Source organism: Littorina saxatilis, linkage group LG2, assembly GCF_037325665.1.
Source record: "Littorina saxatilis isolate snail1 linkage group LG2, US_GU_Lsax_2.0, whole genome shotgun sequence".
In the NCBI taxonomy this organism is placed as follows: Eukaryota; Metazoa; Mollusca; class Gastropoda; order Littorinimorpha; family Littorinidae; genus Littorina; species Littorina saxatilis.
Window position 1 is genome coordinate 20,551,362 of NC_090246.1, and position 71,769 is coordinate 20,623,130.

The following is a 71,769-nucleotide window of genomic DNA, read 5'->3' on the forward strand; positions in this document are numbered from 1 at the left end:
CTGCTTAACAATAGCACAAAGCATAGTGTGGCTTGAACACATCAGACTTCCCCACTGGAAGTCCTCGGTCTGTATAATTCATCCAGTGAGAGCCGCACATCTTCGTTTATGACATAATCTGTATGACCCATGTATGTTGGACATTCAATTGATATTATTTTTGTCATTACTATAACTCCAAAATTCTTTAGTTTAACTGCTGACCATAACATAGTGTTTTTAGGGGTTTTGTCTTCCGTTTTGTTTTGTCCGATACATCTGGGAAGGGAGGAGATTGCTCTTGTCGTTTTACTATGGACTGTCAAGTTTTTCTTTTTTATTATTTTTTTACATTTAGTCAAGTTTTGACTAAATGTTTTAACATAGAGGGGGAATCGAGACAAGGGTCGTGGTGTGTGTGTGTGTGTGTGTGTGTGTGTGTGTGTGTGTGTGTGTGTGTGTGTGTGTGTGTGTGTGTGTGTGTATGTGTCTGTCTGTCTGTGCGTGTGTGTGTGTAGAGCGATTCAGACCAAACTACTGGACCGATCTTTATGAAATTTGACATGAGAGTTCCTGGGAATGATATCCCCGGAATTTTTTTTTTTCGATAAATACTTTTGATGACGTCATATCCGGCTTTTTGTAAAAGTTGAGGCGGCACTGTCACACCCTCATTTTTCAATCAAATTGATTGAAATTTTGGTAAAGCAATCTTCGACAAAGGCCGGACTTCGGTATTGCATTTCAGCTTGGTGGCTTAAAAATTAATTAACGACTTTGGCCAGTAAAAATCTGAAAATTGTAATATTTTTTTTTTTATATATAAAACGATCCAAATTTACGTTCGTATTATTCTACATCATTTCCTGATTATAAAAACATATAAATATGTTATATTTGGATTAAAAACAAGCTCTGAAAATTAAAAATATAAAAATTATGATCAAAATTAAATTTCCGAAATCGATTTAAAAACAATTTCATCTTATTCCTTGTCGGTTCCTGATTCCAAAAACATATAGATATGATATGTTTGTATTAAAAACACGCTCAGAAAGTTAAAACGAAGAGAGGTACAGAAAAGCGTGCTATGCAGCACAGCGAAACCACTACCGCGCTGAACAGGCTCGTCAGTTTCACTCCGTTATGCACAAGCGGCGGACTACGGTCATTGTGAAAAAATGCAGTGCGTTCAGTTTTATTCTGTGAGTTCCACAGCTTGACTAAATGTAGTAATGTCGCCTTACGCGACTTGTTATGATGTGTATTTCCACAATTATCCCTTTCAATTTGCGCTTTGCTTGTAATTCGTGTGTCAACAATCACCATTTTGTTTTATTTTATTCAGTGGTGTCGCTTTAATAATACTGCTGAACAGTGATCTAGTTTGGATATTAGTAAAACCTTCATGGTGCTATTCTATACCTCGATTTTTTTATGATACTGATGGCATAACCAATAGTAATTACGCGAGAAGATGCTCCAGGTCAGTAGGGTTTGGAAAAGTGGATTTAAAATTATTATTTTGATGATGTACAGTGTTTTTAGTTTTTATATTTAGTCAAGTTTTGACTAAATATTTTAACGTAGAGGGGGGAATCGAGACGAGGGTCGTGGTGTATGTGTGTGTGTGTGTGTGTGTGTGTGTGTGTGTGTGTCTGTCTGTCTGTGTGTGTGTGTAGAGCGATTCAGACTAAACTACTGGACCGATCTTTATGAAATTTGACATGAGAGTTCCTGGGTATGAAATCCCCGAACGTTTTTTTCATTTTTTTGATAAATGTTTTTGATGACGTCATATCCGGCTTTTCGTGAAAGTTGAGGCGGCACTGTCACGCCCTCATTTTTCAACCAAATTGGTTCAAATTTTGGTCAAGTAATCTTCGACGAAGCCCGGGGTTTGGTATTGCATTTCAGCTTGGTGGCTTAAAAATTAATTAATGACTTTGGTCATTAAAAATCGGAAAATTGTAAAAAAAAATTAAAAATTTATAAAACGATCCAAATTTACGTTTATCTTATTCTCCATCATTTGCTGATTCCAAAAACATATAAATATGTTATATTCGGATTAAAAACAAGCTCTGAAAATTAAATATATAAAAATTATTATCAAAATTAAATTGTCCAAATCAATTTAAAAACACTTTCATCTTATTCCTTGTCGGTTCCTGATTCCAAAAACATATAGATATGATATGTTTGGATTAAAAACACGCTCAGAAAGTTAAAACAAAGAGAGGTACAGAAAAGCGTGCTATCCTTCTTAGCGCAACTACTACCCCGCTCTTCTTGTCAATTTCACTGCCTTTGCCATGAGCGGTGGCCTGACGATGCTACGAGTAAAATGGCATTGCGTTCAGTTTCATTCTGTGAGTTCGACAGCTACTTGACTAAATATTGTATTTTCGCCTTACGCGACTTGTTTTTAGTTAGGTCTGCTTAATATTGGGATGTGTAATCTGGCTGTTTTTTTATCGTGTCTTAAGACACCGCTCGGCCGCCATGCTCTGTTGAAATGTATGTTCTGAAGTAGGAAGGAAACGTTAAATGTGTAAGATGTAACCAAAACTGACGTAAAGCATGTGTACATATGAGTAAAGGCTTCGCTATTTCTGTCATGTACTCTTGAAGGCTTACTATTGAATATAATGTGTCTGTCAATAAACGGAGAGACTCCTCTCTGTGTCTCTCGTTGTCTCTCTCTCTTTCTTTCTGTATCCGTCTGTTTGTCTGACTGTCTGTCTGTCTCGGTGTCTTTCTGTCTGTCTCTTTCTCTTATTTCAGTGTTACGTAATTATATTGCAGCAATAAATTGAGTTTCTTCCGTTTAGTGTGACTCGTTTTCTCTGTATTGAATAACTATTGAGTCAATTCTTACACCGTCATACCAGTCTGCGAGAAGTGCGTACGTGCGTGAGTGTGAAGGTGTCAGTGTGTGTGTGTCAGTCACGGTGTGTGTGTGTGTGCGTGTGTGTGTGTAGTGTTAGTGTGTGTGTGTGTGTGTGTGTGTGTGTGTGTGTGTGAGCTAAAAATTAATAACAAACAAATTAAGTCGCGTAAGTTGAAATTTCTACATTTAGTCAAGCTGTGGAACTCACAGAATGAACTGAATGCACTGCATTTCAGTTGTCACAATGACCGTAGTCCGCCGCTCGTGCAAAAGGCAATGAAATTGATGAGCCTGTTTAGCGCGGTAGTGGTTACGCTGTGCTGCATAGCGCGCTTTACTGCACCTCTCTTCGTTTTAACTTTCTGAGCGTGTTTTTAATCCAAACATATCATATCTATATGTTTTTGGAATCAGGAACCGACAAGGAATAAGATGCAATTGCTTTTAAATGGATTTCGGAAATTTAATCATAATTTTTATATTTTTAATTTTCAGAGCTTGTTTTTAATCCGAATATAACATATTTATATGTTTTTGGAATCAGAAAATGATAAAGAATAAGATGAACGTAATTTTGGATCGTTTTATAAAAAAATAATTTTAATTAAAATTTTCAGATTTGTAATGACCAAAGTCATTGCTTAATTTTTAAGCCTCCAAGCTGAAATGCAATACCGAAGTCCGGCCTTCGTCGAAGATTGCTTGGCCAAAATTTCAATCAATTTGATTAAAAAATGAGGGTGTGACAGTGCCGCCTCAACTTTTACAAAAAGCCGGATATGACGTCATCAAAGACATTTATCCACACACACACACACACGCACACACCCACACACACACACAACATACACCACGACCCTCGTCTCGATTCCTCCTCTATGTTAAAACATTTAGTCAAAACTTGACTAAATGTAAAAAGAAGAAAGAATGAAATAAATAAAAGTCAGCTATCACAATGAAAACAACACTAACGGCAGACTGCTGGCAGATAAACAAGTTCAAGTCACTGAGTTGAATTGGTGTGTCACGGTGTCACAGTAGGTGTGTGTGTGTGTGTGTGTGTGTGTGTGTGTGTGCGTGTGTGTGTGCGTGTGTGTGTGTGTGTGTGTGTGTGTGTGTGTGTGTGTGTGTGTGTAGAGCGATTCAGACTAAACTACTGGACCGATCTTTCTGAAATACGACATGAGAGTTCCTGGGAATGATATCCCCGGATGGTTTTTTTCTTTTTTGTGATAAATGTCTTTGATGACGTCATATCCGGCTTTTTGTAAAAGTTGAGGCGGCACTGTCACACCCTCATTTTTCCATTAAATTGATTGAAATTTTGGTCAAGCAATCTTCGACGAAGGCCGGACTTCGGTATTGCATTTCAGTTTGGTGGCTTAAAAATTAATTAATGACTTTGGTCATTAAAAATCTGAAAATTGTAAAAAAAAAAATGTTTTTATAAAACGATCCAAATTTACGTTCATCTTATTTTTCATCATTTTCTGATTCCAAAAACATATAAATATGTTAATTTGGATTAAAAACAAGCTCTGAAAATTAAAAATATAAAAATTATGATCAAAATTAAATTTCCAAATCGTTTCAAAAAATATTTCATCTTATTCCTTGTCGGTTCCTGATTCCAAAAACATATAGATATGATATGTTTGGATTAAAAACACGCTCAGAAAGTTAAAACGAAGAGAGGTACAGTAAACTCGTGCTATGAAGCACAGCGCAACCGCTGCCGCGCCAAACAGGCTCGTCACTTTCACTGCCTTTTGCTCTAGCGGCGGACTACGTTCAGTTTCATTCTGTGAGTTCCACAGCTTGACTAAATGTAGTAATTTCGCCTTACGCGACTTGTTTCTCTGTATTCCGGAGTAAAAACTTGAGAAGAAGAAATCAACAAATGTTTTTAGTAGGCCTCAGTATACAAAAAACAACTCAGTCAAACACACTATAGCACACACACACACACACAAACGCACACAAACACACACACACACACACACACGCGCACACACTGACCAACGGCACACACACACACACCGTCAGTGACACTACACACCGGCACCTGCGGCCAATTAAACTCAGTCAGCATTCACTGACTGAATTTCTCTATTTAGTGATTATTTTTAATGAAGTTTTCTTATTTTACTAATTTACTCTTATCATTCTAAAATATAATAATGTATCCATTTATCTCATCAGAGACATACATTCTATCTATGTCTCTGATCTCATTCAATTGAATTTTCATTCAATTCAAATACTTGGAGTCGTACTGATCCATGACATGATCCACGTTTAAGTCGTTTTCACTTCCGGACGGGGAAGTCACTCTGCAGAACAACAACAGTCCCCAGCCGTGACTGACGATGCAACTTCGACTCGTCCCACTGACAAGACGGAAAACTGTTGGCATCTGTTGAAAAAAATATGCCAATGGAAGCTGCAAGGTTAGTACTGAGTATTATGTATGAAGTACTTGCTCTCGGATTTGAAAGCAGAACGACAACTTGACACGATAGGATAGGCTTACAACAGAGGTTGTTTACAGTGAGCTAGCTGACATAGCGATTTTGTCTGTTTCTTGCTCTTCCAAATAAGTTGTACCCCACTCATATGGTACAGTGCAACGTGAACTCCATGCGACTCTCGGAGAAAGAAAATCAATTACCAGGTGTATTGTTTGCCTCTAGAAGTTTGTGTCTACTGTTTCATCTGGTTCAGAATCAGAGATTGATTTTTCCTGTGTAGAACTCCATGCGACTCTCGGAGAAAGAAAATCAATTACCAGGTGCATTGTTTGCCTCTAGAAGTTTGTGTCTACTGTTTCATCTGGTTCAGAATCAGAGATTGATTTTTCCTGTGTAGCTACACCAGTCCCCTGTTTCTTACAGGCGAGAATTGGCGAGTGAGGCGAGGAAGTACCGTTTCTTGGGAACATCTCGCCGCGAGTGACGCTAGCCGACGCTAGGTAGCTTTGGGCTTGCTCGCTTGGCGAGAAAACATGGCGGCCACGCAGCTGCCCATCCGATTGGCTGTCCATGGTTTTTTACCGACCAGTGCAACGACCTTTTCGGAATAAACCAAGGGTGTTTTAATTCTTGCGTAGCTAGCCATTAAACTGTTTCATAGACAATCTCGCCTCCTAGCTTCGCGAGCGGCGAGCCGAAAGAATATCTCGCCTGAAAGAAACACGCGACAGGTTTCGCCTGTCAGGATCAGGATTGATATTTTGCAGGAACTTTTTTTTAAGTTATTGTCTCAACGGAAACGAGACAGCGCAACCCCAAGTTTAAGAATTTTTATACATAATTTGTTTACCATTTTTGTCCTTGTCCTCTTCCGAGAATGAATATCAGTATATGGTTTGCGCAGATGTACATGCACATTATCTACGCATATGTACAAGTACATTATTTACAGGGTGAGGTAGTAAGAATTATTGGATCCTAGCCTGTGCTCCTTTCTAAGGAGATCAGTTAGTGAGGTTAAAGGGGCAATTGAAGAACAGGAAGCATCCGAGTGTCACCCCCAGCCTCCCCCCACACGCAGATCCCCCAACCCCCTAAATCCTATCCCTAACCGAACTTAAAAACAGGTAAAAATCATTGTTGGCGCTAGTGCGGAGTGGCCGTCATGGCACCTGCAGAAAATGCAGTGACAGAGCCTGCCTGGACAACCTTCTCCTCCAAACTATTCCACTCTGCTACGGTCTGTACAAGGAAGGAGCATTGATACTGGTCAACTGTTCCATCAGGGACTTTGTAGCCTCGGCTGTTGTAGGTGTATTTGGCGATGATGTTGCTTGCCACGTGGTCAGAAAATGTCTTTGGGCGGATTTCCCTTTCGTTCTTGTCCTCCTGTATAGTGTAACCAGCTTTCCCATTCGATACACCCGAGACTGATTAATTGTTTCCCGGTTAAATTGAAAGGTATACACTTATTTGAGGAGGAAAAGCATGTCAGTTTCTTGCAAATAAAAATAATTGACCGTGAAATTCAATAGATTTCACCCAAATATTCCATTCATTTGAAAACGCGCAAGGGTTGGTTACGTCCCTTCTATGAGTAGGGAATGATTTTTCGATGAATCATGAAGCCAATTTCTAAGTTAAAATACGAATTTGACCCCATGAATGTGAACAATAAAGTACCCGAGGTTGATCATCAAGGGTTTTCAGTGTGGAGTTTATAAGAGACAGGAATGTCAGAAATTTAACTCGCCAGCTGGGCGAGTAACAGAAAGAAAGTCGCTAGCCTATCAGAAATGTCACTAACCTGTTACATACAAACATGACACAGTGATAGTATGATTGGCTGTCAGGTTTATTTTTATACGCAAAGTAGCGGTGATACAATCGACAACTGGGCTGTGCATGGTCAGCGATGAATAGTCTTTCCCTCAGCTGGCATCATGTCTGGCTTTTATTTTGGTACTAGCTAGGCCTATTGGTTGCGCAATTTGCACTCAAACTGTGAGCAATCAATGTTTTGCATGACTTTATATGTTCCAGTTTGAGCAATGTTGTTCCAGTCAAAGATACTTTCTTTCTGTGTTCTTTGAAATCTTGTACAAAATAGAACCCACAATTGTCTCCCCATCGAACTCTGCCCACTCGCCAGTGTTCTTTAAATGGTCAATCTTTTTCTGTTTCTCATAACTGTTTGTTATTCTCCTTCCTTTTGGCATCAGACTTCACTTATCTAGTTATTTTTGTATGTGGGTTCAACTGATGATAGACATATGTGGTGTAACCGTGTTGAAATCAGTAGCAAACAGCTCAGCCACAGTGCAAACAATAAAATGCCGGAAGAGCATCATAGATAGGAGCCTCATTCTGGTTTCCCACAACATGTGTTTTTGTTGTTGCAGACAACAGAAATTCCTGCATTGTAAAGTGTATCAATGACTTGAATGTGAAAGCTGGTTTCAGGAAAAATGATAAGGATAAGAAATATATTTGAACTCAATAATCTCCTGAGTGAATCATCAAGCAATGTTGTTGTCTATAATAATTATTATAGCTATCATCAATCTCAAACAAAGAAGTTATGTTGCTTTTGTTTTCCAGATTCAGGTCAAAGCGCGGGAGCTCTGAAGTTGATGACTGTGATGAGTGTTTGCCTATTTCAAAAAGAATTAACCGGCTGCATATTGAGTAAGTACATGTTTTGTTAAATTTGTATTCATCGCTTTACTTGGAAGCAGTGGATGATCATCTTTATTCATAGCTATTGTTTATACACTTGTGATTGAATTTTAGGGGGCAGCAGTTAAACAGTGATGGGCAGTTAACCCTTAGGCTGGTTGTCACGACATATGTCGCGCTACTTTACGTATACTGTCACCTGGTTGTCACGACATATGTCGCGCTACTGGCTCAGTCTGTTTGGTTGGTTCCGATTACCTCCCATGGATGCGAAAACCTATATGACCGTTTTTTGAGTCACTTGAGAAAAAGTGACTCTATGTAATCGGTCAGTGTTAGTCTGTCCGGCCGGCCGGCCGGCCGGCCGGCCGTCCGTAGACACCACCTTAACGTTGGACTTTTCTCGGAAACTATCAAAGCGATCGGGCTCATATTTTGTTTAGTCGTGACCTCCAATGACCTCTACACTTTAACGATGGTTTCGTTGACCTTTGACCTTTTTCAAGGTCACAGGTCAGCGTCAAAGGAAAAATTAGACATTTTATATCTTTGACAAAGTTCATCGGATGTGATTGAAACTTTGTAGGATTATTCTTTACATCAAAGTATTTACATCTGTAGCCTTTTACGAACGTTATCAGAAAAACAAGGGAGATAACTAGCCTTTTCTGTTCGGCAACACACAACTTAACGTTGGGCTTTTCTCGGAAACTATAAAAGTGACCGGGCTCAAATTTTATGTGAACGTGACTCATTGTGTTGTGAATAGCAATTTCTTCCTGTCCATCTGATGCCTCATATAATATTCAGAACTGCGAAAGTGACTCGATCGAGCGTTTGCTCTTCTTGTCTTTATTTTTCTCTCTGTTATTTCACCAGTGGCTATGTAACATGTGTTACAGAATTGCACCAGTGTAAGGGTTAAATTGTACTCACCTCTTGCAGGTTGGAATGGGGCTTTATATTCAGAAGAAAAAGGTTTATTTTGATGATTACTGCTAGAAGTCATGCGACTTGCAAGTATGTTTACATAAGTAAAGTGGATGATATTTTTTATTCATAGCTAATGTTTATATACCTGTGATTGAATTTTAGGGGGCAGCAGAAGAAAAGTGACGAGCAGTTTGGTTGTACTCACCAAGAGGTAAGCAATTTTTTTTAAAGATAATTCTTCAATCAATACTACAAAGTACATGTGTACATTTTAAGATTATAAAGTGTTTAAGGACATTTTTGGCCTTCTTTTTTTAGGTGGCTTTTGTTCACCTATGGATTTTATTCCATGTATCAAACAATGTCAAAGCAACAAACACATCTGAATACAAGATAACGCTTACATTATGTATTTGTTTTTGTATTTTACATGATCTTTGAAAAGTTAAACATCTTTACTGAAGAAGAAGACTGTTTCTCACCGAGTTCACATGTGTTTACATTTTACCGATGAGAGCACTTATATGTCACTGCCATTTTATGTGAGTGAGAATTGTGAACATGAAGAGCAAGTATAAACATTGATTCAATGGTAAACCTTATTTTACATTAATCTGTGTCTTCAGCAGCCACTGAATGGTCATGGAATGAACAACAACTCGCAGCCATCAGCATCATGGCAGGATGGAATGACTCAGCAACCAAACGGCTTGTCGTCTCAAGACTTCCTAGCAGCATCAGGGTCAGGAGCGCTGTTGAACGGCGCATCACAGTACAGTCCTCAGGTGCCGCATGGCTCAATGTATCAAGGGATGCCAGGCGAACCCCGAAATGGATTCATGTCAGCTCACTGTCCAGGTCCAGGTTTTCCAGACCAGCAGCAGTTCTCGCAGCAAGGTCCTGTCATGAACATTGGTCCTCATTTTGCACAAGACACGCGTCCTGGTATTCCCGAAGAGGAAGCGCCTGACAGCATGGACTATGACCCTGAGCTAGATGCGGGGGAGAACCCTCACTACTATAACATCAACAACGTTCTTTTCAATGCTCACTGTCAGCGCATGAGACGGGAAGGCTTTTCTATTGATCCTGGTGATCCTGGCTCCTTTTCTTAGATATTTTTCTGGTGTGGAGTCATTTTTGTTGAACATGTGATGGCTTTCTCTGTTGTGTCTCTTGAGACAATGAAGCTTTGGAGTTGTCCCTTGGTGCTGCGCGTGTGTTTGTACCTGTTTCTGTCCTGTTAATTGTCCTGTTGTGCAAGCAAAATATAATACTTTTTAATAGACGTTCCATTCCAAGACCAAGCTCAGAGGACCTGGTTGGTGCTTTCTCAAACCAGACATTCCGTAAATGAGTTGACATGATTTGTTTGTGAGCATGTTGGTAGGCTGATGGTGGGATGTAGGAGAAGCTGGAAGCTGGATGGATGTAAAAATCAAAACCTACCATGACCTAAATGTGTGTGACATGAAGTATGTATATATATATATATGTGTGAAATGTTAAGATGGTGTCTTACTGCTGCCATGGGTTGTAGGGACCGAATGATCAGGTGTAGATTTCCATTGGGAGACGTTCCATGTGTAAAAAGCTCTGGGGCGGTTTTGTTCCAGCTCTGAGGAAGCAAGTTTCCGCAGTTGTCTAAAATCGCTTACAACTGTAGGCAGAGTTCCGCGTTACTTTTTGTTTTCTTAAGTTCCCATATTCCTAGGGTATCACCACACGTAAACAGATAGATCTAAGATGCTAGAATGGATAGGTAAATCGCAATAATTGATTAGTTATGTCAAAAAGTGAATATGCTGTGCATTGTCTTGGTAATGCTCGACACAGACCATCACAGGTCATACAAACCTTAATAGGGAGATGCAGCAATACAAACACAATGTTTTGGTGACATAAAAAGTTACAGAGTGGTCCTAGATTTCTCTCAGAGTTAATTAATTCATTTAGACGACGTTCCAGCTTTGAGGCGATTTGCAAAACGGGAAACGTAGCGCAATATAGGTGAACAACTGCGAAAACTTGTTTCCTCAGAGCTATTTATGAATGGAATGTCTCCCACATCATGACTCCTGTTCCTCGCAAGTTACATTAAGGTAGTTCACTGGACCCGTTAAATATAATTTGGTTTCTCCCAAAAGTTGGTTATTTTTTAAGTTCGATCTGTCTGCTATGCATTCAGCATAAAAAAAATATAGGGTAGTGGGTTCGTTTCGGAGCTATGAGTCTCGGAAGACAGTGCCCGTTTTGAATTTTGGACCGAAAAATCGAAAAATGGGTATGTTTTGAAAACGGCCAATTACACAAACATCTGCATAGGAATAGTCATTTAAAAAATATCACCCAAAGCAGCAATGGGCAGGTAACGAAGTGCACTGGTAAACGAAAATGTTGCGCATACTCAAACTTTGTGACGTCACGTCTTTTGCCAGAGTTTATTTTAAATTTGTTCCTCATGTTGAGGTATTTTATTGCTGGTAGCCTGGAAATAAATTACGATTTGATGAGATGGGTTGTAAACGCAAGAGCGATCAAAACGGCATTAAAAAAACCAAAAAAAACGACAGGTTGGTGGTGTTTTTAGGGGGGGTTCACTCCCTTGATTAACCCCACCCTTTGCACTATTACTGTCCAGTGTGCCTCAGAAAAATATGTGTCACGATAATGTAAAGGGCTGTTGTCCGATCATTTGTCTCAGATATATGAGCCAACTAAATTATGTTTTTAAAAACCACTGTTACATATGACCTCTGTTGAAAGTCAAAGGTCACCGCAACTTTGAAAGGCCACAAGTCCGTTTCAAATGTAATAAAAACGCCAATCAAAAGGTGGAGGTCACTTGTTTGATACAAGTGTAATAATAAAAATTAATAATCAAGGCTTGGTTTATAATTTTGCTTAATAGTGCGTACTGTTATTTGTTACGGTTTGAAGGCTGGGACTTTTTGAGGGTGGAATTAAAGCAATTTTTCGCCTTATGGGCCCCTTATGCCTCGAAGGACTTCAATTATTGTATTATCTGCTGCCAGCGTACAGTAGAAAGAGGGCTGCATACACAAGACACTTGTTCTTAATACTACTGGCTGTTATTCTAGTTCAAACACCGGTTTTAACATGTGGTATTCTGATGCAATCACGCTGTGAGCATCACGGGTTGGGAGACACTCTCTTACCTGCTACCGGAGCTTCAATGTTAGCTTTGGTGATTATTACGATGTCACTGGCAAAGAGAACGGCTTTGTACCGATTTCATTAGATGCCCACGTGTTTTTGACCTCGTGGTTGGGAGGCGTGTCGCATTGTTTTTATTTCTGGCGGTGTCGTCATTTTCTGACGTCATTCACTTACGCTGCCTGAAAAATGTGACGTTTGTTCTATTTACGTCATTCGAATGTTCGACGTGTTCTTCTTCTTCTGCGTTCCCTGTTCGATGTGTTCGAATTCCCAGCCTGCCAGGAAAAAATGGCGACACAACTCAGTGGCTTCCCTTTGTGTATGAAGAGTAATGTCCCTGTCTCCATTTGACCTGCCTTAAGTTAAAAACATTGTCAAACACTGCCATATACGTATTCCATCTTGTCATCTTTTGGCACCAAAGCTTTGAACATTATTGTCCCGATGCTTCCGGAAAACATCTGTTTTTACCAAGATGTTTCATGTTACATGTAATCTTCATGAAGCTTTGAATGAACGTCAGTTGCAACAGAATAAACTACAGATTAGGTAGTGAACACTGTCATGTAGGTAGGCTTCATCAATATGCATAAATCTTCAGTGAAGACATTTCCATGAATCCGTTCATGCATAAGTAATATGCTTGTCGTATGTTAGTAGGGTGACAAGATTAATTTCTTTGTAAAAAACACATTGTTCTAGGCACTAGTTTTAGTTATCTTTTTCATTTAATGGGTCAAACTCAAATGGTTTGCCAAAGGCTTTGTAATTTTAAATGTGATTTAAACTATATATTTTCCACACGACCCATGCCATGGAAAAAGGGAAGAACGTTGCACTGCCGTTCAATTGGGGATACTTCCTGTAAAGTTTTGTCGCAAAATTATGAAAGGACATACCCATAACACAGTGCTTACCATTGTGTGTGTGGTCCAAAACTCTGTCATTTTTACTTTTTTTTTATCCTCTAGAATAGAAAACGCAGTACATGTATAACTTATAAGGTGATTGACAAGTGTATTTGTCAAGTGATCCAACAGCCCCACTTAGAAGTAATCTTTGCACAAAGAACAAAATGTCTGGTTTTGAACAACTTAATTAGAAAGCTTGTTTCCTGTAAAACTGTTCCATTGTGACTTGTATCTGTGTGTTTGACTGATGGGGAACATGAGAATTTGTTTTCACATAGTAATGTCCAGTTGTCACAGCTATTGTACTTGACTGTGATGATAGTTTTCCCTGTACATATGTTTGTTACTATTTATGTGATCTAAACACAATCTTGCAAGTGTGTATGTTCCTTTGCTTTTCCTGTTTTGTCAGCTCTTTCACACATTGAATACAACTTTCACCAGACTGGGAGACGTTAAAAAAAAAAGAAGATAAAAAAGCGGTGAATGATAATGTAAGGATCCTCGTGGATCATCTGGATGCATGTAGGAACTGTACATGTACTTCCAAGTGTGTTTTTTCAGGGCTTCACTAGCTGTCCTGGTGTGCATGTTGACATGCAGTAAGAATTCTGTAGAAATGGTTTGAACTGTGCTTTTATGTGAACATTTTTTGTTGCAAAGAACAAAAGAAAACATCAGGTGGCTGTAGTGTGGTTTTATGAAGGAAATGATGAGTATTTGACTTTATATGGTTATATGTCTGGTCTTCCTTGTGTGTAGCAATGGAGTTGATTCTCATGAATTCAAAAGTACAATTGTGTGTAGCAACAGCTGTAACACATAGTCACTTTATTGTGCATAGTCTGAAGATCTTAGTATAATGTGAGCGTGTGTTTGAATTGAGGAAAGAGCATGAAAATAAAGCGCAAGCAGTTTCAATTTTCATGTATATGTGCAAAAGTCTTTTTTTATATGGTGTGTCTATGAGTATGAATGTGTTGATTTTTTTCTAAAGAATTTTCTGTTAGGCGAGCACACATATATGAAAATACATGTACACAGATGCACTCGCACATGCGGGAACACAAGCACAGACACATGCTGGTTAAAAATTCTCATTCATGATTAGAATGATAACTGTTGGCAAACAATACTTATGAGTTAATTAACAAAAACAAACCCCCCAAAAGTGTTCCCATTCCCAGAGCAACCCTTACTTTCCCAACTTAACCCTAGAACCGTTTTTGAAGCTTCCAAAAAAAGAAAAAGACAGAAAGACACTTTAATTACTGATGACAGAATGGATTAGCTACCCTTTCCCAACATTTGGGGTACACAACTTGCACCAGTATTTACCAATGAAAAGCCTCTTTAGCACATAAGGAAATAAAACAAAATATCGAAACACCTACCCTTATTATTTTGGCCTTGTCAACGGAAGCAAACAATAACGTTTGTTTGTCCTTGCAGTGCCAGTAAAGACAAGAGCACAATGAGGACAACCATCACTGCGGATAAAATGTTACCCTTTTTTTTCATTTTCATTACTGTGTAATCCCATTGGTGGGTGATTTGGGTCACTTTCTCCCATTGGAAAGCTAGCAGCAACCAGAGTCGCACTACGTACCAGTTGTGTGCGTGTTTAGGTGGAATCGGCCACCTGTACTTATATAGAGTTTACCCCGGCCTGGATTCGAACCCACGACCAGATGGTATCAGCTGTAAACGTTATCGCAGATGTTGTAAAAACTCATGACTGCAACCAGAACTATAGAAGAGTAGTCAGTGTGTGATTTTGTTTTTTGTAGCCTTTTTCCTGAATAGATAGTAGGCCTATGTCTGAAGAAATCTTGTCGTCTGTGTGTCTGTCTGCCCCTCTCTATCTCCACCACACACCATTATTATTATGTCGGTACAACACACACACATTTTTGTTTTAATCACGCATCTCTAATAATCAGAAGTATGCAGCCTTAGCTCTGCCCCGGTCCACCTTTTTGGGACCGATGTGGATTTAGAGAGTGCTCTCCCTTGACATTGATGGCGGACAACTTAGCGCGAAAAACAAGTTTCGCCTTCGTTGCTCGAGCTATTGATCGTTCATCGTAGCGAAAATGGACGAAGACCTGTTTGACTTGGAGTATGCAGATGAACTTGATGCTATTGACGACGAGGGTGAGTGTTCATGGGGAGGTTGGCACGATATCATGAAATTGTGTCAGTTTTGACTGGATCTGAGTCAGTGACAGTCACGACTCACTCAGTTGAGTCAGTAGTAGTAAAATTGATATTAAAATTCCTACGGTTTTTTGCCATTAAGGACTACACGACTCAGTGAGTGGAGGTCCCACTTATATTGATACTGATAGTATTAGTAACTAAGTAAGTATCAGTGCCAAAGACTCTTGGTTTCAGAATCAGTGCCACATTACATCTAGTGTTACCAATAATAATACTGTTACAGAGGGAAGACCACGAAGATTTCAGTCTAACAGTAACACTGAACATGTTAATAGCAGCTTAGTGGGTTTTTTTTCTGTTCAAGAATCTTGAACAAAACGATTTTCTTTGCAACTGCATCTGTAGAGTATAGAGTGATAGTGATAGACTATCGTCATACTCATAGAGCATTGATCTTCCCAGCCTTAGGCAGTAAGTTGCTTGGACATCGATTACAAATGTTTGGTCCAAATGTCCCGGCTTTGTCCATTTAAGGGGATTGTCAATGTAAAAAAAAACTTCCCAGTCTCACAATCACATGTCAAAACCATTGGAGTTGGACAGTTAGTCAACCGGACAGAAGTCAGATGAAGATAAAAAATAGTATACCTCAATCAATCAATGACCGAAGACAGGCCTGGGGATAACACTTCTAGAGGCTTAGAATGCGCTCTTTGACAGAAATACTTGGTCATCATCAAACAGATCACACAAAATAATTTACTTTTTAGTGAACTCACACCCACCAAGCAAGATGAAACAAGTACTGTCACATATATATATGGTTCATCATTCAATCTCAGATATTATTGTTGATAACTTAATGTTATTTGTTCTTTAGGAGGACCAGATGATGAATATGGTGGCCCCAAATCAAGACGAAGCTTGCACTTCACAACACCAAAGTCAAAGACCAGCAGCAACACTGATACTACTACTAGTGATAGCAAAAAGAAAACCAAAGTCTCAAGCGAGGTGTGTGACTTGAACAACAGCACTCTTTCAGCTGCACTCAGTCAGTCCCAAGGAGAATTAAATGACACAATTCTGTCGGAGGATGAGGTGGATGGGACACCAGTGGAAGCTGACCAGTCAGTGCCAGACAGTGCTGTGAGAAATGGTCAGCAGAACAAGAAGAGGAGTGCTAGAGACGAGGACCGTCTTGACAATGAGGTTGACGACTTCTTTGACAGCCTGCCAGATTTAGGTGAGCTTGGTTTTGTTCTTGAAAGAAATGGATAGGTGCTTTGTCAACAACAAAAATTAAATAAAAGTACCACACATCTTTCTTCTTTTTGCCGATTACACTTCTTATTGTCATCCCGGACAGCGAGACGAATGATGCCATCTTCTCCGCTTCTTCTAAAAGTAAAAAGAAATAACTTGTTATTATGTGTGCTAGGCTTCATGATGTATTATATGACAACATTAACAGTAACACCAATTGGCTCACGAAGTGTAGCCTATGCGATCGTAACTTTGTCTGTCTGTGCGTTTGTGCGTGCGTGTGTGTGTGTGCGTGTGTGTATGTCTGTGGTAGAAACTTTAACATTTCCGAGTCTATGTGTGAGTGGTTATCCAAGACTATGGATAAAGCTCGCATAAGATTACGTCACGGTCAAAAGTGTTTGACGTCAATTAATGCATCATGACGGCATGCCTCCCTGTAGTCTTTCTCTCTCGCGTGGTGTGTGTGGTCTCGGTCATTGTTATTTTGAGCGGGCCGAGACTATTTGGCAGTCGTGTCCCTGTAAGTAGGCTACATGCAGACACAGACAGATCTAGATCTAGTGTCTCTCTTTCTTGCACAGTGTCACCTAAGCTTACTGTGTGTGTGGGTGTGTATGTGTGACGGAGTGATTGAGTTTGTGTTACTGTTTGTCTATTTCTTACGTGAGCCTTGAAGGCTTCGCCTCTTGTTTTCTTGATGTGTAGTTTTATCAATTTAGGGAAACGTCTTAAGTAAATCAACAGCAAATGAACAATTTACAACAAATAGGAAAGGAAGTTAGGAACCGTAACGCTTGTTTGTAATCAGATTATTAGATACGTTCAGGAGTCTGTAATGATATTTTTTCATTCATTTGGACAATTTCCTCATTTTTGATTAGAGTATTTTATTCATTAAACTTAGCAGTTCAGTGTGCATTTTTTTTTCCACTCGGTTGGTTATTCCTTCATCAAGGTTGTAGTTTGAATTGATTTATTTCTAGATTCAAATTTGATATAAAATTTAGGTATACATGTTTCTGTCCTTTTTGTTGTTGTTGACAGAACCAGAGCCCAAAAGGGCACGTAACTCAGCCCACGGAAGAGATGATGCTGATGACTGGGATGGTCCCCCGTCACCCCCAAGAATCCCTCGTTCAGGGAGAACAAGTGAACACAACAGACCGCACGGCAGCCATAGATCTGAGACACTGGATGACCAGCAGAACAGGCTACTAGAGGGTAGGAGCAAGCACTGGAAGGACATTAGTCATTTAGTCGGGGGCCCGGTAGCTCAGTTGGTAGAGCACTGGACTTGTGATCGGAAGGTCGCAGGTTCGAATTCGGGCCGGGACGGACACGGGTCAACTTTATGTGCAGACCCAGAGACGGAAGCCATGTCCCACCCCCGTGTCATCACAATGGCACGTAAAAGACCTTGGTCATTCTGCCATAAGTGCAGGTGGCTGAATACACCTAAACACGCAGACACCTGGGTAGCGCGACTCCGTTGCTGCTAGCTTTCCACTGGGAGGAAGCGACCCGAATTTCCCAGCGATGGGACAATAAAGTAATGAAAATGAAAATGAAAATGAAAATGTAGTGTGTTCTTATTGGTGTTACTGTTAGTGTTACTTGTCAGTGAGTGCTGCAGCACTTCTGCGTTCATGGGCTCCAACTTCCACATACACGTTTTTCTACAAGTGAGTTTTCGAGATGGGTTTTATGACCATCGGGGGATGCATGTATCATTTTCCTAAAACCCACCAAACTCTGACATGTCTGGATTACAGAATATTTTCTAAGAAAGTAGAATTCCGGTGTAGGGCAAAAAAAAAAAAAAAAAGGGTGGTTAAGGTAACATAGGTCATAGCCAAAAAAAATAGGGTAGGAAGGTAGGCAATCACTTTTTTTTAAAAACTTTTTTTCTTAATAGCATGCAGAGCAACCAAGCGTGTAGCACTCGCAACCGAAGAAGATGCCGCCATTTTTGTCATGGCAAGCGTCTGTTGGGCCTAATTTAGTAGAAGGAGTTATTTCCCTTGCATCGCCTGTCGTCTGCATGACGACTCGAGCGCTTTCGCTTTCATTGCGTTTTCTGCACTCGTTTTCTTGTGGGTTTTTTGGTGTTTTTTTGACAAATGTAATAAAAAGTTATAGGGTTACCGTAACCACACCTATTATTTTTTTTAGGCCTAGTAAATATCTGAACTGAGGAAGATTGAGGATTATCCCATGGAGTTCTCATACCCCGCGGGCAATCATAAAAAGGAGTTCCCGTCAATTGAAATGATTTTGTTGACAAAAGATTTTATGAATTGTAGTATTAGTGCAGTATTATGTTTTTGGAATTATATAAAGGTTGTAATTTTCAGGTTATGATTTTGAGAGGCGGAGGGTGCTCCGTGCAATTCCTGACTGCGACTTTGTGCCTGCCACAAGTTTTGAGGGTGAAAGAGTGTACATGAAGCTGAAGGACGAGACCATCCTTGAAAGAGAGGTGAGTCAGAACCACTGAAGAAGGGTTATGTTGAACTGCAGTTTCAGGTAATACAGTTACATGGTTTGCATTCACACATGAGAATCTTCACATTTTTGCAGGAAATCACTGATTTTTGTGTGAGATACAAGACATAATTTCACAGCAGTTTTTGTGGCCCATCCTCACAATTTAATAACATTATTTTAGAACTACCTAAAGGACAATTTCAGACTTTTTCATAATATCCCTGTTCCTGTTGCTTGTATGAGAAATATTCTACATGCAATTTACCGCACCTAGACTGCTGTGCTGTTATTTGGAGGGGGGGGGGGGGGGGGGTAAACAAGAAACACAGGGAAGATATCAGTGTTACAACTACGAGCTATTTTTTCTTCTTCTTATTGTATTGCAGATTGATGGCATGGGTAAGCTAGCTCGCAGCTCAGCGTCCTTGTTACCTGTGTCTATCAGTGCTATGCGGGAACATCTTGAGGATGAGGTAAGTCAGTTGTGTGAGTCTGTGAAACACTCTTTATGACAATCTTTGGGTTATCATCAGCATCAGTAATTGTATCTTTTCAAGCACTTTTGGCTGGGAAATTCGCTGGGCTTTTTAAAAAAAAAATGATTGTAGGAGAGCAAAAGTAAGCAAGTTGTTATTGCTTCTAGTTGTAGGATCATGATATGTTGCAGTTGTATTTTTCTTTCTTTTTTCCTTTTTGGATTTAGCATAAGAAAACTGTATTGGAATTGAGGTGTTCTACAGTTTTCAGACTCTGTTTCTTGTTGTGCTCCTTTTATGGTGTTCCAGTTCTACAACCTACTCATAAAAAAATATAGGCACTTGTAGTGATAAGCCTGAACAAGGTTTTTTTAAAATTTTATCTGAGAGTTTACAGCTAAAAAAATGTGATGGGTGAAAGTTGTCGCAACAGTGGAAAACTCAACTGCTGTTGCTATCCTTGGCTTTTTGCAGAGACACAGAGAACTGCTGCAAGAGGCACAGGATTTGACACAGAGAGTCAGGAGGTAACCACTTGCTACATTTTAGTTTTTATGTGTTCTTTTTTTCTTTTTGGTCAGTACAAGACAATACAGTAAAACCTGCATCTAGCGGACCCTTATTTCGACGGACACCTTAGCATAACGGACAATTCAAGTGAGGACGGATGTATTTTACTCTCAAAAACACCTTAAAAGAGCGAACACCTCAAAGGCGCGGACGCGGACACCCTTTTTTGGTCCCGATTGGGTTCGTTACTTGTCAACAACGGACAAACCCTTGAAGCAGACAGCTTTTAGCAGACGCTGGTCCGCCATCTTGGTTCTGCAAATACAATCTCGCTGGCGATGTGAACGCGCGAGAAGCTTATTTTGTAAGCCAATGACAGCACTTGAAAGAAGTTGATTTTTGTATGGTGCACGCTCATTGGTCGATGCCGTGAACTCACAAACATTTCGGGTTTCTACTTTCTGTAATGTGGTGCATCTTCGTCTCATCCTTCGTCTTCGTCTCATCATGCCAAAACGACAAATTTTGACTTTAGAAGAGAGAGTCGATGTCATTAAGACCGTTCAAAAAGTGGCTGATGAGCTGAATTGCGGAAAAACTCAAATTTCCAACATAAAAGCTGATCAAACACAAATTCTCAGTCAGTGGGACTCCGGTGCCAGATCGACGGCAAAATGTGTTAAGAGAAGAAAAACAACCTATGATGAGTTGAACGAAGTACTCTTCAAGTGGTTTTCAACAGCTCGATCAAAGAATCTTCGAGTGAATGGCCCATTGCTTCAGATAAGAAACCGATTGCACCTCTCTCTCTCTCTCTCTCTCTCTCTCTCTCTCTCTCTCTCTCTCTCTCTCTCTCTCTCTCTCTCTCTCTCTCTCTCTCTCTCTCTCTCTCTCTCTCTCTCTCTCTCTCTCTCTCTCTCTCTCTCTCTCTCTCCTTTTCTTTGAAAAAAACCACAAAAAAAACCTTGAGGGCTTCAAAACGTCTTTGAGTTTTAATAATCACTGTGTCAAAAAAGAATCAGTGACTTGGTTTTTTTTCCCAAAAAATGTTGGCGCATTCATATTCATAAGAAAGGACACCTTGCTACAAAGAACAGTGGCAAGGCTCCCCAAGAGCGTCCTTTGCTCGCAGGTTTTACTGTAGTGTAGAGGTTTGTTAGAAAATAGAGTAGGTATCTGTGTTTTTTTTTTTGTGGGGGGGGGGGGGGGGGGGGGGGGGGGGAGTGGAAGATTGTATGTTTGACGTCAGTTTGCCCGTGTTCTGATTATTAATTTAGATTTACCAAGCACAATGTTATTTTGCATATAGCCCCTTAACTACCGAAAGAAAACGAAAGTGAAACTAGAGTTATACCCCAGAGTGACCGCCCTTTGCAGGTGGCGCCAGCAGTGCTTGGCGCCAAGCACTGTCAGCTGGAATGCGGCACAGGCAACGCGGGCGCGCCACTTATCACTTCACCTCTTTTCGCCGACGTGTACACATCGTCAGTGCCTACGGTCTAGTTTCCTGGATCTCTACCGGTTGTTTTTTCGTCAGTGATTCTATGGCTTATTCTTCTTGGAAGAAAATACATAAAGAAGATTAAGCCTCCTCGTGTCTGTGCACGGTGTTTTTTCCCTACGCTTCTGGTGTGAATACCGTTGGTTTCTTGTGATCTTCACACGCGACCGGTGTCTTCTTGTTCAGGGAAGTGAAAATTTTTTTTCTATTTTTGATTCAGCTATCGTCTGCTTGCTAGCTTTATCTTCTTTCCTAGTTCATTCACATTATAATTATGTCTGGTTCTGATCAGAGCCGGGATAGCACGGGACGTTGGGCCCCCAGCCCGGACCCCACTCCTAACGCTCTGCGTAAGCGTCGTTCAAAACAAAGAAAGTTGGATCTTCTCCAACAAAGGTTGTTGAGTGCGCCGATTTCTGGCCGCTCGACCCCGGAGCCCCCTTCCCCTTTGAGTGGGGGCTCCGAGGTTCAACCTTCCCCCTCTCACCCGCCTTTACGGAGTGAGACTCCCTCTGGTCTACTAGTTGGTTCCGGGGGGCAGGCGGGTGGTCCGGTTTTGCCTGACTACCCCCCTCCCCCCGGTCTTCAGGGTCAGGGTCCGGACCAACTGCGGGGTCAAGTCACGGAGGCTTTGGAGGCGGTCTCAGCGCTCCCCTCCACTGCCTCCCAGCTACCTGCAGCGTCCGCCGCAGCTCTCTCTGCGGCCTGTCAAGTCTTACGTGACGCTGGTTTCCTGGGGATTTCATCTGTCCAGTCACTCGCAGCCCCTTGCGTGATATCGGACTTAGATGCCCTGGTCATGTCGGTTGACCGCTCCTCTCCCGATCACGGGGACGCCAACCGGACCACGAGCCTGGACAAGGCCCGGTCAATGGGCTTGGGCGAGTCCGCGGCCCGGGCCCCGTGCTCTCGCGGGGCCGGGGCCGGGGCCCGGGCCGCTGGCCTGGACGGGTCCCGGGCCGCTGGCCTGGACGGGGCCCGGGCCCCGTGCTTTGACGGGGCCTGGGCCCGGTGCTCCGGCGGGGCCGGGGCCCGGGCCGCTGGCCTGGACGGGGCCCGGGCCGCTGGCCTGGACGGGGCCCGGGCCCCTGGCCTGGACGGGGCCCGGGCCGCTGGCCTGGTCGGGGCCCGGGCCCCGTGCTCTGGCGGGGCCCGGGCCGCTGGCCTGGTCGGGGCCTGGGCCCCGTGCTCCGGCGGGGCCGGGGCCTGGGCCCCGGTCCGGGCCCCGTGCCCCGATGGGGCCGGGGCCCGGGCCGCTGCCCTGAACGGGGCCGCGATTTGGGACAGCTCCCGTGCCGCTCCTCCTAACGGGCCCGCGGCATGGGACGGTTCTGATGTGGCCCCCCCTCACGGGGGACATACCTCACAGGCGGTGGCCTCCTCGGTTCTGGCGGGCTCTGGTTTCGACCACCCCCAGGACTTTGATTTAGGCCTGCCTTCCGCCTTTCAGGAGTTCGACGACATCTCGTCCGAGGACGATCTGTATCCTGAACTTCAGCCACCTAAGGTTGCTGACACATCTTCAAACAGTCTTCTTTCAATGATGTCCTCATTCAAGGAGGAACTCTTTTCTCTGAGACGCTCCGTCCAGGGTCAGCTTGACTCTCTCTCCTCTGCAGTCCGGGGAGGAGGTTCCGGTTCTATACCATCAACCACACACTCTGAGAACCCCTCGGCTCCCCAGGCTCCACGCCCTGGGTGTCCTCCTTCTCCTCCGCTGGCTCTTTTTGAGTCAGAGGAAATTTCCCCTGAGGACCCGTCTGCCGACAGGTCCACGGTGACGACCACATTCCTCAACCTGTTGGCGGACAAGTTGGGAGACGGGGCGTTTTCTGAAGGCCAGTCCTCTAAGGCTAACGCTCGGGCGGCTTTCGACTCCATGCAGGGGGGTCCCCTGAGTGACAGGCGCTCGCGCCTACGCCTGACCTGTCACCCTAACCTTCGGTTGGCGTGGGACCTGGTGCTCCAGTCTTTCCGGTCTAATGATTCGGACAAGACTGGCAGCACTGTCCCCCAGAAGCCCAGGACACTGCCCCCTCTTTCCCCAATCCTAGGGATCCTTTTTCTTTCCCTAGGATGACTTGTAAAAGTGGGGGTCAGTTCGCGTTCGACTCTAGCACCCTCCCTTTTCAACACACCAGTAAGGCGGTGGGTGCCGATAACGAACCTTTTCGGGGCTCTGCCCCTGCAGTGTCCTCCTTCGCTTTGACCCCGTTGGCTTTTTCGCATTTGGAGGGGGTCGTCAGCGACTCTCTTCAATGTCTCTCCAATGCATGGCATTGGTCAGACGCTGCCATCAACTCGACGGGTACGGTGGCCTCCGGTTCCAACCTCCGGTCTGGTTTCACGCCCCTAGCCCAGGTGGACTGTAACCAGGCCGGACACGCCTTTTCTGCCCTTAGGGCGGCTATGACCTCTCAGACGGAACTTCTCCTCCGTCTCAGAGCACAGCTGCTCGCGCTGTTCCGGGACGCACACCTTAAGTCGTCCTATCTCTCACCTGAGGAACGGCGTTCTTTGCGGAACACCCTGACCACGCCTTCCGCACTGTTTAATCCCGGCACTGTCAAGGCCGTGGTTGAACAGTCGCACAAGCGGCGTCAGTCAGATTTCTTGGTAGGGTCGCGGACGTGTTCTGCCCCCCCTCCCAAGCGTCACAAGGGCAACCCACCCAAGGATTTCCGCCCCCCTGCCACTCAAACTTCTTCTTTTCAACCGGTGCGGCCCACTCGGCAACCGGAATCTCAGAATTTTCGCCGTCCTCAGCCCGTCGGGCAGAAGCGGCAGAAGGCTCGAAAACCAGGGCAGAAGGGCCCCCAGAAGCGGCAGCCTCCTTCGGGTCCCTTTTGACTCGCCCCGCCCGCCCTCCCAACACCCTGCCCCTCTCCTGTCCTCCGTGGGCTCTCTTCGACGTGCTCTCTCGGCTTGGGAGAAACACGTTCGAAATCAGTATGTGTTGAGAGTGGTACGGACGGGGTACTCCTTCCCTCTGGTTTCCCCCCCTCCTCTCACGGGCGTTCCGATTGCGTTCCCAGAACCAAGCGATCCCTCTCGGGCTCGTGCTCTGGAGGCAGAGGTCCGGGACCTGTTGACAAAAGGCGCCATCTTCCCGGTGTCCAACCCCGGCCCGGGATTTTACGCCCGTCTCTTCACGGTCCCCAAAAAGAACGGCGAGTTCAGGCCGATTCTCGACCTCTCTGCTCTAAACGAGCACATTCAAAAGTCTCCTTTCAAGATGGAGACTCCCCCCTCTATCAGACTTGCCATCCGGCCGGGGGATTGGGCCACGTCTCTCGATCTATCGGACGCTTATTTTCACATCCTGGTCCACGAGAACGTTCAACACCTCCTCCGGTTCGTCTGGTCAGGGGTGGTCTACCAGTTTCGGGCCCTCCCCTTCGGTCTGTCTCTGGCCCCCCTCATTTTCACCAAGGTCACCAGAGAACTGGCTGCCTTGGTCCGGGCGGAGGGAGTTCGCCTGAAGCTCTACCTGGACGATTGGCTGACCCTGGCGGCAACCCAGTCCCTCTGTCGGACTCACTCGCGCCTGGTCATGGACTGGACTTCAGAGTTGGGCTTTCTGATCAACCACTCCAAGTCCGACCTCCACCCGTCCCAATCTTTTGTCTATTTGGGCATGTCTTTCGACACGGTGGCCTACACGGTGGCTCCCACCTCAGCCCGTCTCGACGCCCTGACGTCACGGATTGCGCGACTCAGTGCTCGCCGCACCGTGACCCTTCGTCACCTTTGCCAACTCCTGGGTACGATGGAATCTCTTTCCCCCCTCCTTCCCCTGGGGAGGGTGTTCAAGCGTCCCCTCCAACGAGAAGTCGCTCTCCGGTCCTCGAAACCACCTGTCTACTCGCAAGTGATCACTCTGGGCCCGTGGTTTCTGGCCGCTGTCTCTCAGTGGTTAGACCCGGTGTGGCTGAGGACCCCGGTACCCATCCAGCCCCCAGCCCCTCAGGTGTTTCTTTTCACGGATGCCTCCAAGACCGGCTGGGGCGCTCACCTCGATCTCCTCGAGACCTCCGGCCTCTGGAGCCCTCAGGAGTCTCTACTCCACATCAATCTCCTCGAGATGGAGGCAGTTCGCCTCTCTCTCCTTCAGTTTGCTCCTACCCTTCGGGGAAAGTCTGTTCTCCTTCACGGGGACAACACAGTCTGCCTAGCTTACCTGAAAAACCAGGGGGGCACACACTCAACGTCCCTCTCGTTGAAGGCCGAGCAGATCTTGCTTTGGTGTTTCCAGCAGAACATCCTCCTCTCAGTGCAGTTCATCCCGGGGAAACTGAACTCCCTCGCGGATCTCCTCAGTCGCCGAGATCAGATCTTGCCGACCGAGTGGACCATTTCCCACAAGGCCCTTCTTCCTCTGTGGTCCCACTGGTTCACTCCGTTAGTGGATCTCTTTGCCACTCGGTACAGCAAGCGACTCCCTCTGTGCGTGAGTCCGTTTCACGACCCCATGGCCTTCGGAAAGGACGCATTCGCTCTGCCATGGTCGGGTCTCCAAGCCTACGCCTATCCCCCGACGGTTCTGGTAACCTGAGTCCTAGCCAAGTACGCTCAGGAGAGGCCCACACTGCTTTTGGTCGCGCCCTTTTGGCCCACGGCAGCTTGGTTCCCCGAACTGGTCGCGCTCTCCCACGTTCCCCCGTTCGACCTCAATCTCGACTCGCTCAGTCTCCTGCAACCTCGATCGGGCATCCCACACCCCGCGCCCGACTCCCTCCGCCTGACCGCCTGGCTTTTGTGCGGTCAAAGCTGCGAACATTAGGACTTTCGTCACACGCTGTTTCCTTGTCTCTTGACGCTCGGCGTCCCTCTACTAACAACCTTTACTCCCTACGCTGGTCCACTTGGGTTTCCTTCGCTGCCGGAAAGAAATTCGACCCATTACAGCCTTCTCCAACCCAGCTGGCTAATTTCCTTTCCTCCCTTCATCTACAGAAAGGTTTCAAAGCTTGTACCCTCTTAGGGTACAAATCGTCGGTCACCAGTACCATCGCGGCTGCCACGGGGGTTAGGCCTCTCCATCTCATTCATTCTTCCCTCATCACCAATCTGATCGACGGAATTAAGAACCGTTCTGTGCGCAAAACAGTCACCTTTCCCAAATGGGACGTTTTCCTCGTGCTTAACGCCTTGAGGTCTCCGCCGTTCGAACCTCTTCTTCTTCTTCTTCTTGGCGTTCGCAGAGGTTACACAATCAGTCCAGCACTGGTGATAAATGTTGTCGTTTTCTCCAACTCCTGTCGACTGCCGTATAGTTTGGTCTGCAAGGGAGTTGGTGACGGCCACACTTCTTTTCGTTCCTCATCTAGTAAGGGACATCGCTGTTCGAACCTCTGAGCTCTGCCTCCCTTCGGGACCTCACTCTCAAGACCGTTTTTCTTGTTTCGCTCGCAACTGCTCGCAGAGTCAGTGGTATCCACGCCATCAGTGGTCTCCCACACGATGTCGAGTTTGCCCCTGACCTTTCGTCCATGACTCTTTCCTTTTTGCCTGAGTTCAGAGCAAAAAAAACCAACTGGCTGATGTGTTTTCAGCCCCCCTCGTCATTCCCTCTCTCACTCGGGACCTTGACCCTGATGATCCGGATAGGTTTTTATGTCCTGTTCGGGCCATAAAGGCCTATCTTGACCGTACTGCTTCTCATAGGGCCACTAAACGAGCCTTGTTTATCTCCCTTCTGCCTAACATGGAACGAGATATCTCCAAGCAGACGATTGCTCGCTGGTTAGTTTTTTTGATCAAACAAATTTACAAAAACGCTAACCTGACACGAACGACTCCGGTTCGTGCACATGAGATCCGGGCCATCAGTTCCTCACTCAGTTTCGTTCGGGGGGTGCCGCTGACTCAAGTCATGCACGCAGCCTACTGGAGGTCTGTGTCTACCTTCACAGACTTCTACCTCCGCACGTTCTCGGCTAGACGGGGAGACGAGACCTACGGCATCAAGAAAGCTGTTCTCGCACAATCTCTGGTCTCTCTCTAGGTGAGTGTTGCCTCTTACCATAGATATGTGGATATTTTCAAATCCTTGGTTCATTCAGACAGGGGCCAGGTCCTTAGGCGTTCACTGCGCGTGCACCTCTGCCTTCCCCCTGCTCTGACAACCTTCTTTTGGAAGTGATAAGGCATGGGATCCCAACCTCCTCGGTGGTATTCTATGCAAAATAACATTGTGCTTGGTAAATCTAAATTAATCATGAAAATTTATATTAATTTTCTTATTTATTTATACTTACCAACACAATGTTATTCTTATTGCTCCCTCCCTCCTCCCCTCTTCACATGCCTATTCGGTTTTATAGGTGAAGTGATAAGTGGCGCGCCCGCGTTGCCTGTGCCGCATTCCAGCTGACAGTGCTTGGCGCCAAGCACTGCTGGCGCCACCTGCAAAGGGCGGTCACTCTGGGGTATAACTCTAGTTTCACTTTCGTTTTCTTTCGGTAGTTAAGGGGCTATATGCAAAATAACATTGTGTTGGTAAGTATAAATAAATAAGAAAATTAATATAAATTTTCATGTTCTTTTCTTTCAGTACAAGACATTAGTGTATAATATTATATGCATATTATTATGTTTGTTAGAAGAAAAAACACTTGTGATACAGATAATAAACTTATCAGAGAAAATTTTGAAAGAAACTTGCTGGGCAGGCGCAAGCGAGGCAATGATTCATTTCATTTTGATGTGATGGCAGGGTACATGAAGACGATACAGACCAGGGTGTGGAAGACATGGAGACAGAAGACCAGGAGAACATCACCACAGAAGCCCTGTGGGTGGAGAGATACACACCCAAGTGTTATATGGATCTTCTCAGCGAAGAAGTCAGTTGGGTTTTATTAGTGTCCTTTTGGGTAAAGTTGTAATGCGGCAGAGTATATTTGCCTGGATCATAAAATGTGTTTCAGAAGACAATCACTTTTTGAGATAAAAAATCAAAAGAATGCAAGATAGGAAGATAATTTAGTTATTCTGTTTATGTTTCTGAACAAGGTGTTTTTTTCCTCTTTCTTTCTATCTTTGTTTTTTTCTTTCTTTCAAAATGATATTTTTTTCTTACTTTTTCTCTCCCTCTCCATCTTTTTGTCTCCCTCTTGCTCACTTTGGTTTCCCAAAACAGAGTACATGTTTAATTTTCATTGGTCCCTTTTGCAGTCATTGCATTTATAGTTTTGCTTACATTTCGGCTGTACTCACATGTTTTCTCACCTGTATTGCTTCAGGCCGTCAACCGGATGCTGTTACATTGGCTGAAGCAGTGGGACTATGTGGTGTTCGACAGAGACGTACCTGTGGTCAAGGACAAGCAGAAGGTCAAGGACAAGGACACCTCCAACAACAAGTGGAAAAAGTTTCAGCCAGAAGTGTCCTCGGAGCTAGATCAGTTCAAACGACCTGTGCAGAAGGTACGGTATACTATAGGTGGTATTCATTTCACTTCATACTTCTCATTGGTGGGAATTTCGGGTTGCTTTGTCCCAGTGAAAATATAGCTGCAACAGGAGTTCCATTTCCCAGGTTTTAGTGTTATGGGGTAATCAGCCACCTGCACTTGTGGTCAAATGACCTGGGTCTTTAACGTGCCATGGCAGTCACAGGGGGGGGTAGGACATGGATACTGTCTCTGAGTCATCACATATCACGGCTGTTCCTAGCTTGTGCTTTAGTGTGAGTTAAAAATAGCCCAGCAGAGGGAATAGTTTGGCTACCAACAACTGCAGCCAGCAAACTGTTAAGCTCGCTTGCCTGTTATACCCAACTGCTTCCGTGCTATACTGGGAGATTGGCCTGATCAGTGCATAGCACCGAGAGCTACCAGCTGCTGTGTTATCTCTGCTGTGGGGAAAGGATGGGTGCTAAAAATAGCCTGCAGCTAAGGAAGCAGAAATGAAGCCTTGGGAACAGCCGTGATATATTAGCAGTATTAAAAAAGCGATAATAAGCTCAGGAAGATGCCTCTGGCACAGTTTCACTTTTTGAGCCAAGATTTTTACAAGGCTACGTCTTTCGCCTGTGAGTTAAGATATGGGCAATAGCAAAGTGCCATTGTACATTTGCCTGTGTTGGGATTTTTGAAGACAGAAGAAGAGACATTAGAGAAGATTAAATAGAGTCAAGGAGAACAGTGATGAAAAAAAATGGATGTGTGCCCAGAATAGAACGTTAACCCTTTTGCTGCCAATCAAAACTTACTTATGGGCATTCCTGATTGCCAGGGAATTTTGGAGTTCGGGGTGTAATAATTCACAAAAAATTCTAGCTCCAAACTGGCAGTAGGTAGGTAAGTAACACCTATGTTAGTTTTAAAGGAAATTGAACCAAGAATCTGTTTTTAGTGTCTAAACATGGAAATAATAATTAGTTTGGCTTATAATGATGTTTAAATATGAACTTTTGAAAAATCAGTCCGGCGCATCTTCCGGTGCCTGTGGATCAAACACAGGTGGCTGTTTTGCTTGCTCCAAGAAAGGATCATAATCACTGTCATCTACCTGTTTCCAACGAATCGTTTGAAAGAAGATCTCCCCCTTCCCCTGTCAGTATCCATAATCATTTGCACCGCCTGTAGCGTCAGTCCGTCTTTGCTTTACTCTACTAGGGGTCGGTTGACTGTCCCCGTTAGCCATTTTGACGAGTCGAGCTTTCTCTCCCCTTTCCTGCCGCCAAGGCCGAAAATAGCCTTCAGACGCAAAACCGCGTCACCATTTATGTTTATTCATGAGAATGAGGTATCCTACCAAGCCATTGGCTGCTATTTGTGTGTCAGCAATGACGTAGCATTTCTAGAAAATTCCTGAACTGAGGTGACGGGTTAACCCGTCCTATAGAAGCTGCGGCTGCACAGGCACATGACGGGTATACCCGTCATAAGGCAGTCAAGGGGTTGAAGGTACATTCTTTATTGTGAAAACTGTTCAGCTCACTATCTCACATCTGGCCAGGCTTTTACATGGGAAAAGACCACTCCCGACACTTGAACACATACCAATAATCACTTGACTGTTTACTGTGGTGAGTTGGCATTTTTTTATGTTGATTTCTTAATAAAGCACTAGTGGCGTTGCCAAAATCAATTCATCAAAACCTCTCCAGTGTGCACAGAGACCACCCATGCTGTTGAATTTTGGTATGTGGCCAAGTATAGAGATGGTCTTATCCTACATACGTGAGAGAGACACCCGTGAGATAATAATCGTTCAAATCCCACGTGTGTATATCATGTAAATGAGGTCATGTCAAGCAAGTCTGGCAGGGACCTGTTTTTCCACTGCTTATGATGCCAAAGTCACCGAGACAAACGTCATTATAGAAAAAAAAATTGCGCTCGCTAATTACCCTCGATGAATCTTTAGAACTAACACGTCACGCCACACTTTCAGAGTGACGTTTCTTTGCTTTGACGTAATAGATTGCACGAGGCTTTAGAAGAGATCGAGGTTCCAAAACAAGCGTCTTCAATTTAGCTGCCTCGTCTGCAAGACATTTTCAGTAAAATACACGTAAGTACAGTATGTAGGATAAACAGAATACTACATGGCTTGCTGTGTCGTACCAGATTTACACTCGTTGCTTTTTCAAATAGTGAACAGCTCGCTTTCGCTCGCAGTTCAATATTTAAAAAAACAACTGGTGTAAATCTGGTACGACACAGCAAGCCATGTAGTATTCTCTATTTATCCCATGATAGCCAAATCTTAGATGTCGAGGAGAACTGTTTACATGGAAAAGAGTATGCCTTTAAAAAAAGTATATGTAGCCCTGATACAAGTGTTATAAGTGTATCCCTGATACAAGTGTTAAAAGTTCTGTGTTTTTTTCAACCCTGAATTTGATGACTTGGACACACTTTATTTTTCCACCATTTTTTCATTCATTCAGGCTACTGCAGGTTACAAGTATTAATGTTATTTGAGGATGAAAGTCGCTTGTTCATTTCAATGCTTGTTATTCTCTCAGGTGCCAGGAGAATGGTTCCAAATAACTCTCACTTCCACTATTACACATGCCGTATACATTTAGAGGGCTTACTTCCCTTCGTTTATCAGATTATTTGTCCATCTCCAGGTGGCCCTGCTGAGTGGACCTCCTGGGCTGGGGAAGACAACACTGGCGCACATTGTAGCAAAACACGCTGGATATAATGTGGTGGAGATCAATGCCAGGTAAGCCCTGCGTCGACAATGCTAACACACTTGGCCTTTGCTTTTCACAAATGTGTTGGTAGGTCTTGGACATTGGATGGCCAGTAAAGGGTACTGCAAGGTAGAAGTTTTAATACATATTGCGGTAATCTTGATGTTTTTGTTTTGTGCACACAAGAGAGATGTTCAGAATGAAGTTTTTAATTTTAATATTCACAGATTCTTTACAGTTTTATTTTTTGTTCTTGCCAAAGGAGAAAGCCAGCCAAAGCTTTATACCACAGACATTGTTATGCAATACAAGCCCTCAAGAACTCTAAATTTTAGTTAATTTAAAATCAAAAAACAAGAATTGTAGGTTATTTGAGGTTATGGTCAATGACGAAATGATTTTGCCATTGATCATTACCTCGCCGGCATCTTGCATGCACGATTCATTGAAGGCTCTGAGATAAGTTCATTATTATTAGGCAAAAAAAAAAAAAAAAGGTGTGTTTACGGTAACATAGGCAAAAAAAAATAGGGTCGGTAGGTTGGGATTTTTTTTTTTTTTTTTTCCCCAAAAAACCATATTTTTACGTTATTTTGCATTTTTTTTTTTCCCCAAAATGCCAAAAAAAAGTCTAGGGTCGCGCGAAAAAAATAGGGTCGGTCGGGTTACCGTAAACAGACTATTTTTTTTTTTTTTTGCCTTACCATGAGTGTTTGTCTGTCTGTCGACTTAAAAGACCAGTGGGTCGGCGTACTGTAAATGTAACGTTTTGTTTTTGTCAATAATTAAACGTTCCAATGACCTACAATTCTTGTTTTGTATTCTGAATTTTGGAACGGTAGTCGTCTATCTGTTGTTGTTTTAAAAAATTTTTTTAATGTAATTTAGTTATTAAAGGGTATTACTTGAGATATGTTTGGTCATTCTTCTTCTTCTTCTTCTTCGTTCATGGGCTTAGACTCCCACGTTCACTCGTGTTTTTAGCATGAGTGGAAATTTACGTGCATGGCCGTTTTAACCCCGCCATTCAGGCAGCATATGCCGATTTCCAGGGAGGCATGCTGGGTATTTTCGTGATTCTATAACCCACCGAACTCTGACATGGATTACAGGATCTTTTCCGTGCGCACTTGATCTTGTGCTTGCGTGAACACACGAAGGGGGTTAAGTCACTAGCAGGTCAGGGGCGGATCAGTTCATTTTATGGGGGGGGTTTCCAAAAGTATATTGTGAAGATATGGGTGTGAAGGCGCGAAGCACCGAGCTGACGGCGCAAAGCGCCTAGCTTGCTAGGGGGGTCTGGGGGCATGCTCCCCCGGAAAATTTTGAAAAAATGGTGCATTCTGAGGATGATCATTACCAGTTTCAGGCAGCAGATTTTGTCACTGATTAAGACCCCAAAAATTGAAACTCAACCCAAAAAAACACACACAAATATTTATATTTTTTGGCTGGGGGGGGTTCCGGAAACCCCAGAACCCCCCCCCCCCCTCGTCCGCCCCTGCTGGTCTGCACATAAGTTGACCTGGGAGATCGGAAAAATCTCCACTCTTAACCCACCAGGCGGCAGCGACCGGGATTCGAACTCCCGACCTCCCGATTAGGAAGCCGACGTCTTACCACCACGCCACTGCGCCCGTTGGTGATTCAAAGTTAACCCTTTCATTTTTCCAGTGACGATAGAAGCGTGGAGGCGTTCACCAACAAGATTGAAGCAGCAACACAGATGAGGGCGGTGATGGGAGCTGACCCCAGACCTAACTGTCTCATCATTGATGAAATTGACGGAGCTCCACAGGTTAACCTTTTTTATATTTCAGACCTACATTTTTTTCAAATTTTCTTGTTAAGTCGCTAATAAACTTTGTTGCAGCTTTTGATTTGGACTGTGTTTTAAAAATATCTCAACTGTATTTGTGAGACATTCATTTTATTTAATTGTTCATTAATATTTCTTTCTTTCTTTCTTTTTTAATTTGTTTGTGTGTGTGTGGGTCAAATAAAGCATTATACCATCTCAAATGGGAGACTGCTGTTCACAGCTGAGCATGATATATTTATGTCTGAATAGTTGTGATCGGATCAGATTCAAAAGGATAGAGCAGACCTGGGAACCCATACGATTTCGCCGTATTTTGTACGCATGATTGTCGAGAATACGATCAGTACAGTCAGTGGAAAAAAAATATGACCAGAAACATTCCTAGACTATTTTTCTTCACAAGACCATCTCGAAGCCGATCCAGTATTTTTGACACATGATTACAGTTTTTGTCAGTAAACATTGAAAAAAAGCATTTGTTTTAAATGTATAGGTAAACTTAATTAATGGTGTGACGGACGCGTGTGAAGCATGCTTTAATCATGGATGTTCATATGCTGTGTGGAGTACGCCCATTTTTCTGAAAATACACCAAGTTTGTTTGAGAATACTCAAGTGCAAAACAGGGGTTCCCAGGTCTGATAGAGACATCAGTCATTGGTCTGCTGATGATTTTGGAATGTGAAGAACAGTCATTTATAATGTTTACTTCATGTTGAAGTGACACGCTTTGTACATACACAAGACATTTTTGTAAGGATGACTTGAATGCAGGCTTCAGTATGCTGAAAAGTTAGATGAGTGCGGTCTTTGAGAAAGACAGAGACTTTTCTTATTCCTAATTTTTTTTCCTGATAACATTGTTATCTGCTTACAGGCAGCAGTGAATGTGCTACTGAACATCTTGAAACGACCGGAAGGAGCTGCTGGTACAACCAAGAGGAAGAAGAAAGAGGGAGACATGTTGCTCAGGCCTGTCATCTGCATCTGCAATGATCTGTACGTGAAGTTGAGACTAGAGTGTTTGTGTGTGTATAATAGTTTTGTTTCGTTCAGTGGGCAAAATGTTTGTTTTTTAATCCAGCTTCAGTAACAGTTTGGTCACCTACTCAATAAGGAACTTAGAAAGGGCTATGTAGGCTGCATGTATCCTGAATTTTCATTTTTTAAATGATATGAAAATTACTTCAGGAAACTTTGAGAGTTGTTTTATTATATTTGCCTTCCTTTATGGATTATGCAAGCATGCACTCATGCACACACAAAAAAACCACACATACACACGCACGCACACACACGCACACACACACTGTTTCTGTTTCAATGCTAGTTTTTGATGAATTGAATTTTGAATATCTAAATGCAGATCTCAGATGGAAAACATTTTTTAGTTTCCTTGATGTTTTTCTGTGCAGGTATACCCCAGCTCTCAGACTGTTGCGACAACAAGCTCTAGTAATGACCTTTCCTCCTACCGAGTCTACTCGCCTGGCATCAAGGCTGTCGGAGGTAAGGGACTCTGTGTCATTTGTCTTTGTCTTTTGTCAAACATGTATTCAGACAGTTTATACTATAGAATAAAAAAACAGGAAAAGTACAGTCGAACTCGCTTAAGACGAATCACTGGGGATCGGAAAAAAAGTTCGTCTTAACTCATTCGCTGCGCAGCTAAATTTCCCCTGTGTTCCCTGCCAACGCGCGATTTAGAGCCATTTTGAAAAAAATATTAAAAATCAACAACACAAGATAACCTTACATACCTTATGTTTTTGCAAAGTTTGAAACTTACTCTTTTAGAAAATATATGAAACATTTGAAAGTACATACCTTTTGTTGTCTTCATATCCACGCAAAATATCCAATTTGAAGCAAAACAAAAAAACTTTCTACGTCATGGGTTCATCATACACAATGTCATGATCGACACTTGCATTGCCCGAATCATCACCCAAATGATCGTCCATTGGCACAAAATCGTCACCAGAATCTAAAATATCATCTCCACTATCATCATCACTGAGGTCAAGATCAGAACCGTACTGAATAACACGTTCTAGCACTCTTTTCAAGTTACTACGTCTCAGCAGAACGATCCGCCATCTTGGAAAAGTCAAAACACGTGGGTCGCACACCGTCAACAAAATTTTTATTAATCCCAACAATTTAAGGGAAGGAACTGTTTACAGTGAATGGTACCACTGTAGACAGATAGAAGTTCATTGCAGGGGTTGTTTCCCTTGGTCAGCAGGACCGTTTACACCGTTAAAAATTCGTGATATCCGTCGGAACTCAAGTGCCGGCACGCAGCCAACGCTAAACACAGGTGTCGGAATTCCAGTTCCGACGCGCAGCGAATGAGTTAACCAAAATTCGTATTAAGAAAATTGATTGATTTTTTTATTTTTATTTTTTTATTTTTTTAAGTCTTGTACATTTTATGGTGTTTCAATTTGTTTCTTTCGCAACTTTCATGCTGCTTCACGTTTAGACAATAAAGTGACATATTCAGTTACATGTTCATGTGTGTCTCATGTTGAGTGATGATTGTTGAGTTTGAGTGAGAGTGAGCACACAGATGTTTCATCCAGTTGTTACGTTTTTGGTCACACACACGCACACACTGACACTGTCCACATTCGCGGTGTTCCTATCATTTGTCCGGAATCACTTACCTTGGCGACGGGTAGCAAACCTTGGCCAATTTAGTTTTTGTTTTTTTTGCAACATGATGTTCAAATCCAAATTGAAAGCACTGACTGACTGATAAACTATCGCGAACCGGCGAACGCAAACGTTGAGAGTGTGGTTTCCCTTGTCCAAGGGAAACCACTCTGGCATCTATATTTTTTGGCAATGGCTTCCGTTCTAAACATTGATGTTTCGTTTTTGGTATTCGCGAAGGAAATAAACGTCAGTCAGTCATTCATGTTCAGTGTCTGAGCTATCAATCACTTTGATTCTAAATTTGAAATTGTTTTGTGAGTACAGTGTAATCAGTTTAACTTTATTCAGTGATCGGTTGAGCAATGGTTCAAGCAGTCGACGCAAGGGAAGACTTTGACACATGTATTCAAACTTCTCAAATTCCCATGATATGTCGATCTCGGGACGAGTTTAAAGATTTCGTCATAAGCGTGAGTAAATTACAGACATTATGCATGCTTGGGAATCCAAAAAGTGCTCGTTATAAGCATAAATTCGTTATAAAGAATTAGTTTTAAGCATTTTTTTTAAGCATGAAGAAAGAGGTATTCAGTTGGGAACTTAAAACTAATACGTTATAAGTCAAAATTCGTAACTAGCGTGTTCGTTTTAAGTGGGTTCGACTGTATGTTGTTTGATTGTTTAATTATTGACAAAACAAAACGTTACGTCTACTTCTTTATGAATCAGCAGATAGTGTGTATAAAGAGTCGTGCTATTCCTTGCAGTCTTCAGTTTTCTTTTTCTAAGATTATCAACCATCAGCAAAATGGGGGTAAAGCATTGGAGTTAAACATAAAGCTAATAACACAGTGGGACAAAAATACTGTAGAAGCAGAAACAAAAAACACAAGAGTGATGTTAGGGGCAATAACAAATTAAGGGTGGCTTCGCTCCCTGCCCAGCAGCAGGGCATTGCTGCTTGACACCATTGGTAAGCCTTCTGTGTCACTCAGATCCCTGCCTTTCCTTTCTGTGAAAATGGAGTTTTCCCATGTCCGTTTTGAGGTTCAGGTGAGAAGAATTAAAGCAGGCCTCAGAACACTGATGGTAATGTTGCCTGAGCTTGAAATCTTCCTCCTTTTGAAGGTTTTCCTCCTCCCTAAATGCCTGAAGCCCCGGTCCCCTTGTCTATCTTTTACCCAAATTTATGTTCAGAATGCACCAGATTATTTAACCCCTTCACTGCCCAGCACGTACTAGGTACGTGGTCATGTTTGGTTTGTCATACGCCCATACACGTACTAGGTACGTGGCATTTACATCAGCACTTTTCAGGACATTTGTGAAAACTAAATGGGAGGTAACCACTGTCCAACTTCTTGTAGGGGTTTGAACACAGTTCTTTCCCATTGACCGTTCAGATTAGTTAGTACCACGTGGTAAAAACATTTTTAGAAGTTTAAGATTCAAAATGGCGGCCGAAAGTCGGACATCAACTCGTAGACCTGTTTTCAAATGATACAGTGTTCTGGAAGCTCAACAAGAAATGATTTATGGATTAACACACAGAAGAATACTGTTATGGGCTGCAATGTGAGTACCTGATGTTTGACACCAGTTTTAGCTGTGTTTTCTATGGTTTTACGTGCTGCAGTGTGTGTTTGAAAGTTTGGAAACTGTAATTTTTGACAAAAATGGTCATTATATCGATTTTTTCTATAACAATCACAAACAAAGTCCAATGATCATGTTATCACATAATAGCCAAGGATGTAAGCAAACCACATGCCAAAGATCTAAGAGATATCTCAATAAATGATTGAGCAGTGAACAGATTAGTGAACCTACCGAAGAAAGCGAAATTTGCCCTTGCGCACAGCAATACCAAAATGCTGTTATACTGTGGCAGTGAAGGGGTTAAATTTGGTTCAAGTTTTAAAACATTTTCAGTGCGGGCAGGCCTTGGAGTTGGGTGCCTCTATTTTGCTTAGCCACTTTCATAGTCCACACGTCAAAATGTCCTCCTGTTTTATCATGTTCCATTTCAAGCCCTGTTTGCATGTGTTTTAGATTGTCAGACAAGAGGAGCTGAAGGCAGACCTGAACACACTGATGGCCCTGTGTGAACGAACGGACAATGACATACGTTCCTGCCTCAACACGTTACAGGTGAGTCTTCCTTTTTAACGGCAAACATGTGCGTTGTCCTGGTCAGATTGAGTTGTTTTGAGGAATTTAAGCGGTGTTCCTCCCCCGAAAGTGGTGTATGGCTGCCTAAATGGCGGGGTAAAAACGGTCATACACGTAAAAGCTGTGGGAGTTTCAGCCAATGAAGGAAAAAGAAGAAGCAGTGTTGTTCTGACTCAGAAGACAGGCGGTCAGTTGGAACTGGATTGAAATCGTGCATAAGTGCAAATGTCCTGGCTACAAAAAAGCATAGTTCCGTAAAAAGACCTTTTTATTCAAACTGTCTGACAGTCGACTGGCCAGGAATCGAACTAATAACTAAAGATCACACAAAAAAATGTATTAGTGACTGAAGACCAAGGCCTGAGAACAACACTGATTAGGTAGTGAAGTAGATGTAAGACTGACAATGTCATGTGCTGTATTTGGTGCAGATGGATCCTTGTAGCTTTAGTACAGATTAAATATTCTTGTGAGAAGAAATTTGTACAGTGAGTTAGACGCAATTTCAACTTCTGTTTCATATTTGCCTTTATACAAGTTAGAACGTGAGTAGTGTTCATTGCTGCAACTTTTAAGAGGTTAATCTATTTGTTTCAGTTCATTCGCAAACGTCACAAAGAGCTGACACTGCGCACAATCCAGACCATGAGCGTAGGTCAGAAAGACTCACACAAAAGTCTCTTCTCTGTGTGGAAGGACATCTTCACAATGCCAAGACCAAAAAGGTAAAGAAACCCATTGAAATGCTGTTCATTCATTTATTTAGTTATTTACTTTTGTTATTTATTTATTCATTTATTTATTGTTGTTGTGTTCAGTTCAAATTGTCTTTAATTAGAGTGTCTACATTGGTGTTCATTCCATACTTACTAGACAATTTGTTTTACATGTTTTTGTATGCGTAGCTTCTTGATTTATGTCAGTGTAATCTTAATTTTTTTTTAAATACAAACAAACAAAAACTCCCAAGGACTGTTGTTTTTAGTGCTTTTATTTTTGTATGCTGTGTCATCTTTTCTTTTAGCATTCCAAATTTTGTTTTCAGGAATCGATTTGTCAGCATCTACGACCTGACAGAGGGTAAATCTGACAGCTTACAGCTCAATGCTGCCTCTCCCACTGCAAGGTGCGTAACCTTCACTTTCTGTAAAAAGCAAAATGCCCTGTTCACACATTGCCAGAATTATGTTTTGTACTTGGTTTGCTGAAGTTCAAGCTTCCTCAGATTATCAGGGAGTCAATCAGTTACTTTATGAACATTTGCCCCTCTGCTAGTCCCTCTTCTTCTTCTTCGTTCATGGGCTGAAACTCTCACATTCACTCATGTTTTTGCATGAGTGGGTTTTTACGTGTATGACCGTTTTTACCCCACCATTCAGGTAACGTTCTTCTGAAGAGGGAGTGCTATATGACATGGTGATTGAAAAGGTAATTTTTTATTTGGATGACAAAAGACACTTTTTCTGTACCCCGCAAGTGTTAAGCACAGCAACGCTCAAGAACAGCATCTATGAATGCATATCTGTGGTATAAAAAAAACAAGCAAGGTATATTATGAGAACAATTGTGACAAAAGAAAATGTGACCGTAACATTTTGTTTTGTCGCAATTAAACGTTCCTATGATATGCCTTGCTTGTTTTTTTATTCTGAATTTTGGAACGTTGGCAGTATCAGCAGGCCTAAGACTACGAGTCATGGAGTGACACAACCGTCGAACGCTGAAGAAGAAGAAGAAGAAGGCATGTTGGCAGTCCATTTGTATTTGCATATCTGTGGTAGTTTTCTCGTCTATTAGTGTCATTATTGTGTGCAGATTTCAACACATTCTAAGCCTGGCGCAGGCCACAGGGGAGTATGAGCGAGTGACGCAAGGACTGTTTGAAAACTACCTGGAGGCCAAGTCCAAGGATCCTCACCTTGTGGGGGTGAGTAAAAAATAAACCAAAGAGGCAAAGGCATTTACAGACCTGGGAACCCGTACGATTTTTGCTGTATTTTGTACGCATGATTGTCTAGAATACGAGCAGTACGGTCAGTGGAAAAAAATATGGAGAGAAAAATTCCCAGACTGCTTTTCTTCACAAGTGCGTCCAAAAGCCTATCCAATATTTTTTGACACATTGGTACAGTTTTTGTCAATAAACATTGATTGAAGCACAATTTAAAAATGTATTGATAAACTTAATTAACGGTGCAACGAACGCGTGTGAAACATGTTTGAATCATCGATGTTCAAATGTTGTTTGGGGTATGCTCATTTTTCTGAAAGTACACCAAGTTTGCCTGAGAATACTCCAAGTGCAAAACAGGGGTTCCCAGATCTGTATTTAGGACATGGAGTATGCAACTTGGAAGCAGACATGACATTTTTATGCATATCTACAATTGTTCATACATTTGAAATCCCCAGCTGAAGTATCTTTGTCAGTCAAAATCAGCTGTAAAAGTAAAACTAATTTCAGTAAAACGGAGATTCAGAATCCCATGTGTGAGAAGGGCAAGTGAGACCGAAAAGGAGAACTTTCTATGTTGTGTCTCTTTGAACAGGTTGAGGGTCATTTTACTGCTGCTGGAATACATTTAGATGTGTTTTTTGTTGAACTTTTTTGTTGGGGGGGTGTCTTTTTTGGCAGGGGGATTGCTTCAGAAAAACTGTATAATTATATCGAAAGTGCCTCTCCTGGTAACTTTTATTTGACATTTAATTTACATGTGTTCAATTGCAAGTCCCAAGTTGTAAAAGTTTCGCCAAATTTCAGGCTTCATGTAATTCTATGCTATACTTTGCTGCATATACATCAGCAGGTGGTAAAATGTGCTTTGTTTTCAACTGAACTTGTCCACAGACTGGCTGTGCTTTGTGGATAGAATCAACCAGTACACGATGCACAAACAAGATTCCCTTTCTGTCTGTATCCATGTGTTATCATTTGCTTTTAAAATGTGCTCCCTTTTCAGCTGAACTTGTCAACGGACTGGCTGTGCTTTGTGGATGGAATCAACCAGTACACGATGCACAAACAGGACTACGGCTTGATGAGATACGTTCCCTTCCTACCTGTGGCCTTCCACATGATGTACGCTTCCTTCGTCCCTCCTCGCATCTCTTTCCCACACGTACAGTTTGAGGTAAGGGACTTTTCCGGTCCCATCTTGTTTCAATCACATAAACTAACTAATGTGTGGGGGGCCTGGTAGCTCAGTTTGTAGAGCACGATACTTGTGATCCTAGGGTCAAAACCGGGCCGGGCCGGACTCTGGTCAACTTTATGTACAGACTCAGAGGTGGTATCCATGTTCCACCCCCGTGTTACCACAGTGGCACGTAAAAGACCCCAGTCAATCTGCCATAAGTGCAGGTGGCTGATTACACCTAAACACACACACACCTGGGTAGCGCTACTCTTGTTGCTGCTAGCTTTCCACTGGGAGGAAGTGACCCGAATTTTCCAGCGATGGGACAATACTGTTATGGAAATAAAAATGAAAATAAAATAATGTGCCTATGTTCTCTTGGAAAGTAAGTCTTGTATACAACAAAATTGTTTGGCGAATTTTCTGGTCAGAAAGGGAGGTAAACGCTTCAGATTTGATGTGATAGGCTTCTGAGTTTTAGTAAGAATAGAATGATACTGCTGAAAAACCAGATTGTTGAGATCTGCCTTGTTTGAAGTGGTATTTGTGTCCGGTTTTAGTTTTGCCTCACTTTTTATTTCAGCTTGATCATAAAATATTTTGGAAAAATATACTTCACATGTATTTGCATTTTTGACCAAAATATGGCGTTTTACACAGATCAAGACAGATGATTAAACACATGCACTCTTTTGTCGTCTTGACCATGAGTTTTGGTCGGTTTCTGACGTCACATGGCTCAAAGATGGGAAATCCAGCGTTCAATCAATACATATTACGTTGTTCTCCTGCGAGTAACTGTATGTAACCACTGAACTTTCCAAAGTCCCAGACTGAATAGTCTAGTGAATGTTAAACAGGGCAGTGTGACTTTACAAATTTATTTTAAAATGTTTGTAAGATTATTGTCTGAACAGACAGATTCACCATTCAGTAACTGAAGTGTTGCCTCACAAATTGATCTCTGATCATGTTATCACAGGTCCAACAACTAAACAAGGTCCAGACGGAATAGTCTGGTGAATGTTAAACAGGGCAGAGTCACATAACTAGTGTGTTTCAAAATGTTTATGAGACAACAAATTGATTCGGGATCTTGTTATTTCAGGCCCAACAGCAAATGAACAAGGTCACAAACTTGGTGGCTTCCATGCTGACCGACATGACCCCCTTGGTGCGCAAGTTTGTCAACCTGCGAACTCTGACCCTTGACCTCTTGCCCCCATTGCTGGACATTCTGCAGCCTACCCTTCGACCAGTCAGTACTCAAATTTGTTCATTTGATTTCCTGCTTTTTACATTTAGTCAAGTTTTGACTAAATGTTTTAACGTAGAGGGGGGAATCGAGACGAGGGTCGTGGTGTATGTGCGTGTGTGTGTGTGTCTGTGTGTGTGTAGAGCGATTCAGACTAAACTACTGGACCGATCTTTATGAAATTTGACATGAGAGTTCCTGGGTATGAAATCCCCGAACGTTTTTTTCATTTTTTGAGTCACTTGAGAAAAAGTGACTCTATGTAATCGGTCAGTGTTAGTCTGTCCGGCCGGCCGTCCGGCCGGCCGTCCGTAGACACCACCTTAACGTTGGACTTTTCTCGGAAACTATCAAAGCGATCGGGCTCATATTTTGTTTAGTCGTGACCTCCAATGACCTCTACACTTTAACGATGGTTTCGTTGACCTTTGACCTTTTTCAAGGTCACAGGTCAGCGTCAAAGGAAAAATTAGACATTTTATATCTTTGACAAAGTTCATCGGATGTGATTGAAACTTTGTAGGATTATTCTTTACATCAAAGTATTTACATCTGTAGCCTTTTACGAACGTTATCAGAAAAACAAGGGAGATAACTAGCCTTTTCTGTTCGGCAACACACAACTTAACGTTGGGCTTTTCTCGGAAACTATAAAAGTGACCGGGCTCAAATTTTATGTGAACGTGACTCATTGTGTTGTGAAAAGCAATTTCTTCCTGTCCATCTGATGCCTCATATAATATTCAGAACTGCGAAAGTGACTCGATCGAGCGTTTGCTCTTCTTGTTTGATAAATGTCTTTGATGACGTCATATCCGGCTTTTCGTGAAAGTTGAGGCGGCACTGTCACGCCCTCATTTTTCAACCAAATTGGTTGAAATTTTGGTCAAATAATTTTCGACGAAGCCCGGACTTCGGTATTGGATTTCAACTTGGTGGCTTAAAAATTAATTAATGACTTTGGTCATTAAAAATCGGAAAATTGTAAAAAAAAATAAAAATTTATAAAACGATCCAAATTTACGTTCATCTTATTCTCCATCATTTTCTGATTCCTAAAACATATAAATATGTTATATTCGGATTAAAAACAAGCTCTGAAAATTAAATATATAAAAATTATTATCAAAATTAAATTTTCGAAATCAATTTAAAAACACTTTCATCTTATTCCTTGTCGGTTCCTGATTCCAAAAACATATAGATATGATATGTTTGGATTAAAAACACGCTCAGAAAGTTAAAACAAAGAGAGGTACAGAAAAGCGTGCTATCCTTCTTAGCGCAACTACTACCCCGCTCTTCTTGTCAGTTTCACTGCCTTTGCCATGAGCGGTGGACTGACGATGCTACGAGTATACGGTCTTGCTGAAAAATGGCATTGCGTTCAGTTTCATTCTGTGAGTTCGACAGCTACTTGACTAAATGTTGTATTTTCGCCTTACGCGACTTGTTGTTGATCCCCTTCTTTAAATGTGAAGGTGTACAGGCTTTGGAGAAAATTGTGGGGTTTTTTTTGCACTGAACCTTCAAGTTTTATGAAAAGTCTGCAATTAATATTAGGTTTAATCAAAATTGTATTTTGTGTGTGTGCTGCATTACTTGTTTATGATGCTGTTTGGGCAGACGTAAAAGCTTTGCTCCAATTAAAGGATGGCTGTTTCACAAAGATCTTGCTTGTTGTTTCGGGCCAGAACATATTTTTGACTCACATGCGAAGCAAAAGTGAGTCTATGTACTCACCCGAGTCGTCCGTCCGTCCGGCCGGCCGGCCGGCCGGCCAGCCGTCCGGCCGGCCGTCCGGAAAACTTTAACGTTGGATATTTCTTGGACACTATTCAGTCTATCAGTACCAAATTTGGCAAGATGGTGTATGATGACAAGGCCCCAAAAAACATACATAGCATCTTGACCTTGCTTCAAGGTCAAGGTCGCAGGGGCCATAAATGTCTAAAAAACAGGTATTTTTCACATTTTTCACATTTTCTCTGAAGTTTTTGAGATTGAATACCTCACCTTTATATGATATATAGGGCAAAGTAAGCCCCATCTTTTGATACCAGTTTGGTTTACCTTGCTTCAAGGTCAAGGTCACAGGAGCTCTTCAAAGTTGGATTGTATACATATTTTGAAGTGACCTTGACCCTGAACTATGGAAGATAACTGTTTCAAACTTAAAAATTATGTGGGGCACATGTTATGCTTTCATCATGAGACACATTTGGTCACATATGATCAAGGTCAAGGTCACTTTGACCCTTATGAAATGTGACCAAAATAAGGTAGTGAACCACTAAAAGTGACCATATCTCATGGTAGAAAGGGCCAATAAGCACCATTGTACTTCCTATGTCTTGAATTAACAGCTTTGTGTTGCATGACCTTGGATGACCTTGACCTTGGGTCAAGGTCACATGTATTTTGGTAGGAAAAATGTGTAAATCAGTTCTTAGTGTATGATGTCATTGCTAGGTTTAGTTATTTGACCTTGACCCTGAAGGTCAAGGTCATGTAACGGTCAAGGTCAAGCATGTGAGTCGTATGGGCTTTGCCCTTCTTGTTAGTAATAAGCTAGTCCTGTTCTTCAATAACACATTTTTTTAAGAAAAGACTGCTTAGAAAAATGTGACAGTAATGGAACAAGGAAATGTGCTCATCAAGACAAATGATGATAAATAGACGATTTGTTTCCCTCTTCCTCAGGGTTCCAGAGTTTTACTTTTACATTCTCTTTCTATGGGTCTTGGTAAGATTTTGGCCTGATGAATGTTTCAGTGCTTTGTGTGTGTGTGTGTGTGTGTGTGTGTGTGCGCACATTACTGAGCGTTTCAGTGTGTGCGTGTGTGTGTGCGTGTGTCTGTTTGTGTGAGAACTTGTGTGTTTGTATTTGTGTGTGTGCATGTGGGACAATAATGTTATGGAAATGAAAATTAAATAATGTACCTGTGTTCACTTAGAAAGTTAGTCTTGGTGTGTGTGTTTTTGTGAATGGGTGTTTACATTTAGTTTGTATCTTTGTGTAGGTGAACACACAACTGTACAGCAGCAGAGAGAAGGAGGAGCTGGCTCACCTGGTCCACGTCATGATCAACTACAACATGACCTACCGCCAGGAACGCTCACCTGAGGGACAGTACATCTACGTCTTGGACCCGTTAGTGTCATTTATCCCCCTCGTTTCTCATAGTTCAGTGTCATTTATCACCCTCGTTTCTCATAGTTCAGTGTCATTTATCACCCTCGTTTCTCATAGTTCAGTGTCATTTATCCCCCTCGTTTCTCATAGTTCACTGTCATTTATCCCCCTTGTTTCTCATAGTTCACTGTCATTTATCACCCTTGTTTCTCATAGTTCAGTGTCATTTATCACCCTCGTTTCTCTTAGTTCAGTGTCATTTATCACCCTCGTTTCTCTTAGTTCAGTGTCATTTATCACCCTCGTTTCTCATACAGTGGTACCAGCTATGTGAGGCCCCTCCGATGAGTGGACACCTCCCAATAAAGGACACACATTTTGTTGTCCTTTGGTGTAGTATCTTGACCAAAATATACCTGTCATGACTGGCCACCTACAATGTAAGGACACCTTCAGCTGGTCCAAAGGGTGTCCTTTCATCACAGGTACCACTATAGTTCAGTCTGAGTTGTTATGTGGTTGGGATCGTCTCCTTTTTGTCAAGTATTTTGTGGTAAATAAAACAAAAACATCAATTATCTGTGTCCTGTCTGTGCAGATGCCAACCTATACAAATGTTCTTGTATTTTGTATTAGTTTACGGTTCAGATCACCATTAAATTCAACTAAAATAGCTTCTGTGGCAACAATATTAACATGACAACAGTACCAGAAAGCAAACTAATAAACAAATAAAGGAAACAAACATTAAATAATATACCAAAAGTAACTCGAAGAGAAAGCAAAGAATCTGCATGACAAGTCTTGAAATATGAACCCAATGGAGAGCACGGGGGAGGTAACCATCTTGCTCTGGAAGTGCAGTTTGAAGTCAATATTACATTGAGACACTTCTGTGGAGTATCCAAGTTAGAGGCATCCAGAATAACCCTGTGAGCAACTTGTGAAGTTAAAACAATGGATGTGTATGTCCCCTATTAATTTTAATAATTTTTTTCTTTTTACTTTAACTCATTGTCTCCCAGGTACAGATATATCCGTACCCACTCATATGGCTCTATCTGACCTGGTACGGATATATCCGCTCAGACTGTTAGTTTCAGTCGCTTCCTGTAACGTCCATCTAACGCCTGAAATTCCAGCGTGTTGATACACAGTTACTACAATTCTGAGTGACCTGCTGCAGCACAGCTGGTCTCGGCTAAAAAAACCTTGGTCAACATAGGTGGGGTAGAAAGTGTTAAAAAAAAAATTCATTTTCTGTGTCTGTGAATGTGTGAGCTTATTTCTTCATTTTTGAATCATATTATTGAGTCACTTGAGAAAAAGTGACTCTATGTAATCGGTCAGTGTTAGTCTGTCCGGCCGGCCGTCCGTAGACACCACCTTAACGTTGGACTTTTCTCGGAAACTATCAAAGCGATCGGGCTCATATTTTGTTTAGTCGTGACCTCCAATGACCTCTATACTTTAACGATGGTTTCGTTGACCTTTGACCTTTTTCAAGGTCACAGGTCAGCGTCAAAGGAAAAATTAGACATTTTATATCTTTGACAAAGTTCATCGGATGTGATTGAAACTTTGTAGGATTATTCTTTACATCAAAGTATTTACATCTGTAGCCTTTTACGAACGTTATCAGAAAAACAAGGGAGATAACTAGCCTTTTCTGTTCGGCAACACACAACTTAACGTTGGGCTTTTCTCGGAAACTATAAAAGTGACCGGGCTCAAATTTTATGTGAACGTGACTCATTGTGTTGTGAATAGCAATTTCTTCCTGTCCATCTGATGCCTCATATAATATTCAGAACTGCGAAAGTGACTCGATCGAGCGTTTGCTCTTCTTGTTAATACAGTATTAGTACTGTACCCTCAAGGTTTGTGAGTGGATTTGAATGGCTTAATTGGATATGAAGGCGGAATGGGTACACAGGAGGAAACTTTCACATTTGTTAGAATCAGAAAACTCATACTCTTAGCAGTGTTTGGCTTGATACACATATAATATGTTGAAATTTTTCATGTGTTGACAGGAATGTGGAGGAGGTGGTTCGATTCTCTGGTCTCAAGCAGCGAAGACAGCTTACGTATGGAGCCAAGCAGCTCATCGCCAGAGAGGTCAGTTGCCTTGGCACAACTTAATAATGTATATATATGGACACACAGAGATGGACTGACATAAAGACACACACACATATATACACATGCACACACACTTTTTTCTCTCTCTTTCGGAAGCAAGCAGACTTGCTGTTTCAAAGAATCCCAAAACAAAGAAAAGACATTATTGTGTAAACTAGACTAAACATTCATAAGGTATCACATACATGGGTGCTTGACGTGATGATTGAAAACTGCCTTAATATTTTTCAAAGCCACCAATACCATGGGAGTATTGTTACTTTTGCTTGGTTTAGACTTTGATTTTCTTCCTGCACCCATCTGTCAGAATAATCAAAATGATTTCATCTTGTCTTATTTTATCTTTTTGTATGGCAGAGGATCATAAAGGAAGGTCAGTTTAAAATCATGGAGTTTGTGAATTTATCCGGTGCTCAGAGGATCATTCCTTTTGTTACCTTTACTTTCTGAGCTACTGAATAAAAGTGCAGTTTTGCAAATGTTTTTTTCAGAAGCAAAGAGCCTTGCAAACGCAGACGGAACATAAATAATGACTGTCTTAAAACTATGAACTTCTTGTTTGATTTCAGATTGAACTGGAGAAAATGAGAAGAAATGAAGCAGCCAACTTCTCTGAGCTGTAAGTGTTTTGTTTATTGTGTGTATGTGTTAACGCATGCTGGTAGAGGTACATGGGCAGGGATCGCGTTTACGCACAATTTTTGCGTATTTGACGCATTTTAAAAGTCGCTGATGCGTTTTTTTCCCCACACCGCGTAAGCCATACGCAAAAATATTGTAACTTTTTCTTGTCTTCACGCAGCGCTTTTGCTCTGACTTAATAATCACCCGATCCTGAAACTGACTATAGGGCTCGAGAAGTGACGACACACATGAAATCTGCGCGTCAAAACTAAAGTCCGTTTCTTTTTGCATCGAAGTATCGCAAACGAACGTAACGAGGGTATTACCAAATAATGTCTTGTCGGATAATGAAACAGACATTAGCTGCTCTCCCATCTCGCGCTTGCAAAAGGCGGAAAGTGTGTCTAGTCGTATTAGAGCGGGAAACAAACTCGCAAGGCCCGAAGGTTGGAGACAGCAGGGGTGTTATTCGACAGGCGTGCGCGGAGTTCGACAGGAAAACTCGCCGTATTTAGGTAAGGAGTGTCTTTAAGTCTTTCGTGCGTGTTTTGTTTGTGTCTGTACGTGTTTTCGTAGTACGCAAAAATATTGGTCCGTGACGCGTTTTTTTCGTTTCGTTGCGTATGACTTACGCGTTTTTTAAAAAGCTAGCGCGATCCCTGCTTGGGGTTTGGACGTATGTGTCCTCAAATAACACTCCGTGTTTTAGATTGTGGGAACTTGTTCTGAGCTGCCCATGCCATGAAAACTTGACTTGTTATGGTTTTTGGCTCACGTAAGTGTAGCCTATGCGATGCTAACTTTTGTCTGTCTGTGCGTGCGTGCGTGCGTGCGTATGTATGTATGTATGTATGTCTGTGGTAGAAACTTTAACATTTGAAGACGTCACAACATTTGAAGACGTCACATTATGACGTAAGAGGGTTAGACGTCACGCGAAGGAATTACTGAAAGTCTCGGTCATTGTTATTTTGCCGAGCGGGCCGAGACTAGTTTTTTCTTCGAAATCGGCCATTCAGATCTAGATCTAGTGTCTCGCTTTCTTGCACAGTGTCACCTATGCCGCTTACTGTGTGTGTGTGTGTGTGTGTGTGTGTGTGTGTGTGTGTGTGTGTGTGTGTGTATGTGTGTGTGTGTGTTTGTGTGACGAAGTGATTGAGTTTGTGTTACTGTTTGTCGATTTCTTACGTGAGCCTTGAAGGCTTCGCCTCTTGTTTGTTTGTTTGTTTGTTCGTTCATGGGCTGAAACTCCCACGGCTTTTACGTGTATGACCGTTTTTACCCCGCCATTTAGACAGCCATGCGCCGTTTTCGGAGGAAGCATGCTGGGTATTTTCGTGTTTCTATAACCCACCCAACTCTGACATGGATTACAGGATCTTTTTCGTGCGCACTTGGTCTTGTGCTTGCGTGTACACACGGGGGTGTTCGGACACCGAGGAGAGTCTGCACACAAAGTTGACTCTGAGAAATAAATCTCTCGCCGAACGTGGGGACGAACTCACGCTGACAGCGGCCAATTGGATACAAATCCAGCGCGCTACCGACTGAACTACATCCCCGCCCGTTATGGTTTAAATTCTTGTAATAATTATTTGTACAGATTTTGATGTACATATGCTTTTATTCATTCTGTTTGCCTAGAAATGTAACAGGGTTGAAAGAAAATACAAGATTGGACACGGAAGACTGCAGAATACAAGTACATGTCATTTCTTTTTGTGTGTGTGTTTCAGTCAAACCCCTTCAAGAATTCCCAACCACAAGCAGTCATTGGAAGCAAAACCTGTCAGAGAGGAGAAGGTGGGTTAAACTTGAAACGAACTTTTAAAATAGCTGAAAGAAAGCTTTTTAAAAAACCCAGATATTCTTGTATTATTAAGGTCAATTAATCAGACCTGGGAACCCATACGATTTTGCCGTATTTTGTACGCATGATTGTCGAGAATACGATCAGTGGGAAAAAAATACGACGAGAAAAATTCCTAGACTACTTTTCTTCACAAGCCCATCCCGAAGCCGATCCAGTATTTTAGCACATGATTACGTCAATATATTAGCTGCCGTCGAAAAAAATATAATCGGATCGTGTCAATCAATCAAAACAACCAGGCAAACGAAAGTACGGTATTTGGCGAAATCGGCTCCGAGAATAAACAAGTGAAACAAAGAAGAAAAGTGAAAAAGTTTGAAGAAAAATATCACACACACAATTTGTAACCAACACACACATGTAGTCCCGCCCGGAATAAGCTTTATTGGGATGATTTACGACTTTTGCGCACATTTCGAGCAGACGAAAACACAACATGGCGGCTCTCGCTCCTCCAACTATCGCGAGACACAAAAAAAACTAAATCTCGCGCGCGCGAGATCCTGATACATCTGGTGTTTCTCTGTACGCTTGTCACGACGACTTGTTGACAAACGAAGATTCGCGAAAGAAAGAGAAAAGCGCCGAGTTTTGAGTAGAGAGCTAATAAAGTACCGGTAATCGCTAATCGAGCGAAATGAAAATCCGCGGCGACTTCCATTAGGTGAATGCTATTCAAGTTTAGGTAACGTTTTAGCCGCATCTTTTTATAAGCCGCAATGCGTTTTTTGTTTTTTTTAAAGTCGCGGCTTGTAGTCCATCAAATACGGTACAGTTTTTGTCAGTAAAAATTGAAAAAAGCAGTTGTTTTAAATGTATAGGTAAACTTAATTAACGATGTGATGGACGCGCATGAGGCATGTTTTAATCATGGATGTGTAAACGCTGTGTGGAGTACGCTCATTTTTCTGAAAATACACCAAGTTTGTTTGAGAATACCCAAAGTGCAAAACAGGGGTTCCCAGGTCTGATGAATGATTGCTGAAAGGAATGTTGATTCTTCTGGAAGTTGATGATGTATAAGTTGCCCAGTCATGTAAATGTTATCATAGATCACCATAGTTTGATAACGAATACAGTGGAACCCCCCTTTTAAGACCTCCAGAAATCTGAGAAAGTCGGGTCTTAAAAAAGAGGGAGTCTTAAAATGGGGGTAAATTGACAGAGGATATGAACTGGGTGGCCGAGTGGTAACGCACTTGCGCTCGGAAGCGAGAGGTTGCGAGTTCGACCCTGGGTCAGGGCGTTAGCAATTTTCTCCCCCCTTTCCTAACCTAGGTGGTGGGTTCAAGTGCTAGGCATAAATAAAAAATGTCCACCAAAATACCCGTGTGACTTGGAATAATAGGCCGTGAAAAGTAGGATATGCGCCGAAATGGCTGCGATCTGCTGGTCGATGTGAATGCGTGATGTATTGTGTCAAAAATTCCATCTCACACGGCATAAATAGATCCCTGCGCCTTGAGTCCGAGTCTGGAGATACGCGCACGATATAAGACTTCATATAACATAACAGACAATCTGAATAACTAAGGTCTTAAAAGGGAGGAAGGGCTGGGGGGATGTAGCTCAGTCGGTAGCGCGCTGGATTTGTATCCAGTTAGCCGCTATCAGCGTGAGTTCGTCCCCACGTTCGGCGAGAGATTTATTTCTCAGAGTCAACTTTGTGTGCAGACTCTCCTCGGTGTCCGAACACCCCCGTGTGTACACGCAAGCACAAGACCAAGTGCGCAACGAAAAAGATACTGTAATCCATGTCAGAGTTCGGTGGGTTATAGAAACACGAAAATACCCAGCATGCTTCCTACGAAAGCGGCGTATGGCTGCCTAAATGGCGGGGTAAAAACGGTCATACACGTAAAGTTCCACTCGTGCAAAAACACGAGTGTACGTGGGAGTTTCAGCCCACGAACGCAGAAGAAGAAGAAAAGGGAGGAAGTCTTAAATTAAGGGTCTTTTAAGGGGGGTTCCACTGTATATATTGATTGTTACCAACTCATAAGGGAATTTCTGCTTTACTAATGACGAGAAGTTATGCAGGATTTTTTGAGTTGGAGTTGACTGAAGGTATCTGTATTTTTCCTGACAAATTTGAACCCTGATTGTTACCATGTATGTTGATACTACATGAACATATTCCTCTCCCTGTCTTGGGAAGTTCAAATGCTATGATGTTTGTGTTCAGGGCTGAAGTGCACAAGAACGATACCAACTGGTAGGGAGCCAGCCGCGGTGGTGTTGAATTGGTTGAAATTAACATTTGTTGTGATTTCAATGAATCTGACCCTGTGGTTTGTTAACTGTTCTTTCTCGTTTGGTTGGCAACCACTTTCGGTTTGTGCTCCTTAGCCCAGGTCTCTTTTTCTTGTCTCTCTGACCGTCCATATGTTTCTACATTGATCTTTGTACACATTCTGGCTGCATGATTTTGCACATGTGCTTGCAATGTGTTTCGTCTTGTTGAGTCACTTGAGAAAAAGTGACTCTATGTAATCGGTCAGTGTTAGTCTGTCCGGCCGGCCGTCCGGCCGGCCGGCCGGCCGTCCGGCCGTAGACACCACCTTAACGTTGGACTTTTCTCGGAAACTATCAAAGCGATCGGGCTCATATTTTGTTTAGTCGTGACCTCCAATGACCTCTACACTTTAACGATGGTTTCGTTGACCTTTGACCTTTTTCAAGGTCACAGGTCAGCGTCAAAGGAAAAATTAGACATTTTATATCTTTGACAAAGTTCATCGGATGTGATTGAAACTTTGTAGGATTATTCTTTACATCAAAGTATTTACATCTGTAGCCTTTTACGAACGTTATCAGAAAAACAAGGGAGATAACTAGCCTTTTCTGTTCGGCAACACACAACTTAACGTTGGGCTTTTCTCGGAAACTATAAAAGTGACCGGGCTCAAATTTTATGTGAACGTGACTCCCAGTGACCTCTACACTTTGACGTCTGCTTTGGTGACCTTTGACCTTTTTCAAGGTCACAGGTATGCTTCAGGTATGCATTGTGTTGTGAATAGCAATTTCTTCTTGTCCATCTGATGCCTCATATAATATTCAGAACTGCGAAAGTGACTCGATCGAGCGTTTGCTCTTCTTGTTTTTGACAGGAGTGGTTTCTGTACTTTTCCTTTACTCTTTTGTTTCCTTAACTAAGAATCTGTATTTCTTTGCAGCCACGGACAAACTTTTTTGCTGGTTTCACACGGAAGAAACGCGAGCAGTCAACTATACCTGATGAGGCTCAAAAAGGTATGGTGGCGTTTGCTTAGGTACATGTGTGTGTGTGTGTGTGTGTGTGTGTGTGTGTGTGTGTGTGTGTGTGTGTGTGTGTGTGTGTGTGTGTGTGTGTGTGTGTGTGTGTGTGTGTGTGTGTGCGCTTGCGTGCGTGTGTGTGTGTGTTGCAACAGGTTTCTCTCTCAGTCTGATTGTATGCGTGTGTGTGTGTTGCTACTGGTTTCTCTCTCAGTCTGTGTGTGTGTGTGTGTGTGTGTGTGTGTGTGTGTGTGTGTGTGTTGCAACAGGTTTCTCTCTCAGTCTGTGTGTGTGTGTGTGTGTGTGTGTGTGTGTGTGTGTGTGTGTGTAATAACTATAGTGTCTTGCTCTGCCTGTATATGATTTGTTTGATAGGCAGTATACACAAGATGGTATACTGAATAACTCTTCACAAGGAATGAACATGAGTTTAAGGTTGAATATAAATCTTGCTTTGTTACAGAGAAAAAAGACAAGGCGCCAGAGAAAAATGTTCTTGATACAGTGATTTGGTTCCACTTCAAGGAAGGATACTCTAATGCCGTGCGGAAGAACGTCAAAATGCAAGATCTTCTCTGACGCACTCTATCTCTTGTTATTGTGAACAGTTCAGTGTGAGACGGAGATGTGAACGTTGTTCTGATCTGGTGAGATTAAACGGATGCAGCTGTTATTACTGTTTGGAAGTTTTTCAATCTCCAAACAGAGGAAGATACTGAAATTAGAAGTTTTTCAATCTCCAAACAGAGGAAGATACTGAAATTAGAAGTTTTTCAATCTCCAAACAGAGGAAGATACTGAAATTAGAAGTTTTTCAATCTCCAAACAGAGGAAGATACTGAAATTAGAAGTTTTTCAATCTCCAAACAGAGGAAGATACTGAAATTAGAAGTTTTTCAATCTCCAAACAGAGGAAGATACTAAAATTAGAAGTGTTTCAATCTCCAAACAGAGGAAGATACTGAAATTAGAAGTGTTTCAATCTCCAAACAGAGGAAGATACTGAAATTAGAAGTTTTTCAATCTCCAAACAGAGGAAGATACTGAAATTAGAAGTTTTTCAATCTCCAAACAGAGGAAGATACTGAAATTAGAAGTTTTTCAATCTCCAAACAGAGGAAGATACTGAAATTAGAAGTTTTTCAATCTCCAAACAGAGGAAGATACTGAAATTAGAAGTGTTTCAATCTCCAAACAGAGGAAGATACTGAAATTAGAAGTGTTTCAATCTCCAAACAGAGGAAGATACTGAAATTAGAAGTGTTTCAATCTCCAAACAGAGGAAAATACTGAAATTAGAAGTTTTTCAATCTCCAAACAGAGGAAGATACTGAAATTAGAAGTGTTTCAATCTCCAAACAGAGGAAGATACTGAAATTAGAAGTTTTTCAATCTCCAAACAGAGGAAGATGCTGAAATTAGAAGTTTTTCAATCTCCAAACAGAGGAAGATACTGAAATTAGAAGTTTTTCAATCTCCAAACAGAGGAAGATACTGAAATTAGAAGTGTTTCAATCTCCAAACAGAGGAAGATACTGATATCAGAAGTGTTTCAATCTCCAAACAGAGGAAGATACTGAAATTAGAAGTTTTTCAATCTCCAAACAGAGGAAGATACTAAAATTAGAAGTTTTTCAATCTCCAAACAGAGGAAGATACTGAAATTAGAAGTTTTTCAATCTCCAAACAGAGGAAGATACTGAAATTAGAAGTGTTTCAATCTCCAAACAGAGGAAGATACTGAAATTAGAAGTTTTTCAATCTCCAAACAGAAAAAGATACTGAAAATTGCTGTGGCCTGCTCTTTTTTTTTCCATCAGAAAAAAATCACTACTACCCAAATACTACACCCCCATCCCCAAACCTCTCTTTTTGTCTAACTGTCTGCCTTTTGCCCTTTTTCTCCTCTGCCAGTAACCCTTGAGAGTTCTCTTATTGAAGCAAGAAAAGACTTGGTCAGTTGGTGTCTCCAAAAATTCTAAGGAGTTTTTGTTTCACAGTTCGTCTTTCTTCACATGGGCCCGTGTGACATGGATACATGTTTTCCTTGGTAATGGTATGCATGTAGAAACGCAGAGACAGACAGACGCATGTACGCACGCATGCATGCTTCTGTCTGCAAGTTAATTTATATTCTTTATGTGTACAGTTTGTTGATTTTGTTTATGCAGATAAATTTATATCTTAAAATAGTTTGCCATTATAAAAGATTTCATGAACTGCATCCTGCTTGGACTTATCACTTGCAACAAACACAAATCAAATAAAGGCGATGTGCAGTTGAACAAACCTGTATATTTGTCCACAGTTATTTGTTGGCAGTCTTTGCTAACTTTTGGAATGATGTACTGTTAAGACATGTACTGTGAAATGTATATATTGTGAATAAAAGTAAACTGTTAGATGTCTTTGTGGGTTCTTTTTCCAGATCCTTTTTTGACTCACATGCGAAGCAAAAGTGAGTCTATGTACTCACCCGAGTTGTCCGTCCGTCCGGACGTCCGGAAAACTTTAACGTTGGATATTTCTTGGACACTATTCAGTCTATCAGTACCAAATTTGGCAAGATGGTGTATGATGACAAGGCCCCCAAAAACATACATAGCATCTTGACCTTGCTTCAAGGTCAAGGTCGCAGGGGCCATAAATGTTGCCTAAAAAACAGCTATTTTTCACATTTTTCCCATTTTCTCTGAAGTTTTTGAGATTCAATACCTCACCTATATATGATATATAGGGCAAAGTAAGCCCCATCTTTTGATACCAGTTTGGTTTACCTTGCTTCAAGGTCAAGGTCACAGGAGCTCTTCAAAGTTGGATTGTATACATATTTTGAAGTGACCTTGACCCTGAACTATGGAAGATAACTGTTTCAAACTTAAAAATTATGTGGGGCACATGTTATGCTTTCATCATGAGACACATTTGGTCACATATGATCAAGGTCAAGGTCACTTTGACCCTTATGAAATGTGACCAAAATAAGGTAGTGAACCACTAAAAGTGACCATATCTCATGGTAGAAAGAGCCAATAAGCACCATTGTACTTCCTATGTCTTGAATTAACAGCTTTGTGTTGCATGACCTTGGATGACCTTGACCTTGGATCAAGGTCACATGTATTTTGGTAGGAAAAATGTGTAAAGCAGTTCTTAGTGTATGTCATTGCTAGGTTTAGTTATTTACCCTGAAGGTCAAGGTCATGTAAAGGTCAAGGTCAAGCATGTGAGTCGTATGGGCTTTGCCCTTCTTGTTTGGGTGTGTGTGGGGATGTGAAAGCTTGCTGTGGGAGTAACTGGTTCCATCGCAATCACACACACACACACACACACACATGCACACTAATTTTGTCATTGCCCACAACCAAACTGTTGTTGTACAATTGTATGTGCATGTAATACAAATAATGTAATACAAACTGCCAAATCAAACGAAAAAGTCACACGTCTTTGCAGGAGGGGGGAGGAGGGGGGGGGGGGAAGAGAAATTCGTTATACGTGTATTTATACTTTAGATGAATATTGTGAGCCCAGCTTTTGTCTGAACATTATCTTCATTTCTAAGAACGTGGTTCTGTAACATCAACACAGATAGTACTTGCAGTCAGTCAAATCTTATCTGCCACCAGTGTTGTATGTCTGCCAAGTTAAAGAAATATTTCTCCGGGGGAACCACTGCATGTTTATGTCAGGACTGAGATTGGAATCTCAAACAATTCATAAAATGTCTGCTTCAAATATCAGCTGTGTTAGTAATCAGTTTGGTCTCTTTTTCATGAGACCAAAATGGTTTTTTTCGAGCTTTGGCTGTCTGAGCTCTGTACACGTAAAATTTCACAAATCAAGAGAAAAACTGTCGAATTATACCCGTAAGGCCCCACGCTCAATGTCACATTTTAATATATATATTCGTCTTAAATCTCGTGCTTCTTAAAACTGTCACGCTCATTGGACAGAACCTGACTGAGGAATGGAGTAAGACATATTTTGACAGGTGTGATAAGCTTCACACACCTGACTGGCTAGAGATGTCAGTGTGGTGCGTCACTGAGGCTTCGCCGGCATTGGAATTTACCGGTCTTTGGTCGTATCAGTCTGAGTCGCTCAAAAATGTTCCAGAGTAGAGCAAAAAAGATAACGAATAACTCTTAATTAACCCTTTTAACACTAGATAGAGCTAATTGTTCTGAACACATTTTCTTCTGAAGCACTATATAAACGTGTTTAACATTTGTATTTTGTTTAATAGTGAACAAAACACGTCTACCGTTGGCCCTTCAGACAGACTAAACTCATTTTGTTCTTGGTACGGTAAGGAAGAGTACATTATTATTGCTCTGCCCAGGCTTTTATGTGGAATACGAAAATCCTTCCAGGTAGACACATACCACGAACAGTCTGGCTGGTTTGCGTGCAGTGCATGGATTTTGCTTTCTGAAGTTATAATAGTGTTTACTGACACCGGTGTAACACGACATTTTTACTCCACGAAAAATGTACTCCGGCGTAAATATTTCGTACGAAATTCTTACTCCGAGTACACTTTTTGTACGAGAAAAGAACTCCCCAAGGCACGAAAAAATTACTCCCTCCACGAAATTTTTACTCCCCATTTTTTTTACTTCCAGTAAAAAATCTCGTACGCAAAAATGGGATGCGGGTGAAGGGATAATGCCAATAAGTGATCTCGCGCACACGAATGTCGCGCTACCCTCCTTCCACCCCTTCCACCACCAAGACTAACAGGGGACAAGGGAATAAAAATGTCGTACACCTGGCATGGGAAGTTAAATTGCTTGTGTTGGGGTGAAGTAATTTATTCGTTATTCATTCGTCAGGGGAGTAACATTTTTGTACGAAATGTTAACTCGGAACTCCCCTGTCTTGGGGAGTAATTTTATCGTGTAATGGGGGAGTGCTTTTTTCGTACGAAATGTTTACTCCGGAGTAAACATCTCGTGGGAGTAATTTTCTCGTGTTACACCGGTCTCAATTTAAAAATCTTTTCTGAAAACATACAAAAATAAATCGTACTCCGCACGGAACGCAGCGGGGCTGTTGATTTTCGGTGAGTCCTGTGGGAGGGACGCTCTTCCACCATTGTAAAGGCCTTAACAAATCGGTGAGGGTTTACTTGATGGTTTACATAGAAGGATGGTATCTTTAAATTCTAAAATCTGACTTTGCGTCCTTCAGACTTTCCAGTATTGTTTGTTGCACTTTTCATCAAGGTAAACTATTCACAAAATTAGTGTTAGTGGCTCTAAATAGCAGTATAGACCGGGATTACCCGCAGGCTTTCAAGCTTTACAAAATGCTGTCTTCCCGCAGCTGAGAAAATCTCTCTGTGTTTTTTTTTGTATGTCTTTCGGTCTCTTTTTCTCTTTCATCATTTTCCCTCTCTCCGAGTTTCGCTGTCACTCACATGCACACACGTACGCACACACACACACGCCCGCACGCACACACGGCGTACAGAGGCATAACTACCCATAATTTATATACACACGCACATACACGCACGCACGGAAGTGTACTAGTTTCTACCATTTTGACAAAACCATACAATTCAGTTACGCAGCACAGACTGCTTGGTTTTTAAAGGCACAGTAAGCCTCCCGTAAACCATCACAGATACAGGGCCGGACCAAATGAGTTGTGAGGGGGGGTTCCTCCTTTTTTGGGGGGGCAAATCAGCGAAGTGGCGAAGCCACAAGCGCGCGAACTTGGGGGGTCCGGGGGCATGCTCCCCCGGAAAATTTGTGAAAAACGGTTAAAATCTGTGCAATCTGGTGCATTCTGGGCCTTGTTTGGAGGGTTAAGGCCTGTCAGTGTGAGTTGGTGGGGGGGGGGGGGGGGGTACCTTTTTCTCATCGGATTTCACATTGAATAAAATTTGTTAGAGACACACACAAAATTTATTTTAAAAAAACAAAAACAAAAAACACTCAAAGCAAGGTACATGCTTTTTCCAGGGGTGGGGTTCCGGAACCCCTGGAACCTCCCCCCCCCCCCCCCCCTGGGTCCGGCCCTGCAGATACTGTCAGGCTTTTACACACAGTACAAACACCCTTCCATTTGAACGCTCAGTCACCAAACGGGAACATCCTAGGTGCCCTACGTAAACACACGGCATCATTGCAGAGCGCCTAGAACTGTACCCACGGAATATGCGCGATATATAAGCGTCCTATTGATTGATTGATTGAAATCATAAAAGAATTCTTTTTTCATCAAGACAAGATCAGTACAATTCAAAGTTTTGAAAAAAGAAACGCCGGGAAGCAGGGTCACGCAAGGTCGTGGTTCTCGTGCGACGGTTTATACCTATCGCCAGTTCCTCTGAACAGTCAAACGCCATCGCTAGAGTTCTTGTGAACCACAGCCGTTTGTTTCGTGCATAGTCAGAGGTACTTAATAACGTGCTATTGCAGATAAGTTCACAGCGAGTCGCATTCAAATTACTAACTGACGACTACATTGTGAAAAAGGGAAACTTGATCACATGGGTTCACGATGGCTCAGGGGTAAGATAAACCACGCAAAAATAAATTCTTTGAAAATTGCTCGCTCTTTACGGAGGGTACCTAGGATGTTCCCGTTTGGTGAGCGTTCAAATGGAAGGGTGTTTGTACTGAGTGTAAAAGCCTGACAGTATCTGTGATGGTTTACGGGAGGCTTACTGTGCCTTTAACCCACCAGGCGAGGTCGGGATGCGACCCCACGACCTTCCGCTTGGGATGCCTGTGTCTAATCCACTTGGCCAGTGTGCCCGTCAGTCGCATTCGCGGTACTACATGGATTACAACCAGAGACACTTGCTGGGCTGAAAAAAACTGCATTTTTGACCAGAACAAGACATTTGACACAGATCGAGAAAGCCATAAAGGATTGTCGAGACTCTGTTTTAAATGCCGTATATTGGTCAAAAATACAAATAACATTTGAGTTAGAATTCTTATCTTCTTACGATTAAACGCATACAGACATGCACTCTTTTGTAGCCTCCGCCAGCGGCCGCCTAAATTCTGAGCTTTAGTCGGCCTCTGACATTTCGTGGCCCAAAGCAGGGCAATCCAATGTTTAATCGATACAGTAACACCCCCCACCCCCTCCTTTTTTAAGATCCCCAGTTTAAGACTTCCTCCTTTTTAAGACTCTTTTTTCAGATTTTCACTTCATAACCTCTGTAGTCTTCCGCCTGAGAACTGGACACAACAGACTTAACCAGCATCTCCACAAGAAGCTGCATGTTGTGCCCTCCCCCATGTGTTCTTGTGGAGAAGCAGAGCACGACACGGCCCACATCCTACGAGACTGCAGGAACCACCAGGTGCCGAGAGAGGAAATCTGGCCATTGCCGGAGTCCCTGCACAACAAGCGGCTGTACGGGCCAGTGGCTGCGCTGCAGATCTAGAGGACCACTAATTATATCTCAAGATCTGGACTCCAAGTGTGATCGGCGATCGAAAAGAAGAAGACCTCTGTAGTAAATTCACCTCCATGTTTACACTCCCTCCCGTTAAAGACCTGAATTTCTTAGATTGTTTTTAAAAGGTTTTAAAAAGGGGATTCCACTGTACATAAACCAGTAAACCAACTTTGTCAGGTGAAATCTTTCGAACATACCGCAAACCAGCCGGGCAGTCTAGAGTATCATACTTACTGTATGATCAGTAACGCCTTCTGGAAAGTCGGAATTACTTCCTTGGATGTGTATGAGACCAACCATCTTTCTTTCTGTGCAAACGCTAATCATGCCTCTGAAACGTGTCCCCCCCCCCCCCCCCCCCCCCCCCGGGGAATTAAGTTTGGCAGTCTCTACTTTTTCTCCAGCCTGTCTCTGTGAAGTTCTATTCAGCAGACTTATAAAGAATCACTGATATCACCGTATTTCGTTAATATTGTCAACAATGACTACGAATAACTTGAGTCCCGGTATTGCCTAATGAAATGGTCGCATGTGATATTTTATTTCGAAGAGAGAGAAAAAATAAACCACCAAAAAACTGACGCCGTTCAACCACCTAACTTTTTGATGTTTAATAAAAACCGGTGTACAACGAAGTTCAGCTTGTCTTTCTTTTTTGTCCGAGACAAGTGCCCCTCTCTGGCTTTCTCCCCCTCTCCCTCCCTCCCTCTCTCTCTCTCTCTCTCTCACTCACTCCCTCCCTCCCTCTCTCTCTCTCTTTCTGTCTCTCTCCCTCTCTCTCTCTCTCCCTTTGTCCCTCCCTATTTCTCTCTGTCTCTGTGTCTCTCTCTCCCCCCCCTCTCTCTCTCACAGTGTCTGTTATTCTCCCATTTTCCTACGTCTAACTCACCCGTCCGCCTTCATCAACGTCCCGGATGGGGCGGCCAAATTGGTTAAGATGGTGGTCTGGAAATTTTTATCCCAATAAACATAGGAATAAAGTCTTAATTCTGAAATTTGCTTTGTTGGGGCCGGGGATATTGCCATAAAAGAAAGGCGGATCGGCGGTAGGAAATCGAATTTGTCGCTGCTTATTAATTTATGACGCCGAGCCCAGAGCCTCGGCTTCGGCGCCCTCTGACAGCGCATGCTCCGCGTGGCCTCGTTCTGGCTACTAACGCATTCACGTGCACTTCCCTGCGCGGCGCGGGGGTGACGGGGACAGCACGTGACAGCCCGGTCCCCGGGGGGTGTGGCTAGCGGCCCCGGGGGGAGCCGTTCAGGGGCTGTGTGAGTGGTACTGCTGTGAGAGGGGGGAGGGGGGGGGGGGGGCAGAGTGAAAGGAGACTCTCCCCTCTGACAGAGACGCCATGTGGACTGTCGCCTGGTCTGACAGCTGAACAGCTAGAGGTGCCATCCTGGTCTCTTCTGTTCCCTTTTCTATTCCGTTTTTTTAGCGACTCATCTTCTTTAACTTTCACTTAGTTTCCTCCTTGCCGCGCGGAAGACGTTCAGTTCAACGTCTTGGTGTCACTTGTGGGCGGGGCTGCGGGATATGACAAACATTTTGTGCCCTAAGTGTGTTATTAAACATGGCTTAGTGTTGCCCGAGAAGCCCAGCATGCATTGCGTCGCCAGCTTGTACATACCACTCTTAATTTCGAGACTGTCTGCTAATTTTTATTTTCTCACATTTCTAATGTCAAAAGCCTTCATTTCTTCACATTCACGCGTACAACCGTCACAGTGAATCGCATGTTAATTGTGGTGCTCCCCCCCCCCCCCCCCCGTCACCCCCCCCCCCCTCACCCACCACTGATTTGTATATAGCGGCTATTGAATATCCTAACACAGTTGACGATGTTCGGAAATAGCTCTGTCGAATAGTGAAAACTGAAACATCGAGGCACGTTATACCACGTGACATTATAGGTCAGCCATACGCGAGGGGTGTGTATCATAAATAAATCCCTGCGCCTTGAATATGTGCGCGATATAAATTGCATAAAATAAAAAATTAAAAAATAAATCCCTGCGCTTAGAACTGTACCCACGGAATACGCGCGATATAAGCCTCATATTGATTGATTGATTGTTATGTTATATGAAGTCTTATATCGCGCGCGTATCTCCAGACTCGGACTCAAGGCGCAGGGATCTATTTATGCCGTGTGAGATGGAATTTTTTACACAATACATCACGCATTCACATCGACCAGCAGATCGCGGCCATTTCGGCGCATATCCTAGACCCTACTTTTTACGGCCTATTATTCCAAGTCACACGGGTATTTTGGTGGACATTTTTTTTTATCTATGCCTATACAATTTTGCCAGGAAAGACCCTTTTGTCAATCGTGGGATCTTTAACGTGCACACTCCAATGTAGTGTACACGAAGGGACCTCGGTTTTTCGTCTCATCCGAAAGACTAGCACTTGAACCCACCACCTAGGTTAGGAAAGGGGGGAGAAAATTGCTAACGCCCTGACCCAGGGTCGAACTCGCAACCTCTCGCTTCCGAGCGCAAGTGCGTTACCACTCGGCCACCCAGTCTGTATCAAGGTGCACGTATGGAAACACACCCCTCGCAAGTGACTGACCTATATATATAATATCACGTGGGAAAACTTGTCTTGATGTTTCCAAGAGTTTTCACTCTTTTACAACACGTACATACAAACCCGGGAGAAAATTATTTCCGGAATTCCTCTAATACGGGAGTATTGCCCCGATCCATCAGATGAATATCGGACTTTATTTCACTACCCCGCGTCTTTTCATCAGTAAACTAGGTGTGTCTCCGTCAGTAGTATGATCCGTGCGCAAAGTCAGAGTACGATAGTTCTATTTCTGTTGAAAGAAAGTCACACAATCTCAAGTTGCAGAAATCTCTAAATCGTTATGAAAACGCATAAGAATAATCATGCCTTGCGAAAGAGCTATCGCACAGACACACGATTTGTGTGATTAGGATTTATAAAGGCTCCAATGTGCATTTCAAAAACGGCTTTTTACAATTTTAGACGGAAAATTTGGAATGTGGGGGGAAGTTAAGGTCGTATTTTTATGATACGCAAAATATCAATAAATATTTCTAAATCTTAATTTTCATCAATTTTTACATATTAATGGATATTGATAAGTGATGTTAAAGGCACAGTAAGCCTTCCGTAAACCATCACTGAGCTCCCCGAGCCTCTACATACAGTGCAAGCATACTTCCATTTGAACGCTCACCGAACGGGAACACCCTGGCTGCTTTCTGTCGAGAGTGAGACATTTTCAACGAATTTATTTTCGTTTACTATGCGAACGGACAATCAGGCGCCTCGTTTTGGTGCTAGACCTAACTTTTAAGATCTAAATAATAAATTGACAGCTTGTTACACAAACATTCTTAAATCATAAAAGAATTCTTTTTTCATCAAGACAAGATCAGTACAATTCGAAGTTTTGAAAGTTTGAAAAAAGAAAAGCCCGGAAACGTGTCACGCAGAACGTCTTTCTCGTAGTAGATGACGGTTGTGCCTGGCGCCAGTTCCTCTGAACCGTCAACTGCCGTCAACTCTAGTTCGCAGCCGTTTGTGGCGTTTTAGATTCAGAGGTACACAATAACGTGCTATTGCAGATAAGCTTACAGCGAGTCGCATTGAAATCACAAACTGACGACTAAATTGTGGGAAAAAAAGGAAACTGGATCACACGGGTTCACGATGGCTCAGGGGTAAGATAAACCACGCAAAAATAAATTCTTTGAAAATTGCTCGCTCCTTTCGGAGGGCACCTAGGATGTTCTCAAGCGGTGAGTGTTTAAATGAAAGGGTGTTCGTACTGTGTGTAAAAGCCTGACTGTATCTGTGATGGTTTACGGGAGGCTTACTGTGCCTTTAATTTTGAGCCTGCACCCAGGCTAATAACCAGTGCTCAAGTTATGTGAGCAGGGACCTCTCTCTTTTCTGTTGCATTCTGTTTTACTGGTATGACTCGGTGATAATCTGCTTGTGGGTGCAATTTTCCTGGAAGCTTTCAAGAAAACAATTGCTGTCTCAAGGAATTTTGAAATAGAAAATGATACAGGAAGAGGAGACAGTTATAAGCAATGAAATGGCACACACGCACACACGCGCACACGCGCACAAACACACACGCACAACACAACACAACACACCACTACAACACACCACACCACCCCCCTCACACACACACACCGTGACACGTACACGTACGTACGTACGTATATTCATACACACACACGCACATACACACACACACACACACGCACATACATACACACACACACACATAGGTAACACCGTACTATACGCTCTGTACAAAAAGAGAGAAAAATACTGAAGGCGTTACAAATGTTACATAAGGAGAATGAATAACAAGATCAGCATCCGCAGCAGAAGCGACAACAACAACAACAACAACAACACCAACACCACCATCATCAACAACAACAACAAGTCGTAAACCCAGAACATTTTCTGCCACCTCTTTTTTTACATGCAGTATGTGAGTTTACAACACAGCACAGCCTCCCGGCCCTGACCGCCCAAAAAGGCCGTAATGTAATAAAGTGAAATTAATGGGAGCTGACTAAATAAGAAGATAATCTTATTTCAGGTTACAGTTATGGCTGGAGATAACCACGTGAAAGATAAGAAGGATGGCTTGCATTCCCCCAAACAATGTCTGCAGAGGAAAACCTCCTCATTCGTATTTGTCAAAACTTATTGTGTAAGGCTGAAATCTTTCCCTATTAGCTTATTCATTGTGTTTGCAGCACTGGCCTTGTGCCCCTTCGCCAAATCCCTTTTGCTGAAAATAAATATTCTAACCCCCTCGAGCTGCCGGAGACAAAAAGCCCTCGGCCGCCGCTCCAGCGCAAGACAAAAACACGCCTCAAATCCGTAAGTAACAATATTATCCCCTTCATTACATTACTTCCCGTTTTAGGGTTTGTCTTTCAATTAGGGGAGAGAAAACGCAATTTGGTGGATCATGCTTGGGGTAGGAAACAAGCCGTAACGTGGTTTACCCCTCGCGGACCTGTCCCGCTAGACGGGCTTGAAAAAAGACAGGTCCGTGCTAATTTGACCAAATTACATTTCTAAGGAAAGCAGGCAAGAGTTTAGCGCGCGGCAGCATTATCCTCATCACGGTGATCTAATCAGATAAGAAGTCGTCTGCATACCGCCTTTCTTCTCAATGTGATTACGGCGCCATGTTTGAACGGCCGTTGGACAGGCGCGTGCGCAGTGATGTATTTCCGGTCCCAAGGTAACGTTTATTCAGATGGAAGATCCCGGCCCCCTATACCCCGCCTTCATGTTTTATTCAACAATGTATATTATTATTCACCCAACACTCAAACCGGATTACGGACTCGGATTATTTTCAACAATGAACATGTCGAATTGAAAGGAGATAGTGTTTTAAAAGTCTTGGGAACATCAGTGAACAAAACCCTTTTTATTCTTTTATTTGTTCACCCACGCAGCAAACCGTGCCTTGAAACAACCATCCGAACACGAAGCGGAAGCCGGTGCCATGTTTATCTCCACCTGCTCTTATATGTAGCAAACCATCATTGTTTTAGTTGAACTTTTGGCCATAACATAAGGACATTCCGGAGAACAAGACAATTTTTCACCTCTGTTCACTAAGTCCTGCTTTTAACTCCAGTTCCATCTTCAGCCAGACAGACACGGGAACACTGTTCCATACTACAGTGTCATTTTCAGACAGATTGACATGGGAACACTGTTCTACACTACAGGGTCATCTTCAGTCAGGTAGACACGGGAATACTGTTCTACACTGCAGGGTCATCTTTAGCCAGGCAGACATGGGAACACTGTTCTACACTGCAGGGTCATCTTTAGCCAGACAGACATGGGAACACTGTTCTTCACTACAGGGTCATCTTTAGCCAGACAGACATGGGAACACTGTTCTTCACTACAGGGTCATCTTCAGCCAGACAGACATGGCAACACTGTTCTTCACTACAGGATCATCTTCAGCCAGACAGACATGGCAACACTGTTCTTCACTACTTGGTCATCTTCAGCCAGACAGACATTGGAACACTGTTCTTCACTACAGGGTCATCTTCAGCCAGACAGACATGGCAACACTGTTCTTCACTACAGGATCATCTTCAGCCAGACAGACATGGCAACACTGTTCTTCACTACAGGATCATCTTCAGCCAGACAGACATGGCAACACTGTTCTTCACTACAGGATCATCTTCAGCCAGACAGACATGGCAACACTGTTCTTCACTACAGGGTCATCTTCAGCCAGACAGACATGGTAACACTGTTCTTCACTACAGGGTCATCTTCAGCCAGACAGACATGGCAACACTGTTCTTCACTACTTGGTCATCTTCAGCCAGACAGACATTGGAACACTGTTCTTCACTACTTGGTCATCTTCAGCCAGACAGACATGGCAACACTGTTCTTCACTACAGGATCATCTTCAGCCAGACAGACATGGCAACACTGTTCTTCACTACTTGGTCATCTTCAGCCAGACAGACATGGCAACACTGTTCTTCACTACAGGATCATCTTCAGCCAGACAGACATGGCAACACTGTTCTTCACTACAGGATCATCTTCAGCCAGACAGACATGGCAACACTGTTCTTCACTACAGGATCATCTTCAGCCAGACAGACATGGCAACACTGTTCTTCACTACAGGGTCATCTTCAGCCAGATAGACATGGCAACACTGTTCTTCACTACAGGATCATCTTCAGCCAGACAGACATGGCAACACTGTTCTTCACTACTTGGTCATCTTCAGCCAGACAGACATTGGAACACTGTTCTTCACTACAGGGTCATCTTCAGCCAGACAGACATGGGAACACTGTTCTTCACTACATGTTCATATTCAGCCAGACAGACATGGGGACACTGTTCTTCACTACATGGTCATCTTCAGCCAGACAGACATTGGAACACTGTTCTTCACTACAGGGTCATCTTCAGCCAGATAGACATGGCAACACTGTTCTTCACTACTTGGTCATCTTCAGCCAGACAGACATTGGAACACTGTTCTACACTACAGGGTCATCTTCAGCCAGATAGACATGGCAACACTGTTCTTCACTACATGGTCATCTTCAGCCAGACAGACATTGGAACACTGTTCTTCACTACAGGATCATCTTCAGCCAGACAGACATGGCAACACTGTTCTTCACTACAGGGTCATCTTCAGCCAGACAGACATGGGAACACTGTTCTTCACTACAGGGTCATCTTCAGCCAGACAGACATGGCAACACTGTTCTTCACTACTTGGTCATCTTCAGCCAGACAGACATTGGAACACTGTTCTACACTACATGGTCATCTTCAGCCAGACAGACATGGCAACACTGTTCTTCACTACTTGGTCATCTTCAGCCAGACAGACATGGCAACACTGTTCTACACTACATGGTCATCTTCAGCCAGACAGACATGGCAACACTGTTCTTCACTACTTGGTCATCTTCAGCCAGACAGACATTGGAACACTGTTCTTCACTACAGGGTCATCTTCAGCCAGACAGACATTGGAACACTGTTCTTCACTACAGGATCATCTTCAGCCAGACAGACATTGGAAGCCCCCCGCGGGTTAGGGGGAAGAATTTACCCGATGCTCCCCAGCATGTCGTAAGAGGCGACTAACGGATTCTGTTTCTCCTTTTACCCTTGTTAAGTGTTTCTTGTATAGAATATAGTCAATGTTTGTAAAGATTTTAGTCAAGCAGTATGTAAGAAATGTTAAGTCCTTTGTACTGGAAACTTGCATTCTCCCAGTAAGGTCATATAATTATTGTACTACGTTGCAAGCCCCTGGAGCAATTTTTTGATTTGTGCTTTTGTGAACAAGAAACAATTAACAAGTGGCTCTATCCCATCCCCCCCCCCCCTTCCCCCGTCGCGATATAACCTTGAACGGTTGAAAACGACGTTAAACACCAAATAAAGAAAGAAAGACATTGGAACACTGTTCTTCACTACAGGGTCATCTTCGTCCCCTTTTCTCTTCATACCTCATTATTATTGGTTTGTCGGTCAACTTCACAGATCAGCAGGTGGAAGTACTACAGTGCAGTGGATGTTTCGTTGTGACTAGGATTGAACGTTCTGATCCGATGACTATAACCTATTTTGTTGTGTGCGTTCCGGAGCGACATCATAGGAAAGGCAGATAAACACCCTTCGTTTCTTGAGCAGTTAGAACATTGTTCACATGGACTTGATAGGCAATGGACCAAAGAGAAATACCGAAGCTTCACATCAGGCCCATTATAACAAACCGGAGTTCTTGCAGGTGCAGAAAGGCCATTTGGAAGTTGGTCGTTTTTGCTTCCCCAAAAGAAACATAGATGAAGCATACTGATTTAGAACCAAGATAGCAATACTCCCTGACCCACAGGTGCCAGAAAAGTTCCAGAGAATTATGATCTGAAAACATGCAAACGAAGAAACCTTCAAGTAGTACACGAATTTATCCTCGAAGTGACATGCAGATGACCAAATATCAAGCCTAAAAAAATAGTTATAGTAGCACTCGACTTTGCCTCTGCAGTGACGTCATGCGAAGGGTTAATACGTCACGTAGCCTATGACGCTGAGCGGAAAGCCTTTGCCAGCCCGGCGCGGCGAGAGGATGTCGGATGAGGGAAGCAAGGCCTGGCCAAATGTCATTAAGGGCGCAGGGGAGGGCGGCTGAGGGCGATGGCAGCGTGAAGTTTGAGAGATAAAAGAAGACGGAAAAGACAATTAGCGACGCAGGAAGGGGTGGGGGTAGGGCGACGGGGGTGGGGTTGAGCAGAGAGGCAGAAAGCAAGCAAGAAACAAGACAGCCTCACTCAGTGTCAGAGACCGCACAACTGATGGAAGGTGGGGGAGGGAGGGGAGGGGGTGGTCAGAGTGGCAGAGGTCAAGAGAAAGAACAACCGCCATCCAGAGTCTTGCCCTTGTTTTGACATTGTAGTGTGCAACATTGTTCCGATGTCTGTTTGGCCGACGATGTTTCTGTAGTGCAGAACAGAAAGTCAGAGAGGGCAAGATACAGGGTAGTCCCCACCCACAGAGTATCTTTTCTGTCCGGATGACCTTGTGGTATAGACCAGTGTGTCTATAATTATGTCTGTCTGGCTGAATATGTCCGGGTTGTTTCCATGAAGTTTGAGAGACAAAAGGAGACGGACTTGAAAAGGCCTGTGGCGACACAGGAAAGGGTCAGGTTAGGTAGACGTAGAGGGACAAGAGTCAAGGTAGCTGGGCCGAGGTGCACGAGAAAGTTACCAACCGGGTGGAAACCAGCCTCGGTGTTGGATTGGTTGAAATGGAGATTTGTTGTGATTTCAACGAATCAGACCCCGCGGTTTTTTCTCACCCGTTTGGGTGGCGCCCACTTTGGCTTCGTGGACCTCAGCCCTGGTTTCAGAGAGTGCCGGACATCGGCATCAGTCACAGAAGAAAGGAACTTCTCTCACATGGCTCAGAAGCTGTGACTGTGGAGGCACACTCCCCCCGGCCCCCTCTGGGCGACCACAGAACTGCACGCTGCGACCTATTTCCGACGCACGTTCGCCACGTTCATCATAGCCTCCCGAACGCGCCGCACGTGTGTATTAACCCCGCGTGACGCGCTGTGACGTTGCGGCCGGCCACTTCCTGACGTCACGGCGAGAAGCGGCGAGTCGCCTTCCTGCGCCAAGCAGCGAGGGCCCGGTCGGCGAAGCTAAATAATAGATTGGCCATCCCGCGTCTCGCTGCGCCCGTTGGCATTATGAACACAAATCAGCTGATGGGGAGATTTGCAGGTAAAGCGGAGCGGCCCTGTAACGCGGTTAGGCAGCAAGCAGGGAATAGAAATTAGGCCCGCCAAATGAGATAATATCAATTACTGGCCTGCAAGCCCGGTAAATCATGGGGACAATGTGGGACCACTAACCAGCCTATTACGCCTTCTGCAAGCGAGAATTTTGTCAAATTTCAGCGACGATGGAGCAATTTCGCTGGTCTATTCGCTTAGTGCAGGCACAGGGAGGAACTGGGGTGTTTTGCAATGCAATTAGGGGGAGCGGGCGCTCGGCGGTAACGCGGTTAGGGCCGGGACGGGGGGACACTGTAATTGACACGGGGACGCGGGGGACAGGCCCTGCCACAAGTCAGGAGGGAGAGAGCAGGAAAGGTGGGGGGTGGGGTGGGGGGGGGGGTGGAGGGGAGGGGTTAGGGACAAACTACCTTAGGGACATGACTCTAGGTGTACCGCCCGTATATACTACGTATATATATATATATATTCACTATCATGGTGGTGAGGACTATGGCACGATCTTATCAAAACCGTCCGGTAGTCCGTCCCAACACTGAACAAGAAAAATGTTCATTCAAAATGAACAGCGTCGATGCAATGTCCACCAAAGATTTATTTTGGGAAGTGTTAAAGGTTAGGGTCAAAAGTTAATGAATTGCATGTTGTGCTGGATATATAAATTGTTTATTTCAGTCAATGCTTGATTCATAAGTACATTTTTCAGCATGGTGCATCTACAGGAGGGTGCTCCAACAATGATGCATAGTGCCAACATTTAGCGCAAACTTTTCACAACAGTGCA

At 42.9% G+C, this 71,769-nt stretch overlaps 3 protein-coding genes across 5 annotated transcripts in view; all 3 read left to right on the forward strand.

Moving 5' to 3' along the window:
• Nucleotides 1–2,810, forward strand: part of LOC138958448 (collagen alpha-2(IV) chain-like) — a 52,683-nt gene extending 49,873 nt beyond the window's left edge. The window contains exon 25 of the mRNA XM_070329603.1: nucleotides 1–2,810. This exon is cut by the window's left edge and continues 3,470 nt beyond it. The gene's annotated coding sequence lies outside the window, so the exon portion shown is untranslated.
• A 2,383-nt stretch (nucleotides 2,811–5,193) lies between these two features.
• Nucleotides 5,194–13,973, forward strand: LOC138958450 (uncharacterized). Of its 3 annotated transcripts, none has more exons than XR_011453404.1 (5): nucleotides 5,194–5,322; nucleotides 7,945–8,031; nucleotides 9,118–9,166; nucleotides 9,582–11,057; nucleotides 12,498–13,973. XR_011453404.1 is itself a non-coding variant. In XM_070329604.1 (4 exons), exons 1-4 carry the CDS (start codon nucleotides 5,303–5,305, stop codon nucleotides 10,068–10,070), a joined length of 645 nt encoding a protein of 214 aa, XP_070185705.1. In that variant the 5' UTR covers nucleotides 5,194–5,302; the 3' UTR covers nucleotides 10,071–13,973. The 3 variants fall into 3 exon arrangements, 1 of the variants encoding a protein (XP_070185705.1); XR_011453405.1 differs by having other exon boundaries at nucleotides 9,585–11,057; XM_070329604.1 differs by having other exon boundaries at nucleotides 9,582–13,973.
• A 1,090-nt stretch (nucleotides 13,974–15,063) lies between these two features.
• Nucleotides 15,064–56,119, forward strand: LOC138958451 (chromosome transmission fidelity protein 18 homolog). The gene is made up of 24 exons (XM_070329605.1): nucleotides 15,064–15,203; nucleotides 16,090–16,455; nucleotides 17,523–17,699; nucleotides 18,833–18,957; nucleotides 19,352–19,438; nucleotides 19,916–19,968; nucleotides 28,171–28,300; nucleotides 28,700–28,882; nucleotides 31,542–31,639; nucleotides 33,285–33,408; nucleotides 34,310–34,431; nucleotides 34,848–34,941; nucleotides 38,149–38,247; nucleotides 38,866–38,993; nucleotides 39,314–39,394; nucleotides 40,084–40,195; nucleotides 41,229–41,399; nucleotides 42,514–42,663; nucleotides 45,684–45,814; nucleotides 47,833–47,917; nucleotides 48,511–48,560; nucleotides 50,302–50,368; nucleotides 53,618–53,693; nucleotides 54,160–56,119. The coding sequence occupies exons 1-24, from the start codon at nucleotides 15,143–15,145 to the stop codon at nucleotides 54,273–54,275; spliced, it is 2,886 nt and encodes a 961-aa protein (XP_070185706.1). The 5' UTR covers nucleotides 15,064–15,142; the 3' UTR covers nucleotides 54,276–56,119.
• The last annotated feature ends 15,650 nt before the right edge of the window (nucleotides 56,120–71,769 follow it).

Coding starts and splice junctions, on each gene's coding strand:
- LOC138958451 (XM_070329605.1), top strand. CDS start 15,143: ATGGACGAAGACCTGTTTGACTTGGAGTATGCAGATGAACTTGATGCT. Junction 40,196..41,228: donor AGGATCCTCACCTTGTGGGG/GTGAGTAAAAAA, acceptor CTCCCTTTTCAG/CTGAACTTGTCAACGGACTG. Junction 53,694..54,159: donor ACCTGATGAGGCTCAAAAAG/GTATGGTGGCGT, acceptor GCTTTGTTACAG/AGAAAAAAGACAAGGCGCCA.
- LOC138958450 (XM_070329604.1), top strand. CDS start 5,303: ATGCCAATGGAAGCTGCAAG. Junction 8,032..9,117: donor ATTAACCGGCTGCATATTGA/GTAAGTACATGT, acceptor ATTGAATTTTAG/GGGGCAGCAGAAGAAAAGTG. Junction 9,167..9,581: donor TTGGTTGTACTCACCAAGAG/GTAAGCAATTTT, acceptor CTGTGTCTTCAG/CAGCCACTGAATGGTCATGG.